This window comes from Ostrinia furnacalis, unplaced genomic scaffold, assembly GCF_004193835.3.
Source record: "Ostrinia furnacalis isolate ACB-3 unplaced genomic scaffold, ASM419383v2 OfSCF1159, whole genome shotgun sequence".
In the NCBI taxonomy this organism is placed as follows: Eukaryota; Metazoa; Arthropoda; class Insecta; order Lepidoptera; family Crambidae; genus Ostrinia; species Ostrinia furnacalis.
The window spans coordinates 139690-211778 of NW_021131398.1; the positions used below are offsets into that span (position 1 = coordinate 139690).

Sequence of the window (72089 nt, forward strand, 5' to 3'; positions counted from 1 at the left end):
GTTACAGGTGCGTTGCGTTTAAGGTGAAGATTACGCTCTCTTCTTGAAAGCTTTCGAATGGTTTCTGAATTAATTATGTCACTGTAGCTCAATTTTCAGAGCAACCTTCCGGCTAGCGAAAGGCCGTGACTTCTTGAATATTAGTATAAATATTAGTTGAGCGTTAGAAGTATAATTCTTTGGGTAGCTTTCATAATTATAATGCACAGCGTCGACAGCTAGGCAAGCACTCTCCGCCGGTCAGTCAATATTGAATCAAATGCGCACGAGTGCAGTTTCCTTGTACACGCGGTGGACACATGTCTTTGAAATCACAAAGTACTATTTGATACTTATTTACAACGATTTCTTACTATCAAAGACGGTTTTGCTCAATGGTTCTAGTACTGGACTACTAAGAGAGAGATCATGGGTTCGAGCCCCGCGCAATACAATTAACTATTTATTTATTTAAAGACTTTATTGCACACACAACAATGTTCAGTACAAAAGGCGAGCTTAATAATGCCATAAGTCATTCTCTACCAGCTGACCTTGAGCAAAACAGAGATATTGAGTAAGCGATGCTAAAAAGCTACAAAAATGTACACAATATCTACACTAATATTATAATAAAGAGGAAAACTTTGTTTGTTTGTTTGGTTGTAATGAATAGGCTCAAAAACTACTGGACCGTTTTTTAAAATTTTATTTTGGAAAAAAATAAGGTTCCGTAAAATATGTAGATAATGTAGTCCACGCGCGCGAAGCCGCGGGCGAAAAGCTAGTAATACATAAAATATTATAATATATTATGTATTACTATTGTATGAGGATAAACCTGTTTGTCATTTATCCTGGGTGTTTTCAATTTCCTATGAATTTACCCCTAGCTTAAAAGTAAAAAAGAGATGTTTTCCATCATCATCATCAAATCATTAATCTCTCCAACAGGAGCACGACCCTCTAACTTACCAAAGACTATGAAGGATTTGGCCTACACTCCAGAAAATGTTTTGTTTATCATATGTAAAACGCATAACACTCTAGGATAACCTCTAACGGGACCATTCCCACCTTCGAAGCCCAACATTGTTACTATCTGCCAGGATCTTAACATCTGCAGGTTGGCCAATAAAACTCAACCGGTGAAGGTTGAGTTAGTCTTGGAGAAAAGTTCAAATGTCATTAGATCCCTTTTAGACATTTTCCTAAGCTTTAATATTTTTCTTCTTTGCCTTCATCATTTAGATAACATCTAATTAACTCTTATATTCCGTCACTTTCTTAACTTTCTAAAGATGAAATAAAACTAACAAAATACCTATTGAAGATTTATTTTGATTTATAGAATTTTTATACACATAAAAAGACGAGTAATTCACTTACATGAGATTGTAAAAGCGCACTTTATAAAAGCTTATTTGCTGAAAATAAAATACCTTTTTGACTTTTTATTTTATGTAACAATTTCTTGTCTTGTGAAGAACCATGAATATTTAATCAGAGTCAATCTTTTCACCCAGTTTCCTATCACCAATTCTATCCCAGCAGTGGGAAAGCAAGTGCACAGGGTTCACAGTGCGCGTGAGTGCGCGGAATGCAGCGAGCGAAGAATGCGCGGTAAAAAGCGCGGGTCGGATGCACTGCGCGAGTTGTAAGATGCTCTACTTGTTTAAGTTTATTACTAGCTGGGCCGGCGAACTTCTGCTTGACTTTGAAAGAAAAAAGTAAACAACTATTATAAAGTAAACAATGTAGAAAAGAAGGCCTATTCCGACATCACCTTCATCTTAGCACTTACCACATTCTCTTATTTTCTGAAGGAACTGTGTACCTACCATGAGTTTACGTTAGGTATGCTCGCTAGCGAGTACGTCAAAAATCTCTATGAAGATTTTGTTTCTTGAAAGTAGCCGCTAGGGGCGCTGTAGAATATGGCATACAATTAATGTCATTTTTTTACGCAGTCGCTAGCGAGCTCACCTAACGTAAACTCATGGTAAGCCTACTGGACCCTATTGGCTCCAAATATAATGCAGAAGTTTAGTCAATGAACCGACGAAAGATAGCTGGCATCAATTAGATGAAAAAAGCAGGAGATCGTGCGTTGTGGCATTCCACAGAAAAGCTTTTGATGTGTGGCGCTTTTTAAAAGCCTATTTACAGAAAATAACTTTTATATCCAGCAGAGCATTGCCATAGGTTTAATGATGATGGTGATGATTAATGATGATTTCTTTCATAATTTTTCTCACCTAGACCAAAAAAAATGTATATTTACAAAGTCGAGCCTCCTCCAACGCGTATACTCCACACAGTCGCGTCGCGTCAATTTTCTAACACTATTACGGCGCCCGCGCATGTTTTTGTCAAAGAAAAATGCGACTTATTACATTACAGATGTCGTGTCGGTCGCTGTTTTGTGCGCATTTGCATTCGGAACGTGAACGGAGCGAGTCGTGAGCACCGGTTTTCACGGTGTGCGTTGTGATATTGTAATAATATTTACCGTTAATAGCGAAAAATGACGACATTCCATTGTTGTTCTGGAAAACGGTTAGCGTTTTTCACTTAATACGTTTTTGATCGAAAACTGGTCAAAGGCGAATCGTGCTTGATCATGAAGGGTTCCGTATCATTAGTAGAAGGTTGTATACCATGTATTTTTACTCAATCTGTTACGAGTAAGTTTTCCAGTATGCAGAACCTCAATCATAACCTAATCATAATATTTTTATCATCTGTATTGATTATCGCATTAGTAATTTAATTACTCATTATGTGAATATTTCAACTATTTACCTATAGGTACATACAGCTCATGAAATTAAGGTCACTGACAAATTATTATAATATGGAATCTTAGAAGGTCCATTAGAATGCTATGGCCCTAAAAACTAACTCTATACAAATTTATGGAAGAGTAATAACGAATCTACAAGAGCAGAATGTTTCCTAAACTATAAAAAGGATAAGAATGGCATTAGTTCTTTGTGAAGTATAATTTTAGTTGCAAACTTCTATCAAACGCTTCGACCGCGTATTCCGATTCTTCATTCGTAACGATAAAAACACGAATGTAAAAATGAAACTCTGAAACACATTTTATTCATTTTCTTTACTATCTTCAGAAAATTGTGACAATTTCCCCATACACTAAACCTAATTACTATGTTTTATTATATTCAACTTTTTCCTCTAAACATGGTATTTGCTTCTTCTCTAATGTAAATTGACTTTTTTTTTCTCGTTTATATTTCATTAGACACGTATCATCATCTTCAGTGTTAGTTACTAAGTTATCTTCAAAGCAGCTTCTTTAATTTCGGTAATACAAGTCTACCATACAAAGGTACTTATAGCCTTGCAGACTGCACCCCCATTCACGCAGCCATGCATATTAACATCACAAAGAATGTCTGGCGTTACATGCTGAAAATGCAACGCACTCATAATTAAATATCCCATCAATATCGAATCGTTGTCGCGAATTCCGCCGGGGGGCGTTGCCGGCTGGATTTAATACAAAATCCTTCCATATCGGTGCGTACATTTTTTCCCCCCTCCCATCACCCCATATAATTGAGCGCTGTGAAAACTATCGCGGGTAAATTACCCCCCTCCCGGCTTCCAACATGGCGGAAATCAATAACCTGGGCGATGACTGCGATGACTCGCGCAGGCGTAGACGGGGCCGAGTCATCAGCAAGTCCTGAACTTGACTTGGCGAAAACGAAAGTAAAGTGGAATGTTTCTATGCCGTTCTTAGGTTACGGAGCACGCCTATAACGTGGAATTTTGCGTTAGAAATTTCCGAACAGATTTGATGACGAAAATTTTCCGGACAATCATTGTGACGTTTTTAACGCAAAAACTTATCAAATACATTCTAAAACCCACAACAATCTAAATATTTAAAGTTTTAAGAATAAACTTTTAGAGAAATCACGTTTTTATGTGAATAAAGATAAACGTGTCGGGCGTTATACAAATTCATTATTTCGTGCGAGCGAGACAAATATAGGAGTCCATTTTGTTTGAAGCTTATTTCGTGAAGCTTCGATGACCATTTCGGTTGGGAATATTCTAGAGCTTATTACTTATTTTGGAGTCTAATTTATCATACCATAACTAATATAATTTTAACAACTGGTGCTTTTAGAAGTCCTTTTTGATCTAAAAGACTTTTTACAATCAAAAACTACTACTCATGATATATCAGACTCCATAAATACATCTAAAAACTTACTTTTTCTAGCTCCGTGATGTTGCGTGACAAATCCAGAAGAAAACTCAGATGTAAAGTCTTCTTTTTCTTCTTGATTGTTATTGGGTCTATCCTCTGCTATTTGTTTCTTTCTTTTTTCTTCTTCTTTATCTTCGATTGTTCTATGTTCTTTATTGTCAGATCCGAAGTATTCAGAATTGTCTCTTCTTGTATTATCTTAAGCCCGTCCAATTTTATACTCATATAAAACGTTACAGGTATAGAAATAACGGAAGGATTAACTTATTCTTAACTTCAATTTCCTTATAATTTTGTACTATTAAAGAAATCTAGAATTGTTAACAGGTAGGTAAACTTGGTAAATTTAGTAATTTTTTTGTAACTTTTTTCTTGGCGTAATTTTATCTTACCTTTTTACTTAATTTTAAGGCCAATTTAAGGCACGAGTTTTTATTCTTCTTAATTTGTTTTCATCTCCCATACAGTCAGGAACGGTTGATGAAATTGGTCGAATCTCTTCCAAACTATTTCGCCAAATGTTTCAAATATCACTTAGCCTTATCGTTTAGGTCCAGAGTCTTCACTAAATTTATTTACTAATATATATAGAGAGTCTGCATATAAAACTCAAAGTAACTCAAGTCGATAAGTTCCAAAATTAACCAGTTTTGTTTAAATGCACTTAAAGAAACTAAATTGTTAAATTCTCTTTTCTATTGTTTCCTTGTAATAACGGTTGATATAAACTTAAAACTTGTTCTATTGCGAAAAAACGTGTTTCTTTATCGTCAAATGGCGCTGGTTGTTATTTGTTGTCTCCTAGATCCCCCTTTGCTACGAAATCTTGGGTTTTTTCAACTTCTTGCGCATTTAACTTATTGGTAACAGCATCTAGAGTGCCATGGTCTGCTTTGTTGTTCCATGGACCTCGTTCTTCTGTCTTCTATGTTCCGGCAGTTCTTCCTGGATGGTCGCTGATGTTACGTTAGCCCTGTCACGACAGATCCAAGCCGAACTCCCTCAGCTGCCTTATCACTAGGTTTACAGTTTACAAAAATGAAAACCGGTTGTTTAGAGTCTATTGTTGAAAGTTCAAGTGTTGCTGAATACTATTGTTTATAAAGTCACTTAACAACTATGTGATTATGTGAGAAACTTAATATAGTCTATTGCATAAACCTAAATTCTGAATGTGACGGCGGGCGGCAGCGGCTTCTCAAACGCATGCGCTAAAATTTTGAATTTCGCACCAAAATTTTTTGGTTTTTCGAAAGGTTTCTTCGTTTTGTCAAATTAGGCCGTTTGTTTTTGGTTTTTTGTTGGTTTTTGTGTGGTTTTTTGTTGGGTTTTTGTGTTTTTTGCGCGGTGGCGTTTTTTGCGCGTCGCGTAGGTGGTATTCACGCGCGTCCCCGAGCCTCGCCGGCCACACTAAAGTTGGTCGGTGCAGCGCTGCAGTGGTGTCTCCCATGGTCTGGGGTTGGGGGTCCCCCTCCTCCCGATGCCCCCGACTCATCCCAATGATTCGCGTACACTTCGAATCATCAAATAATGATTTTATGTGTTTATTATAAAACTCCCGCGGGCTGTGTGCGTGCGATCGGGAAGCGCTCTGGTGGGGGTTTTTAACTGAAAATGCTTGGGTTGGGTGTTCGGGCAGTTAGAATAAACTATGCTGGTTATTAATTTCTGCAAGCTTATTGATAATATATCAATACGGATGATTTCGCATATAAATTAAGGTACATGTACGCATTACTTGCGCGTGTTCCGTGAATAGCGCGATGGTATCGGGTTCGAGTCTCGGTTCAATTGGAAGTTGTTTGTATAATGGCGAAATAACTGTTGGCAACATTGAAAAGTAATTGCTTTGAATTTGTTCCTTTGATATTTTCAAGGCAAAATTTTCAAGGCGAGAGTAAATAGGCAGTTACAGGGCAGATGTACCATCCTAGACTGCATCCCACTTAACACCAGGTGCGATTACGGTGAAAATAAGCCTGCTTTTTTATGCACAAAAAAAAGAATGAACATGAGACTTTTTTGAGTCACAGTCTACAGGTCTAGCTGATCTCAGTCAGTGTCTGAGGTAAGGGAGGGGCACGGGAGGGGTGACATTGACATAATATTGACGTAATATAGCATACAAATTTGAAGTCTCGTTAACCTATACCTATAGACTGTGACTCAAAAAAGTCTCATGTTAATTCTTTTTTTTTTATACAATAGGTCGAACGACAACACATCAAGCTAAACAATAAAGCATCTTATGTAAATTGTAATAAGTGTAAAATTTCAGCAAATCTGTACAGTATGATATGCAGTCGACTGTACTACAAACACGGGAATCAACGGTCAAGCCCAGTGGATTGTACTCGTAACAGTACTGAAAAAGGTCCATCGTTTGATTTCCATAAATGGATTCTTTTCCTCCCCACTCTTAAAGTGTGATGATTCTAGGATATTTTAATCTTCAAAAAGTTTGAGGAAATGATCTACCCTAATATTAAGGAGGATAGATGGGTGTTTGTTACTACTTCACGCAAAAAATACTGAACGGATTTTGATGAAACTTCATAATTTTTAACTAAAATAACACACAGGTTAAAGTGCAAAAGCTAACTTGCTTTAAAGAGTTTGAGCAATCAGTATTTTGTGTGTTTTATGTTTACCTATGCCTGTAACTATTGTCCTCTATCTTGTGGGCAGAAACCCTGGTGTCAAATTTTATGAGGCACCATAGCGTCGCCTTAGAGTGAAAACCTCGGGAGTGCATTTTTTCTCATATTTATGCATTTCGGTCATTCTTACAGAATAGTACTGTTCTGGATTTAAAAACGGGTTAACATATAAATTAACAAAATCATAAAAGACGCCGTACAAAAATTGTACACCACGCAGTTTTATCTTCCTCCTAAGAAATCACTTAATTAAAATCAATCACTCATCAAAGTGAGGCTACTAGACCACTTTACAGGAATTACAGTGAGGAAAACTTATTTTACACTTAAGAAGTTTTCACTCTAAGGCGTCGATAGGGCCTCCTAACATCGCTCGAAAAACTAAAGGCTCATGGCGTATAATCATCTATTTTATATCAGTCGATCTCCAGTGAAAGAGAGACACCAAAGAAAACGTGATGAAGGAATGAGAGTTCTATCTATCTATCTAATTACTAGTCTATTATCTACAATAAACCAATCCGTCTAGACATTCAATACACTAAGGCATTTCTCTGATGACTTTTGATATACAGACTTAGTCTTAATTACTCATTACAGCCCATTCACAATAGTAATTAGCACGCCATCCGACATGAGGTCAACAGTGTCTCACTTAACTTCAAAGGTTACCGGTTACCTGTAATGCTGGAATATTATGGGTTAATACAGGGTGTTACCTTCGGGAAAATTCTCACATCTTGTTCCCTCTGCGACTCTTGTAGGATTTGTCTGCAGTAGAACTTTACTACTGAATTATTAGTCAAATGGATAATATTTAAACTGTAATTCATCGTTTCAGCCACAGAAACTCCACTACTCCTTCTGCTGTCTGCTATAAACGATAGTTTAACTTTCTCCCGGGACAAACGTGACGTTCACTGGTTGGGTTTTTATTGGCGGTCAAGCTGTACATCCTGGCTACACAGGAGTTGCATCGATGGGAACGAGAGGTGGGAATAGGCCCGGCTCCGTGCTCCTTCTGCACTAGGTCTTCCCAATGATTGCAGTGGCCTGGTTCCAGCTCCTATCATAAAGTCATCTATCTGCACCTTAGTGTGGATGTCTCATGCAGTGCTTGCCGATACGTAGCCTCCATTCCAGAACCCTGCTGCCTCATCTACCATCAGTCTTGTGCCCTACCCAGCGATCAAAATTTAAACTGTCTTGATCAGCAAGAAATCAGCAATCAAAGAAGCATAAGACTGTGTCCCTTTCGATTTGTCTGTGAGTTTAAAGATTTCTAGAAGACAAAAATGATTTTACAAGTAACTTAGATTGAACATACAGGGTGTTAGGTAAATGGGTATATGAGCCGACACTAGCCCATGTTAACATGGGCATATAAATGGTATGGTGAAGTCAGAAATTTGATATCATCATTTTATTTTATTTTTTTTCATACAAAATAAATTTTATAAAATCCGATTTGTATGAAAATTCAAATAATTAAAATGAAGACATCAATTTTCTGACTTCACCATACCATTTATATTACTATGTTAACATGGGCTAGTGTCGGCTCATATACCCATTTACCTAATAACACCCTGTATACCTATTCAACTAACTTACCATCCTTTAAGATTATTAATTTAAACTAATTTTGCTCTTACCATATTGTGTCACGATTTGCTCGCAATTCCCACTCACCCTGTATACCGATACTGGAGGCATATTACAGATCATTGCTAATCTATCGCCATGCAAACGGTATTTCATTGATGAGCTTTGGGCAGTCGCAAGTTACTGTTGATTTGACACAATGTATATTTGTCACAAAAGCTTGATAAAACTCGTCACACTTTAATGTTTTTGTAGTTAATTATTTTGAACATAATTTGTACTTTTTATGTTCATGAATAACGACACATAGTAGTTCGTAGAGACGATGGCCGTTGGGGCAGAAAAGTTCTCGAGTGGCGACCACGGGCTGGAAGACGTAGCGTGGGCAGGCCTCCTACTAGGTGGACCGACGATCTGGTAAAGGTCGCGGGAAGAGCCTGGATGCGGGCAGCGCAGGACCGTGCATTGTGGAAAACCTTGGGGGAGGCCTTTGTCCAGCAGTGGACGACATTTGGCTGAAAAGAACGAATGAACGAACGAATGACGACACTTTCAATGTATAGTTAGAAAAGGTTGACATGAAAAACTGATTTGCCTAGATTGGAATCGAACCGGCGATTTTTTGCTTGCGGCATAGTGGTGCAATAATTGAGCTAGAGACAGTTATTATTTTATTAACTTAGTAACAATTTAGGCTCAGGTGCACCTCCTAACTTTTACCGTAACTAGAACGATAACTGCTGTTTTTTGTATGGAGTTTGACAGACTTTTAGACGTGCTTTAGTTGAAGTAAGATGGTGCAACTTGGTCTTGAGCTAATATTACAATAATATTGTGAAAATCGGTATCGGTACCGGAAAACGCAGCGTGGGACGTCCACCTGCAAGGTGGACCGACGACATCGTAAAGGTGGCAGGGAAGCACTGGACGCAAGCCACTACCAATCGATCAACATGGAAAGCATTGGGGGAGGCCTATATTCAGCAGTGGACGTCCTATGGCTGAAATGATGATGATGATGATGATGATTGTGAAAATCTTCGGGATATTTTAAATAGGTAAAAACGTCATTGAAGCTCATCGCTTGTTTGAACACACAATCATGACTCACAGCTTGGTACATCAAATATCAAGCCTGATTGTTAAAAATTCGTAAATTTTCATTTATCATCCAGAAGACCCGTTGACAGGCTAGACAGTTATAAAATGCAAGAGTAGTTGCACAATAAAAAACAATGGCGACTAAAGTCCTGGAATAAGCCCCATCAAAATGGATCTGTCAGTTTCCATTTAAAAGCCTCTCTGCTGCGATTTTTATACAACTATGTACATATAAAGTCTGTCTGTCGCGCTTGTGCGTCCAGTAATCCACGTTCAGGAAGCGTTCGCAAAATTCTATATGTCATTATTAACTGAACGGGCGAAAAGCCTGGGTAGGGTCGGCAGAAAAGGGAAAAGAAGGGAATAATGTTTTTATTTTGTTATTTCTGAAAGTTTCAATAAGACCTCTCATTACTCTTATCATTATTATCATGAGGTCATTTAGTCTCCACTGATAAAGCATGACTCTCTCTAGTTACCAGAGGTAGGTAATTAATGGAGAATTTGGCTTACACTCCACAAAAAGGCAAATGGAGGATTTGGCCTTCACTCTTCACGCTGGCCCCACGTGTTATCCTAATGGTATCCCTTAGTCGCATAATATGTAATTATAAAAATCAAATTGTAAATCTTTATTTACTTATTTTTATTTATAAATATAGGTAGGTACTTGCTCATTTAAAACAAATACTTGATTTTTGTGTTATTTCGATTTCGATTACATACTCATTATATTTATTATACTCACACCCTCTGCCTTACCATAGTCACAGCAGTGTACCTACTATAAGTTTCCTGTAATGCTTCTTCTTCTTTTAACCGAAGCAGTAGCAGCAGCAGCAGTAGCAGCAGCAGTAGAGAATGTACCTGTTCTTAATAAGACCTTACGTTTTACCTTTATAAATATCGGCCAGGTTTTTAGTGTTACTGAAAAAAAAAATTCTTTTTTCACTCCTTTTCTTTTCTGCTATCCGTACCTCACTTTTCAGCGTTCAAGTTAAGCCCGTGAAAATGGCGGACGTTGTAAAAATGATCAGAAATTAATAAATTTATCGCGTCTACTTACTGTGCGTGCGATCCAGCTAATCCCGATGGCTTTTAGTAAGTCTATAGTTTTGTGATTGTTAAGCTATGGTTAATTATGCTAAAAGTGGGGATTAAGTTGAAAAATTGTTAGGAGGGGAACATTAATATGTAATTATTATGACAGATTAATAAAATGTGCTTTGGATATATATTACTTTCTAGAATTACCACTTTCCACCTTCGGACTGATCATCCCTTTCCATCAGATGAGATCCTCGTTGCGAATAAAAAAAATTGCATAAAGGTAGTTTATAGAAGAAAAAGAAGAAATGTAGTTTTCTTTTTTTCTAGTAAAAAATCAATGAAGAAAACCAAATACCTATTACTAGTATTGGAATGGCATTTAATGGCAAATAAAAATACGTAAATAGAAAAATTAATCGAAGTCGTTGTAGTTTGAATCTCACCTGAGACAGTTTAGCAAAAGTTTTGTAAACTATCTCAAGATTTATTTACCGACGTTGAAGCATCATACTATTTTTATTCCATAAACAAAACAGATCAAAATTGATGACTTCCAAATAACACAGTTCAACCATACATCCATTCCAAACTCCACGCAGTTCGAAATTGTCTATGAATTATAAATCTTCGATATCGGTATAGGCTTTTCGATAAATCTTTCACCAAACCGACGATATCCTGAAGTTTAAAACTATTTTTGGCTGAAAATCACACAGCAACAGGTCTGTCTAGTCGTCTGGACTAGAGGGGTTAAGGGCAAGTTAGCCTAGACAGCTAAAAGCTGCAATTGGAGCTTAAAGCTTAGCGTAGTACTTCAGTTCGGGGAAGCCAGTCAACTGATATTTCGGACTGTCACTTTCGACTACGGTCTTACATAGCAGTTAAACCTTTTTAAATAGCAAAATTAATAATATTTGTGTATTTTAAAATTTATAAAAATACTAGCTTTTGCCCGCAGTTTCACCCGCATGAAATTTAGTTTGTCACAGTTCTTAAAAAATATAGCCTATATGTTATTCTGGGTTATAAACAATAATACTGTAAAGTTTCATCAAAATCCGTTCGGTAGGTTTTGCGTGAAAGAGTAACAAACATCCAGACATCCAAACTTTCGCATTTATAATATTAGTAGGGTTCTGGGTTATAATCAATAATACTGTAAAGTTTCATCAAAATCCGTTCAGTAGGTTTTGCGTGAAAGAGTAACAAACATCCAGACATCCAAACTTTCGCATTTATAATATTAGTAGGATTTGCTACACTAGGAATGCATGTTACATTACACCTAAAAGTAGGAAAAAATCTTGGTTTTATAGAGTTAAATTAAGTCACTCAATATTATCTTGAAAACTGTCGACTACTCAAATATATTTTAAGACCAAACGTTCTAAAAATACCTAATCAGACATTCCTTATTTTAAAGATAACGAAAATCCGTAAAAAACGTAATAAAAACTGCGCAAATAAGTGTAATTTTATTTATAAATCCAATACTTATAAGAAAAATTGACAGAATCAATGCGATTTTGGATTGATTTTTTTTTTAACCTCTTTGTTTTAGAGTTTCTTATCAAGTTATTATAAACAAACACAAGAGATTATTAGTAAAAGATAGCGTCATAAAAGTTCACTAGATAGTAAAGTAACTTAGTTAACAACAATGTTAACAGCATTATTGTGTTCCGGCAGTTACAGGTAAGATAGCCAGTTCCTCCGTGGTTGAGGATTCCGGGTGAAGCTCGCTTCCACCTTCGGCCTGATCATTACTTACCATCAGGTGAGATACAGGCCAAGAGCTTTCTCGTTGTGGATAAAAAAATCTAATACCTACTTCAGAAATAGTTCAAAAGCTCGCAAAAGCGCCCCCTTAACAGAAGCTTAGCGTAATCTCCCCAGAGTGGCAGCGATCCACGCGTCTCATTCGATACTAGTTTTACTCACAACACTCTCGTTTTTGGTGGCAAGATGGCTGACTGGTTTGGGTGAACAGAGGCATTTGTAAACAAAGATTTGTTTATGTGTATGCATCTGAAATGGTTACGATGTCCGTATCTAGGCTTTAGGGAAGGACAAGCTTAAGAAGAGGAAGCTTCATTCAAAGATCTTCTCATTTTCAAACCTCACAAGGTTTTTTATATGTATGAATTTATACAGGAATTTGATGAAGGTCGCTACCAATCGATCAACATGGAAAGCATTGGGGGAGGCCTATGTTCAGCAGTGGACGTCCTATGGCTGAGATGATGATGATGATGTTGATAAATTTACACAAATATCAAAGTAAACACTGTGGCATTTCATGTAGTTTTTATTCGTATACCTAACCTAGGTACCTACCATCATCATCATCCTAAAACTCACTCGCTCCATCTTGTATAAAAAAAAAACTTATCCCTTTTATATCGTTAAGTAGACTCTCGATTACATTAAAGAGAAACATTGGTAATATACAAAACTTCTTCTTTATCTTGCGACTTACTCGTAGTTTTAGAATAACTCGCCCAAACAACTGCACGCAGGAAAATTTAATGAAGGCTACTGACAAGTCTGACAACGCCATTCTTGTGGTGGAGTTTTGGGCCGACACTGTGTAGGTTAGTTGTCGACACGACAAGAAGAAGAAGAAGAATAACTCGCATCCTGATCAATCAGATATATTCTTAGCTTGATCTTCCTTTAGTCCAATCTGCAGGGTTCAATTGGACTCACCATGCCCTCTGAAGTGCGGAATCGTATTTCCATTCGGACAATCAGCTTTGCATCAATTAAGCAATGATCTAACTTGATCTCGCTTGTGTAATGATTTATTTGTCACACCTGGGAATAGAACCCTAAGATCTCCAGATTAGTAACTTTTTGACCACTAGACTACGGAAGTGATTCACGGCCGTATTCACAAACGATGCTTTCTTAAGTGAAGCAGCAAATCGAACGCACAACGTTGAACAGAGCTCTGTGATTGGTTCGTTTGTCACCCTGTGCGTCCACGCGCACTGTGAGACCTCATAGTAATGTTTGTGAATACGGACGTCAGACTCGCAAATGTTAGCAACAAAATGATTCTGTTAAGTACCTTATTCAATTATACAGATGGCTGTATCGTGCCAGTGTGTGCCTTATTACAAGGCGTTAAGGACTCACAGTATTGATTTTGATGACGATGACGGGGTATACGGCACAATGACCTTTTATAGACAGATCAGAGAGAAACAAAAGATATGAATTGAAGAATATAATGAGACCAGATAAAAAAGAGATGATCGTATCACACTAATGTAAGAAAGATGAATGATTTGTATTTTTGTAAGTTTGTATTGAAAAAGCTCCGAAACTACTGGACTAATTTCAAAAATTCTTACACCATTGGAATCCTACATTATTTCTGATGAATATAGGTAATATGAGTTTTCCGGCTCAGCTAGTATTGTATATGTCAACGTGAAATTGTGAACTCTGTCAATATAAAATATAACGCGTTAGATTGTAAACTAACAGTGGGTTAGGTTAGGTTAGATTGTAATTTAACTACGTCAGATTATAATCTGACAGAATTCACAATTTTACGGTGACATCTATAAAGAAGGTAAAAAATAGAAAACTGTTGACAAGCGTTTTTTAAATGGAGTCGATTTGGAGATTCAAATGTGGATGCTGTAATTTCTTGAACAGATAGGAACGTTTTTTAAAAACGTTATCTGTAGATAAAAGGTAAGAACGTAATGGTGAAAGGACTTCTCTTTGATAATCTGTCTGCAACATCTTCTGTTGTAGATTCATGAAGTAATTATTGACCAGAAGGTGTTTTAAAGATCTATAGCGTTATTGAATACTTTCCTACTCACAATCCGACAGACTTTTACAGTCATCAGCTCAGACGATACACCTTTCTGCAGCAAAAACATCCCTATTGAAACTACTATAAGATACCACAGTAGCTGTGGATGTTTACTGTACTGTCATTTTTAGAAAATAGTATGGTTATATCGCTTTTCTTAATTCAGTACTTTTGAAATAGATTTTTTCAGTAGCCACATTGTTTTTGGAGTTCATCTTATGCTATCTTAGTTGATGCAGACCAACTGCTACTTTATTAACTAGCTTTAACCACTCCTGATGATGAGCACCTGTATTATTTGCTGTATATTTTTAATTAATGACCGACCCTCCATCGAAAATGAGGTCTCATTTTGTACGTTAAAATCATTTACATTTACTTCGTTGCTGCTTCAATATAGCGTAATAACAGGCAATTCGTGGTAAAATACCTAGTATTAATCATGGCTATAGCGAGTGGGGTGAATGCCTAGACTATAGGGTTTGGTATACCTAGGTTTTGCTTGTTGTCCCTTTCTGACTTTGCGCAGACTCGGCGTCATCGTCATTGCCCCCTGAAGGGGTGGCCCCCACATCAATACACTGCAAACACGGTTTGTAGATAAAATAAACGCATACAAATGTATACGCGACCACCCACACGAGCGTGGCGTGCACACTAAGGCTATTTTATACAAAATTGAGATAATTACATTAACTCAATACATATATAGCTCGCACGTTTCAGTGCGCGTATCTCCACTGATGTATATGTTATGGAGGAGGTAGGAGGTCCTCAAAAATGAAATTTCACGGGGATTTTTCAGCCGTTTTCAGGCCGTCGCAGTTAATGGCTGTCTGATTGGACGGACCAATAGTCGCTTTTACCGATATTGCCTTTCGGGTTTCAGTTGATATATGACTGGAATTTTTCGGTGCCCGCTCCCAGTTGCGCTCGCTGATAGAAAAACTGATAGATTGTAGATATTGCTTTTGGATTGATGGTCTGTTTGCAATTGGCCTATGAATATTGGATACTTTGATGAAACAAACTGAAATTTTTGTTTGCTAAAACTGATTTTTGATGCAGTTTTTAGTCAGTTCTATAATTGCTTTTATTGCAAATATGATTGGAAACCACAAAATTTTAATGAACTAGTTCATCTTTACTTTGTCTAATGAATTATTAAAATTAACTAGCTTAATTATTTACCCTTTCATTTTAAACATCAGTCATTTCCCTGTGTCGTCTGGAGTTCGCTTCCTATCGACGAGAGCGCCTAATTTGTGTTACGCTCTTTTGTGTGATGTACAATAAAGACCAAAAACGTACATCTATACCAGTGGTTCCCAAACTTGTTTTGTCTACTGCCCACTTTGAGAATAATTTTTTTTTAGCGCCCCCATTTGTAGTCGAGGGTCGAGTGCTCAGTCGGTGTCTAAGAGTCCTCCTAGTAAATGACGCCTCCCAAGCCTCTACACAACGTCCCGATTTTTTTTCTGGGTCTCTTACCGCCCCCCTTTAAGCCTGCAGCGCCCACAAGGGGGCGTTATCGCCCACTTTGGGACAGACTGATCTACTCGTATACTTACAAACTTTAGAATTTAACATACTAAGTATATTAAGGGTGGATTCGACCAAACAAGAGTAAATATTAATCTCAGAATAAATCGTCAGTTATTCAACATTTTGACATATTTCTCATACTGAAACTGTCAACGTCAATGTTATACCAGGAGTTATTCTCGGATAATAGTACAGATTTTAATAGAGCGCAAAAAAAATGTATTAGAGCTATAGCTGGGATATCATCCGACAAATCGTGTAGATTCTTATTTCTAGAGTTTGGTTTGTTACCATTACCGTCTTTGTATATTTTAGAAATATGTACTTTTGTCAAAAAACATTTTACATTGTTCAAAAGAGTCTGCGATATAAATTTGCGAACCCGTAGAGACCCAGATAGACTTGTTCTGGAAGTCATACCTAGATCTGAGAAATATAACCGAAATTGTGTAGCAATGTGTGTTAGAATATATTATAATAAAATACCAAAAAGTATAAAAACATTAAATTCTAGCCAATTTTCAAATAAACTGCGTGGATGGCTTAAAAGTAAAAACTATTATAGTGTCACAGAGTTCCTTAATGACCGAGAGTTTTGAATATAATGATTATGTAACAATATTTAGCACTAATGTATGTACCTTTAACATGACTGGGTTTTTTGGCCCAAAATTAATATTTGCATGCTTCGTGTAAGCAAAACATGACTGAACATTTTTCTGTGTATCATCTGTATATACCGTGTTTTAAGCAAATAAATGTATTCTTATTCTTATTCTTATAAAAGTTTGGTCGTATTGTTAGTGCTGTGCGAACCTCTTACTAGCATACGCAGGCGAAGTCTGGGATGAGGCCTAGTTTATTTACAACCATGAAGTAGCAAATTTGCAACGGCATCTACACTTGGCGGATCGGGCTTGCCTTAACCGAGGTGACCACAGGCTGTAAGTAGGTACTAGGTAGATATGTTTTGGCTAAATAGTTAAGTATTGATTGCATGCGCGTTAGGTCAGGTTTCCACCATGGCGGAGCGGAGAAGTTTTTTCAATAACCAATCGTATTTCCTGGTTTCCTGTGTGCTTACCATAGACTTACGTACACTTACCTAGGTGTTGCACCATTCGTAAAAACGTTACATTGCATAGAAATGCTCGAGAAAATGCTCTAGTCCCCCTAGCGGCTACTTTCAAAAAACTTCAAAGTTTTTTTTGATGCACTCGCTAGCGGGCACACCTAACGTAAACTCATGGTAAGCACACAGGAAACCAGGAAATCTGATGTTTATTCAAAACACTTCTCCTCTCCGCTCCGCCTTGGTGGAAAACGGGTCTTAGAACTAAAGCACACGATGCGTTGCGGCGCCGCACCGCAAAGATTTCGCCGTATCGCGCGACGCGGCGCCGCCGCACCGCTCGTGTGCCCGCCACAGATATTTCTATGTAAGACGACGCAGCGACACCGCTCCGACGTAGCAACCTAGCAACACATCGTGTGCTTTGATTCTTAGAACTCTGTTGTGATACCGTCACTTCTTCTCAGCACCAGCCCATATGTTGTCCCGAAGTGGTGGTAGGGCAAGCTATATTTAGGACGTGTTTATGTGCCCTGGAAAGGGCCTATTTACCTACTGAATAAACTATTTGATTTGATTTGATAGTAGATCATAGCTGTGTGATCCTTTGTTATAATATGTGATAGGAAATACTGTCGACCGTTTAGTGTAGTGGTTCGCGTAACTGGACTATGCTAGAGGTCCCAGGTTCGACTCCACAAAATGCAAACATTTGTGTGCATGAACATTATATTTGTTTTCAATGGTCTGGGTGTCTACTACGTGTAATTAATTATGTATGTAGGTATTTACGAAAAACAAGTATTTTTATACCTATTCTGTTATCCATAGTACAAGTACAAGCTTTGCTTAGTTTGGCACTGGATAAAAATATTTATTTATTTATTGCGGTGATAACATTTAATTTAAACCTTCTAAAATTCTAATTTTCTGTTTGGCCCAAAGGCTATGGTTGTAAATTAATAAAATTGCTCGTATTTATCATTAATAATATAATAAATAATTTCAATAACAAAAAAAAATTATAAAGTATTGGATATCAACGGACGTCAGATCCGGCAACTCGTTCCGTCAATTCATTCACTCATTCTAGTTCTATTACTCACTCGATCGTTCACTTTATTGTAGTTCGAGCACCGGACAGTCAGTCGCTATTCAACTTCCGCCGCGAACGGACGTCTCGAGGAAAGTTTGTGAAGTGTTTTAAAGTGTTTGGTGGTGGTGGTGGCGCTCGAGCAAACCCTGGTTAGTGATTTTTTTAATTTATATTAACATAAAATAAGGAATCGTCTCTACGAATATTGGTAATTCTTTAATTTTTACGTGATTTATTGTGTTAAGTTACGATGCAGATAAGTGTGCGTTACAGTTTTGGAGTTTCGCACAAAGAATACTGACCGCCTTGATTTCAAACGGTTGCGATCCTTTTCCAGGTTGATGCTATGACCCTTAAACTCCTGTATACCCTCTAATCCATTCCCGTATATTTTCTTCCGATATATTGATATAAACGCCTGGAATATTGTACCGGCCGCAGCCATAGCCGAAGGACGAGATTCCCACCACCCGGCCCCGAGACACTGCTGCTCCTCCACTGTCTCCCTGGAGGACAGAATTGAGTCTATGGTTAAGCAGGCATAACTTTTGCCCACGGTTTGCGCCAAATTCATCATCAATTCAGCCATGGGACGTCCACTGCTGAACATAGGCCTCCGCTCCCCCAATGATTTCCATAATGCTCGGATGGTAGCGGCCTGCATCCAGCGCCTTCTTAGAGGTAAGACGGGCAGTTTCTTTATACTTGATGATTCCGGGAGAAGCTCGTTTCCATCTTCAGCCAATCCTCATTTTCCATCAAGCTAAATGCAGGCCCTTGCTTCCCCGTTGTGGTTAAAAAAGAGTATTCACTACTTTTTATGCAGCACAAATCAGTTATTAGACTGCAATCACACTACACACACCTGATGTTAAGTGAGATGGTAAATACTTACCATGTAATGTAGATGCTTGACTAATCACTCTCCTCTTGAAGAGGCCTGGATTTTCATATAAATATTGTGTGTAAATATCTTGACTGTGTTGATGTGCCTGTGACCGCCGTATAGAATAAAATCTTTTACCTGACAAGCATCCCTGCCCATCCCTCCAGCGCAGAACATCCTAGCAGTCAGGGTGTGGTTGTACCACTTCTTGTCCACCTTCTGACACCTGCTCATTTGCACTCGGTAGAGCTTGACTTGGTGTAAGACGTCTGTGTAGTCTGACTAAAAATAAAGAAAAGAAATTAATAAATAGGCCTCTTTTACCATACTCATCATCATCAGTTCATTTAGTCTCCACTGCAGAAGTTCTCTATTTACCAAAAAATACCTTACGATTTCTATTATTCAATGATCAATATGATTTACGATTTCTATCAATCATTTCATAATATCCGATATTAATTTAGCGATTATAATATTTTTTAATCTTAGATACAGATCGAAAATTACTTATATTACTCATTATCTTCTTCGCTATAAGTAGATAAAAATAATTAGGAACAGATAAGTATACTCGTATTAAGGTGATTTAACTCTACATTATGTGTCTCATCTGATCATCGAAGCTACATCATTAAAGTCAAGAGTTTTTCTCTCTCCCCCTTCATCCTCCCTTTCCCCCTTTACTGGGCTACCAACTGAGCCTTGGTGTAAGTAACATCCCACCAAAAACATTCTGTAAAAAACTAGCCAAGTCTCGATGGAGCTGCTTGTTTATCTCTAAAAAGTAATGAAATCTAGACAAAGTCGTGCCAAGTCTATGGTTCCTTACTGCGATTTCTTTATTATTATAGTTAATGTTGTGTGACTTGGCCGTTGAAGGGTGACAAAACCAGGTGCTCCATGACACCATTGCACCAATCAGTTGCCTGAACCGCTACCCACTGACGATGGAAAATTGCCACTTGGAAAACGTTGATTCAACAATAACCAGTCAATTGTAGGTTCAGTAAAGCTGCGTATTTATAATGTATGATTATCTTAATAAAGATTGTTCAACGGCCAAGTCACACAACATTAACTATAATAATAAAGAAATCGCAGTAAGGAACCATAGACTTGGCACGACTTTGTCTAGATTTCATTACTTTTTAGAGATAAACAAGCAGCTCCATCGAGACTTGGCTAGTTTTTTACAGAATGTTTTTGGTGGGATTTCACTTCTTTTTGTGGAACGTGGCAAAATTATTTAACGTCGTCGTTTATCAACATTTTTTTACGATATTAAACACAAATAAACTCAACGACCTTTAAAATGGACAACGAATCAGATTGTTTTTAATTATAACATAACCTAAGCGAACCTTACAGTATAATAAACGAAATCAACGAAATGCAAATTACACAACATTCAACTTAATCGACGACTTTCTCTAGAAAGGAAAAAAATCTGGACACCGCTTGCTAGTGCTAGCGCCATCTAGCGGTGAGCGATACAGGCGAACACCACGGGGCCGGAGTAGTATTGATTATGAATGTGGTTACTCCAGATCTTCGATTTTCCTAGTTTTTATAGTTTTCCCTTTATGTGGCCATTAAACCCTAACTCTGTACCAAATTTCAGCCCTCTGAGTTAATGGGAAGTACTAGTTCTATTTTGATGATCATCAGTGAGTGAGTGAGTGAGTGAGTGTCGTAAATGCGAAACTTTGCTTTCGCTTAACTTCGGAACTCAATGACCTACAGACTTGAAATTTTGGATTTAAAGTATGTGATTATAGCTTACTAGATAACGAAAATTTCTGCGTTCTGGTCTTATCCAGAGGTTCTCAAATAGGGGCCTGAAAATGCGGCGAAATGGTTCCAGTAAAGGATGGTACGGCAGTGTCTGCTTCGCGCTCGACTTGGCGGGGGCACTGCCGTGCCCCCAGATACTTTAATAATAATTAACCTTGGTAAAAACTTACTTTTTCCCTCGGATACCCCCATCCCGCCACCAAAATATGTCTACCATGTTCACTTCCAATATCTATAGCTTTGACTTTCCTATTAAAGTTAACATTTCCATACAATCTCAGCAACTGAACGTCGTAGTCGTACTCGTGATTCTGCTTGAAGTTTGGATGACTTTGGTGGGAGAGAATCTTGATTTTTAATCCATTGAAACGATGTCTGCTGCCAACCCTGATGTAGTTTTCTTCTGTACTGAAAAAGGTGAAGTAATTGTTTTTCTTTTTTACATAAAACTGTATTAAAATTCAACACCTGCCTGCATGTAAGAATATTGTTCTTACACGTCTCAGTATTATAATGTCACAGTAAATAGTAAATTGGAAAGGGTCGTGTTTCTCTACGAGACCAATTTTATTCCTCTCTTTCCCGCCACTGCACATCTTTTATTGCCAGGATCGTGGTGGTAGGGCTTAGTTAGTTAGTTTTGCTGAGCAATCGAATCCCTCTCTTAGCCTCTTGATTGGGCCATTGTGTGCGGGTTTTAGGGCTTGTTGTTCTAAGTTCACTTGACTAGCTACCACCATATTACCCAAGTCTTTCGCCATAACAACAATGTTAACAGCATTATTGTGTTGCAGGCAGTTGGAGGTAAGATAGCCAGTCCATCTGTAGTTTAGGACTCTAGCTGAAGCTCGCTTCCACCTTCGGCCTGATCATCACTTTCCATCAGGTGAGATGCAGGCCAAGAGCTTTCTCGTTGTGGATAAAAAAGACTAAATGAACTGGTGATGATGTAAAAATGGCATTTACCCACAGTGTGCTGACGTCATCGCCCACACTGCATGGATCATCACCCCCCCGCAGATGTCTCCGTAGTTCACCTGGAACGGAGCGTCCTCTATCCTGATTCTATGGCCTCCTAGTATTCTGATAGTAACGAATAAATAATAACTATTTTAAAAACTACATTAATACACAGTCTAAAGGTCGACAGTAGTGTCGGAGCTGTGCTGTGGCTTCACTTTGGGTGTGACGGTACTCCGTCACAATAAGAAATATTCTTTCATACATTAGCAATGCCTAACAATCGACCTTTTTCCAAACGTTATTGAATACAAACATTGGGAAAATTGGACCGACGACCTGACAAGGTAGCAGGAAAGCGCTGGATGCCGGCCGCTACCTACCGTGCGATGTGGAAGTCATTGGGGGAGGCCTATGTTTAGCAGTGGACGTCCTGTGGCTGAAATGATGATGATGATGATTGATTGATTAAATTCCATCTAAGTAGGTAATTGCAGCTCGTATAAAGAAAGTAGGAAAAAATATCAACCTCACCATCTCATCCACTGGACGTCCGCTGCTGAATATAGGCCTCCCCAATAGGCCTTTTTAATGTCGATGTGTATCATTTAGTACCAAATAAATATTTTTCTTGCTTTCAATAATTTCCAGATATGCTGGTTGGTAGCGGCCTACATCCAGCGCCTTTATGCACCTTTGCTTTTAAAAAACTGTATTTTTTAGAACACGATGACAAAATCACTTTACTAACCCATGAACAACGTATTGTTGTGAAATCAGTTCGAATATGCACCAGAAGCGAGTTATCGCCATGGAAAATAAAAGTACATTTTATTACTATAAATAATACAAAAAGAGTGGATATCGTAAGGTTACTAGAAATTGTAACGTGAACTAGTAAAAAACTGTTTCAACAAGATCATTGCGTTTAAAAAAAACTTAGCTTAGTACGAGGGGCTAACGGGACTATTAGTAATTTTTGTAATAACAAATTACAAATATTCTTTTAAAAAAAAGAAACTAAATGTTTAAAAATGGTGCAAAAAGTCTTCTAAAGGCATTATAATTTTATCATTTTTATCATCTTCTACACCACACACCAAAGCACCGTCACTCATCATCATCAGATCATTTAATCAAAAATATATTTAGACCACCATACAAAAAATGCAAGCTTGCTTAATTATGTTTTTTAAAATGAAAAAAAAAATTGAAAGGTCAAGGACAGTCCTTAACCCTAGGGGACACCCGGGTTTGAACCGGGGACCTCTCGATCTGCAGTCGAATGCTCTACCACTGAGCTATATCCCCGATGACGAGCCGCACGAAATTAGTGAACGGCTTAGACGTGCGTGGGCGTTAGCTTTTTCTTTTTTGGTCAGGCGTTTTTGTTACAAGTTTGTTTTTTAAAGGATTTTTTCATTGAAACATTCAAGTACAATATACCTAATTTGAAATGTTTCCTAGCTTAGTGATTTGCGACAGTCTGTTTTGTCAGAGGTCGCAGGTTCGATCCCCACACAATATTTGTATTAATACCTAAATAAATGATTATTTTGTGTGCATGAATATTTATTTTTTTGTCTTAGTGGTTTCTGTACCTATCACAATGTTCTGTTTTTGAAAAAAAAAAGGTTATTAAATGTTTATAATCTATTGTCTAGTGCTTATTCAAAGATATTTTAAATGGAGCTAGAAAATATATAGAGCTATAAAAACCAGCTACAAGTTTTTGTCGTAAATATTTAAGAATATTTTTTTTTGCCACAGAAGTCGTATTTTTTTTACTTTACTTGCTGTCACTCACCTTATATGGCCTATTATTATGTTTAACAATCATCAATATTTTATTAAAGAAGGTCAACGCATTTTTGAAGGTAGGTGAAGATAAATAAAACACCAGACTATTCCAAATCTCTTTGATGTGCTAATCGAACTTGATGCCAGTAGTCTGTTCGATCCAGGATCGTACTTTGGCGATCTTGCTGTAGACGCCGTAGGAGCCAGGAGTGGCGCAGCCGTAGCCGAAGGACACCATGCCCAGGATCCGGTCGTAGGACACCGCTGGACCTCCAGAGTCACCCTGGAAAAAACCCATGAATTCGTCAAGCCAAAAGACAAAAACCTCCCTCAGGGATTTGCACAATGGCCAGTTTAGTGTTAGATGCTTACTCTGACCCTTGCAAGATCGTTGGTCCACCGAATGAAGAAGTGACTGTGAACCCTTACCCATGATATGATATGCAATAAAATTATTTGAATTTGAGTGAAGGTCTGCTACAGTCCGTTGTACTCGAAGTTTTTTTCTGGCCCAACGGCCATCACTTCTACGAGATATGTGCTCCATCGACAGCCGCTTAAGTTTGGCAATTCAGTCAGCGTCAAATAGTTCGTTACACAAAGTAGTTAATAAGTTCGCAACACGTCTTCGTTACAATGAGGACTATCGTTTTTATACTTAACAGTTGGCACCCCTGGCGATTGACAGGACCTTACTCTACAGTGGCGCAATCTTGATGAGTGCAAATACGATAGTCCTCCTACCACTTTCGCGCTCACCAGTTGGCGTCACTGTCCTCGCTACTAGCAAGTGACAGGACATTACAGTGAGCGCTAAAACGATAGCCCTCATTGGAATAAGATTGTGTTATCTATCAACTTTTTAGCCATTTTGGGTGTCACGAACCATTTGACTGTACTCGAGATTTTTTCTGGCCCAACGGCCATCAGTTCTACGAGATACGTGTCCCTCCTACAGCCACTTAAGTTTGCCAATTCTATGACACCACATCAAGCTACTCGTAACTGCTATACACTTTTGTACCTTATGCATACATGTTATAATTGCTATTTTGCCACAAAAATTTAAGTTCAGTTACATATTTGAACTCTGAAAAGTTGCTTTATTCCCTTTTTGCTGTCTTCAAAATTGACATCAAATACCTACCTGACAAGCATCCTTCTTTCCTTCTGAGAATCCTGCGCAGAACATCCTTGCTGTGAGTCCTCCCCTGAAATAGGGGAAAGGCACATTCTGGCAGTGTTCCTTAGAGATGATGGGCACCCGCACCGCTCTTAGCACGTTTGAGTATGGACCCTGTAATGGAAGATTATCAGGTCATTTAGTCTCCACTAATGCTTCAACCACACCATAGCGAGCATATCGCCATCGCCGGCGCGATCACAGCGCGATCACAGGCCTATGCCAATGACAGGTCGCGTGGACTGTCATGGGTCGCGCGACCAGTCATTGGCCTATGTAGGTTTGATATTTATGTAGGTTTAAAATAGTACAACATTTTCACCACCATATTCTCTACCATTCTTGTGCGTCTTTCTTCTTTTTTTTTTCAAGCAAAAGCTGAAAATCAGTGTTCTGCTCATTTTAGAGCAGTGTCTACACTGAGCTCTTTGCTTTTTTGCATCGCTGCGGCACACTTATACCTTAGGGCGCAGGATTTTCTTTCTTACTCTTTGTAATGTACTATATCTTTTCTGCTACTCCTGTGTTTATTAATCTTACTTTTTGCTTCTTGTGTGTCAATGTGTTTTTGCAAATAAACCATTTATCTATCTATCTATGATCGCACCGGCGATGGCGATCTGCACGCGTTGGTGTGGTTAAAGCTTAAAGGGGCACAACTCTCTTCTAGTTTCATATTTTCAGCTATAGGACGTCCACTGCGGAACATAGGCCTCCCCCAATGATCTATATTGACCGGTTGGTAGCGGCCTTACGCCATCCTGCTACCCTTCAGACAATTCAGTCCATACTTTGGTTATTCTGGTAACAATTTGATCTTAGAGACTATGTTAGTAGGGTTAGTAACAATGTTCTTAGAAGTATGTTAATAGTACAGCATTATGTATGGGTTTGAAAAACTTTAATATATTTATTATGGACGCTTTATTGCTTGCTTATGAGGTCGTCGGTCCATCTTGTGAGTGGACGTCTTACGCTGCCCTTTCTAATTTACCAAAGGCAAATGGAGGATTTGGCCTACACTCCCCTCACAGGCCAGACAGGCTGGGGATAAGAAGTTCGGTTTTCCTAATTAGTCGCTTTTTGCGACATCAACTGGAAGAATTAGTGGTCCTATTCTATTTTCTATCAGGATTTCCAACAACTTTAAACGCATTTTGTGACTGTGCCTCAAATAAAATGGCCTATCTTAAAAATAATGTCTCGTTTAATATTACTTTACATGTCTTGTGCACTTTTAAAATTTCAGACCAAAGATCTTTTTAGGTAAGTACCTACACAAAATGTGTTATTGCAGTCTTAAAAACATGTGCGCATATTTAATATCATCATCGATTATTAAACAAACATTAATGTGACCAATTGGCTGAGGAGGAGAACGCTGGCAAAAACAAGATTGTAAATTAAAAACACATTGGTTCCGCCTCCCGCGCGTGCGCTGATATTAACCTTTAGCACAATACAAATGGTGCCAGCAAGCCCAATAGTTATTTTATTATTTCTCGTTTCAGCCGAAAGACGTTCACTGCTGGACAAAGGCTAGGATTTCCACAAAGGCCGGTCCTGCGCCGCTCGCATCCAAGCACCTCCCGCGACCTTCACCAGATCGTCAGTCCACCTAGTAGGAGGCCTGCCCACGCTACGTCTTCCGGCTCGTGGTCGCCACTCAAGAACTTTCCTGCCCCAGCGGCCATCAGCTCTACGAGCTATGTGCCCCGCCCACTGCCACTTGTTTTAGCGATTCTGCGGGCTATGTCAGTATTTTATTATTTATTTTTGCCTAATGTAGACACCATAACTCTAGCTTGGTTGCCTCATGTTACCACGTACAGCTTAACTATAAGTAAAGAAAACTCGGTTAATAGAAACACCTAAAACTCAAGATCTAGCTCGATATGCCACAAACTGCCACGTACTGCTTTACTAAGTATAACAAAATCTCATCCATGTCTGTTTAAAAATCCTCATAGCTCTTGATTTTTCTTTGTCTTCCTTTTACATAAATAAAATCTTAATAATTACAGTATGATTGGTCTGGGCTTCACCATCTTTTGCGTCTGCATTAAAAATGGGCTGACACTTTACAAATCATATCAATGCATTATTTTGTCTCATCCCATGATGTCACAAGCGATGCAGAATAAAAAAGTACGTCCACTGCTGGACAAAGGCCTCCCCAAGGATTTCCACGACGATCAGTCCTGCGCCGCCCGCATCCAGGTACTTCCCGCGACCTTTATTAAAGTAGAAAAAAATCAAAAGAAGTGAAACCACTGTTCCCATATTTCTGTTGTGAGTGTGCCTCCATGGGTCGCTAGCGATTGGCATTTCTGTTAAATGTAGAAAATGTGGCCAGGAATTTGTATTATCCTGCTTTCGCCTCCGAGATTTATTTTACCATGTAGTAGTACCCCTGTACGACAACCCAATCCGCACACAATATTCAGCGTAGTAGTAGTAAAAAACAAAAGAGCGGGCAACCCCACCCCTACCACGCTGTGGGCTCGGTGTCCGAGCGGTCTCATTCCTTTGTGCGCACGCGCAACGACCGCACGCAGTATAAGAAAAATGCTTAAGTGACGTCACCAGGACGTTTTTACCGACAAAAAACGTAATTATTTTAAGTTGTGCAGTGTAGTGACGAGAATTAGACCCAACACAAGGTTGGTTTTAACAACTATTTTGTGCAAGTGCTCGTACATTTTTATTATAAGCGTTGTGACACGACGCGTAACTTTGACCCATTTTTAGCTCCAAGTTAACGCGCGATGTTAACCAGTAGCCATTTTTTGCTCCGAGGTAATGCGAGATGTTACCCAGTAGCCATTTTCTGCTCTAGCGAGTTAATACGAGATATTAACCAGCAACCACTTTATATTCGGTCATTTTAATTGAATGATCAAACGAACTTACCAAGTGAAGTTCGATCTAAATTATCCTGTTTTCGCCGAAGAGATTTAAGGTCCCTCCCAACCCGAAGATTTCTATATCTTCTTCCCTGGAGGTAAACGTCAATGTCATCTCTTCTCTAAATATAATGAGACCGCTCGGACACCGAGCCCACAGCGTGGTAGGGGTGGGGTTGCCCGCTCTTTTGTTTTTTACTACTACTACGCTGAATATTGTGTGCGGATTGGGTTGTCGTACAGGGGTACTACTACATGGTAACTTAAATCTCTTCGGCGAAAACAGGATAATTTAGATCGAACTTCACTTGGTAAGTTCGTTTGATCATTCAATTATACATTATACGTCACCTTTATGGGTAAACTTAACTTCATCATTAAAATTAAAGGGAATAGAGGGCAGGAGAAGCCTTTAGTAGCCCTGATGTCATCATAATAAGACCATCGATGCCTTGAGAAGTAACTAATAAGATTAAGTAGTAGATTCTTTCTTGTCTTGAGATGATGTCGAGAGCACGGAATCTGCTGCTTTACAAAATGTAGACCCTGAACCTATTTTGTCCAAACTAAGTATGATTACAGAAAATAACCAATCACCAATATGGCTTCAGTCCCAGGCGTCAATATTGACTATAATTACCGGGTTAATCCAATTTGGGCTTCAAAGTCTAGCTCACTGACTTCAAGCCTACTACCAAATATGTTTTCTTGAGTGTGAGAGGCAGAAGGTCTAGCTGAATAACAAGACGTGGACTCTATCTCCATTCTTTTAAAGACTAAAATGAACAAAACTTACGTTTTCCTCCGTATTGCCCCACCCAGTCACCGTCACAACCTTTCCAATGACCATATCCTCGATATGCGCGATCTTCACTGGCTGTATGTTCTCATCAAACTTCAGAGGCTCCTTCAGCTCCAGGAGTTGAAAGTCATAATCGAAGGGGTGCTCCTTATTGCTGGCACTCCATGTTGGGTGCACATGGTAGTTCTTGATGTCCACCTTCCTGCCCTGGTTGAGGTATTTGGACCCCACTCTAATGTACGGCTTCTTGCTTTGAAATAAGTTTGAGATTATTTTGTGATGGGTTCATTTTTTTATTTAGGGAATTCAGCAAAAGTAAAAGATCACAGAAAATAATGGCTGAAACTAAAAACCCGAAACAGTTAGTTGAGGGATTGTACTACTGATCAAAATGTGATCTTTTTGGGCCTAATATTATCGATGCAAGAAAATACTCGGTAGATACTAATAATTGCCAGTAATTAATGTATAAATTAAAAGAAACCCAAAGACGATGAAGGTCTGAATACAAAAGATAAATCTTGAAGTAAAAAATACAATTTTCAATTTCATTATCGGCCTTACACAGAGGACAGACAGAGCAGTGCTTTTGTAGAACATTAGCCTCCATGCCAACCTTTTTAGAACCAATGAGCTAGTGACTTTCTTCATCATTATCATCATATCAGCCTTCACAGGCCCTCCCCAATGATTTCATGATCTGTTGGTACCTAGTGGCCTGCATCTACTAGTGACTCTATTTTAAATCTTCTCTTACCCACAATGCCCCGCAGTGATGACCCACTTCTTGTCTATGATAGCTCCACCACAGTTAGTGCCATAAGCCACATGATACGGATACAAATTTATGTCCACTTCAAAACCTCCCACAATTTTATCCTCACCATAGTTGCTATACATGTCATATCCATGAAAAGTACTATCTGAGCCTCTATATCCATCTCTTTCTTTGTACTGAAAGTTGTCAATGTCAGGGAGCTCTGTGGGCTCTTCGTATTGTTCGATGTCAAGCTTGTTTTGCCCCTTCCTGTGTTGGGATTGGCTGTACCGGATCAACGTGGGTAGTTTTACTTCGATTATCTTTTTCGATCGCGTCGGATGCTTTGATGCTTTTGGTACCGGGATTATTATTAGGTCGTAAGCTGTAACAATAGAAAATCTTCTATACACAGTCAATTTAGGATCATTGACAAACATGCTATCTTTATCACGTTTTATCGCTTTATCGCGTTTGTCCACGAGTTGACATCATTTCAGCGGCAGGACGTCCATTGCTAAATATGAGCCTCCCCCAAATTGACCAATTGGTAGCGGCCATCCAGCGCCTTCTTGCTATCTTTATGAGGTCGTCTGTCCACGGAGGGGACATCATTTCAACCACAGGACGTCCACTACTGAACATAGGCCTCCCCCAAAGACTTCCACATCGCCCGGTCGGTAGCGGCCAGCATCAAGCTTTCTTGCTAACTTTATAAAATCGTCTTTCCACGAAGTGGAAAATATTAGGATTAATTTAAAAAATCAATTACATACATTCAGTCTGTGCTACATCCACATTATAAGCCACGACTAGAACCACGAGTACAAACTGGAAAAACATTTTAGTTTACAAAATGGACAGTCGATTTGAAAAAATACTTTTTAAACACACATCCCGGCAAGCATCGAAAACTGTCTAAGTTCAATTTGCGAGTGAATGTTTTGATTAAGAAGTTAATAAGTCGTGAAATTGCGTATTTGCAACGGTGTGCAATATTTTGTCGATTTTAATTACATTTTGACTTTGACACGTGGAGTTTCTGCAACACTATTACGTCAAAATAATGTTTACAACTTTGACTTGAATGAACAAATTAATAAATATAACTACTACATTAACAGAATTTAAGATAATTATTAAATTCAAATTATTTATCAAAGAAGTCACATTCTAAGGCGCAGTTCAAAATAAAGCCAATAGGGGGCGTCGTTATTGCTCACAAAATTTCCATTAAAATCAAAGCAAAAAATATCAAAAATAAATAAGGATAAAGTTATGGTCATCAACAGCCCTTTACAGTCCACTGCTGGACTATGAGCCTCCTCCACTATAGTGGAGGGTTTTGCCATAATCTCCACGCTTGGCAGGCGGGTTGGAGATCGCAGTTTAAAAGATTGATGTTTTTCAGAGAGCGCTGCTGCCCATTCTCTGTTTGATGTGTAGTCCCTAAGTCGCCTCTTACGACACCCGCGGGAAGAGTAGGGGTTGGTGACAAATGTATTCTACTCTGCCGTCACCACACGGCTTAAAGTAATGGTATCTCTATGTAATAATTTAATTTAGATTAGAGATTACCAGCAATTAAATTGTTTCGTAGCAAGTATGCAGTGCTGCCACCTATTAATACAATGGGTAAACATGGTGCTACCTCTAGCGTAGTATTTAGGAACTACACATAAATATTTTTAAAATAATATAGTAAAATATTCTATTAATTACATTAATCAAAATAATTATCGTTAAATAAATAGACATTTATTTATTTCCTTCATTATACTTCTTGTAAACTGTTTGTTTTGTCACATACTGATAGCGACATCTAGTGCCGAATAGAAGAACCTTACTAAATATCGTGCGTCATATTAAGTAACAAGAAATTGGTGCTACTGAAATATTATTTATTTACGTATCATTTTATTTAAATTATCCGTCTTAAATTATTTGTGTATTATTTCAGTTATAAAATTTAATATGTATGGAGAGTAGCGACCTCTACCTTTAGATACCAACAACAGTCAGTAAGAATCTCCCGCGTCTGCATGCCCGACTACTCGATGTAGTTAAAGTTCTTGCAACTCACGAAGGCGAGTGATATTTACTTGTGTGTGTACACTGTACACGCACATAACGATAGTGTAATGTCCGTCAAAACTTTTGAAAAACGAGCAGTAGCGAGCCACCACACAAGTAAAGCACACTCGCCTACACAGCAACTATACAGTGTCAGCTGTTGGCAGGTTCAAATCCCACAGAAGGCAGACATTACTGTATTTACACCTTATGGACCTCGTTTATTCTTTGTTAAAGGTGTTCACTGCTGGACAAGGCCTCATCAAGTATTTCCACCTCCTGCGCTGCCCGCATCCAGCTTCTCCCAGGTATGTTATTTAATTCATTTATATTTATATTAGGTACTTATGTAGTTGTAGACTAATTAGTAATTATTCTACTGAATTCAGAAGAGTATTTAAAAAACGATTATAATTAGTAAGATTTTTTTTATGAATTAATAACAAAAATCTTATAAGACTAAATTAACTAAATACATTATTGACATCTATAGGTATTCGTAAAGTCACACTGACCTTGTCTTATTGGAAATTATAGGTAAACCGCGAAACAAGCATAAAAGGTAAATCATTTATGGGAAATAAAATATGGAATGAATGCCGCTAGTACTTAATATAACTCAAAGGTACTGACTGCAATGACTGACTGACTGACTGATTTAGTCATCTATCAACGCACAGCCCAAACCACTGGACGGATCGGGCTGAAATTTGGCATGCAGGTAGATGTTATGACGTAGGCATCCGCTAAGAAAGGATTTTACGAAACTCCACCCGTAAGGGGGTAAACGGGATCCACGCGTACGAAGTCGCGGGCGGCCGCTAGTTTTAATAATATTTGGTAAAAAGATTGTTTCATGAATGGGCATAAAAAATCTTATAAAACTAAATTAAATACATTATTGACATTAAAGAAGACTGTCTTATTGGAAATCATAGCTAAACTGCAAAACTATTTTTTATACTAGCTGAGCCGGCGAACTTCGTACCGCCTATGTTCATCAGAAATAAACATGACACCGTATACCTACTTATAACTTGTCATCTTATCTACCTATCTCCGGCTAGAATCGAACCCATAGCCCTATTTGACGTGACCATGTCCGATGCCCTTCGTAACTGTGTGATAATAGATGATTATCAGTTTGAAGTCCTTGCATCCTTAGTTATTAAGACTTAAATCTCTCTAATATCTAGCGCCCGTATTCACAATCATTACTATGAGGTCTCACAGTGCACGTGGACGCATAGGGTGACACGTGAACCAATTACAGAGCTCTATTCAACGCTGGACGTTTGATTTGCAGCTTCACTTAAGCAAGCATCGTTTATGAATATTGAATATGCGTAGGTATTAATTAGTGCCAAGTTGCTATTTCTTCACGGTCCCATTATTATTCTAAAGCAATAGTTTGTCTATGCATTTGGAAATACACTCGGCATCAAATAAATCGCACCACCCGCGACAAGCATTTTCAAACGTATGCATCCCCACTTCCTACCAATATTGGCACCATTTAAAAGCCTAGTTCTAACCTTCATTTCATTAAAGGAAAGGTTTTTACACTTTTTACCCCAGAAATGTGTCTTTAGAAGGATCCAGAGTCACTTCTTCAAAAAATAGGTAGTTACGCTTGCGTCAACTTTTATGGCTATAAAACTGTTAAGTTGGGATTAATCGCTATCCATCTGTTAAAGAGGACACGTGAAATCATTATTTGGTTTTATAACAACAAAAATTGGTCTAATTGATCCCATAGGTGGGCCCAAAGTGAGGTATTTTTTCAAGTCACATTTATGGTATATGTTAATCATTTATTAAGAAATTAAATGTGTTTTTCTTTAAGGATATTTATTGGGCTTTCAAATAACACCAATATTGTTGGGGCACTATGATTGTGTCAGAAGAAAATCGTTAAAGTTCGCGTCGCGGAAGGTGCGGTTTATTTGATGTTGAGTATATTATACTGGGACTTCATATTAATAGGGAATCCCAAAACAGTGTTTTTTTTTAAATATATGCTACGACGTCGTCATCGCCTTGACATCTAAGTTAGTCTACGCGCTGGACGTAAGTGGATATCTAGTAGCACGTATCTGTACATGGTACAGTACCTCTAGTACGAAAAACTTTCGAGTTCGTTTCGTTGCGTATTCAAAGTGTCATCGAAAAATTTTGTATGAAAAATTAAACAGCGCCCCCTAGGGCGGCTATAATATAGGGGGCTATAATATAGGGGGCGCTGTTTAATTTTTCATACAAAATTTTTCGATGACACTTTGAATACGCAACGAAACGAACTCGAAAGTTTTTCCTACTAGAGGTACTGGAAAAATTTTGTATGAAAAATTAAACAGCGCCCCCTAGGGCGGCTATAATATAGGGGGCGCTGTTTAATTTTTCATACAAAATTTTTCGATGACACTTTGAATACGCAACGAAACGAACTCGAAAGTTTTTCCTACTAGAGGTACTGGTACCGTTTCAATCTAAAGTTTACATCGTCTGTCAACGACATTATGAACCTTATTTTCTTAAAAATTAGATTCCTACAACTGTTCCTTTCTGTTCTCAGTTACAGTTTGGGTCTAGACATTGTTGTACAGTCGAAAGCACACATTTTCGTTCCAAATGCGCTCTTAATACCTACAACTAAACAAGATGTTCAGTTTTACGTGCCGGCACCTGTACCTCTAGCATGAACAACTTTTATCTTCGAATCGTTTGAATATTCGATAAAATTCGATACTCAACCTTCGGATTAAACGATAACGTGACAATTTTGACTCTCGAAATAAGTTTCATGCAACCATTTCTCATACTATGTTCATTGTTCACTTTACGACACGTTCACAAGGGCGCTGTTGTTGTTTTCGTACTAAATTTTTTGATGGCGATTCGAATAGACAAACGATTCGAACTCGAAAGTTGTTCATGCTAGAGGTACTGTACATTCCGTGTGACTTTTGAGTATTCTTCTCGAGTTATTAAGATATTAGTAACAATATTTTAAAATAACATATTTGTAGCTTTTCCTAAAAATTTCAAGTGAATTATAATGCAAGATTCGAACCCGTAGCCACAGTAGCTTTATGGTCGATAGGCAAACTACTAATCCAGTCGCAAATAACTGTCAATATAAGCCAGTCTGCTTGTGACCACGGCTGCAGCATCGCAGCCGAAACGTCAAACCGTGAGTACATAATTAATGTAACTCATTAATAAACGTCGCGTTAAGACCCGTGTCTTACTATTTTGTCAATATACTGGTAGGTATATACGATACATCCATAACTGAATCTTATAATTAATCAAAATAGGTATTTATTTACTATTTATGTATTCGTCATTAGAGTGAATAGCCCAGAAAAAGAAATTAGTTTTCAAAGGCCTTAATATGGCTTTTTTGCAACTTTTTGGACTTTAAATAAAAGCCGTCATTATTGTAAGCCATTTAATTGATTTTTACCTCAAAGATGAATGTATTTCATTTTATTAATATTCCTATTAATAAAATGAAATACATTCATCTTTGAGGTCGTAGATTGTCGTAGTTTTTTTATATCCGGTATCCGGCCGGATAGTGAGTTACTACTATCCGGTATCCGGCCGGATAGTAAATTTAGGCCGGATATCCGGCCTACTGGATAGTTACCGGATATCCGTTTCATCTCTAATTGATGGTGAAAACGGGCATAAAAGTTTAAGACAAGGTTTTTAATAGTCCACAAAGAAATAATAAACAATGATTGTTTTTCTATCATATCAAGTCTTAAAACGGCCATAAGATTTGACTGTATTGTAAATGAGCTTTGATTAAAATGGTTTCAAGCTCTCAATATTAAACTGTTTGTTATAAAAGACATCATCATCGTCAATTTAGAATTTTCTTTAGAGGCATCATCATAAATATTTCAGCAACAGGACGTTCTCTGCTGAACATAGGCCTCCTCCAATGATTTCCATCTCGCCCAGTTCGTAGCGGCCTGCATCCAGCGCTTTCCTGCTACCTTTATGAAGTCTTCGGTCCACCTTGTGGGTGGACGTCCCACGCTGCTTTTACCAATATCTTCCCATAGTAAAACACCAATCATTTTAAGCCAATACGTCTTAAAATGCTCAACCAAAACACCCACAGTAAGAAGAAAACCAGCCGTATTGATTTATCAAAGCATGATTCTGTAGAGCCCTTAAAGCTTAATAATAAGGCTTTAAATATAGGTATAACGGGAACAAATGACCGGGGCTAAATAAGAGGGGGACGACAATGCCTATAAGAAAGCGGGAGGTTATAAAATTTGCATTCGGCTAGAGCCGGGAGATGCAGGCGGGGGCGCGGCGCGGTTGGCTGGAGGCGGACTTTGGTAATTAAAATAATAAGTAAGTATAAAGCACTTACAGGGCAGATATTATGTACCATCCTAGACTGCATCTTACTGGACATCAGGTACGATTGCGGTCAAATACCTGCCTTCTCCTGCATAGGAAAAGTAATCTACTTACTTTTTTGCATTGCAAGTAAAAAACCCTAATAAATACAGTAATTATGTAACTTGTAGGTGTTGTGGGTAACCTTTTGACGGAGCTTCATGTGAATTTTTATGTTTCAAGAAAGTATTTAAATACTTATAACTTCAATAACAACGGGAAAACAGAAGATTAATTTAAAATCAATAGCGTTGCCATATTATTCGTCAAATTAGGAATGTATAATCGGTTCCATATATAAATAAATAATAATAAAAATAAAAATAAAAAAGCCTTTTATTTCTTACTATACACAAAATTAAAAATAAAACTATTAAACATGCTAATAAAACTAATAAACGTGCTAATAATTAACATACTAATATTTAGAAGTTATTATTGAGCAAAAAAAAAGAAGTCAGAACCCCCCGTTAGTTGGAGGTGAAGGCCTCCTCTAGAGAATGCCAAGTGTCCCTGTCGCCTGCCACGTTCATCCATTGCTCGCCAGCCACTTGCACTATGTCGTTAGCCCATCGCGTAGTTGGTCTTGGTTGGTTCCATATAAACAAAAATAAATCGAACAGGATGACTTTTCAAGCAGTTTTTAGAGTATAGAATTAGTACTAGAATGTGTGTAGGTACTTCAATGGTGAAAGTGAGAGAAAATCAGTCATTCCTATTATTCACATTTTCATCGAATCTATAGCAATTCTTGGTATGGAACAGCTGTTTTTACACTGTATAGGCAATAAGTAAAAGGAGATTTTTTAATCTGCGGGTTTGATCACAGGTTAGATTATGACTAATTTTTGCGGGATAGTCCAAAAAAAAAATGACTAATTTTATTTTTCTGCTTCTAACAAAATCTGTAACTATTTTCATAACTTTTCTGAAAAAAATTCATGAAACCTACAAAAGCCGCTTCCACAGTTACCCACAGGGGGGTGTCCGACCTCTCTGGGGGGGCGTCTAACAGGAAAAAGGAGGGTGGAAAATTTCCATTTTCTTACGTCTTTCGCCCCGACTCTGCAGCAGTTTTTGATTAACGGACTGGGGGATGCCATTATGTATTCACCCCCCATTTACTTAGTTATTATTGTGTCTGAATTTTTTGGTACTCGGGCTGTTTGTGGTTGGTACTCTAGAATGAAATTCAGGGTAATTTATAAGTTTTGTGGATTGTGATAGGTTTTAATGGTTAAATCAAATCAAATCTCTTTATTTGCATAACTAGCTTTCCGCCCGCGGCTTCGCCCGCGTGGAATTTTGTCTGTCACAGAAAAACTTTATCGCGCGCGTCCCTGTTTCAAAAACCGGGATAAAAACTATCCTATTTTCTTTCCCGGGACTCAAACTATCTCTATGCCAAATTTCATCAAAATCGGTTGCGAGGTTTAAGCGGGAAAGCGTAACAGACAGACAGACAGAGTTACTTTCGCATTTATAATATTAGTTGGGATTCCAGGTACATAAGTGGTCTTAAATAGATTTGGTTACGTTTCACTGTTTGCTCGAACTAGAAAGCGTGTAAATATTAAAAGAAGAACCATCTAAAAATAAGGCCCGGGTTTTAGAATAAAGCTCAAAACTCAATGCATAAAGCTTAATCTATGTCGGCCGTTTGGTGTAGTGGTTCGAAATGGACTACTATTCCGGAGGTAGCGGGTTCGATTCCCGCACAGTACAAACATTTGTGTGCATGAACATATTTGTTTGTATTGGACTGGGTGTTTTCTATGTATAATAAGTATGTATTTACAAAAAAAAAGTATTTAAGTATGTTTATATCCGTTGTCTAGTACCCATAGTACAAGCTTTGCTTAGTTTGGGACTAGAAGCGCAGTGTAAATGTCCAAGGATATTTATTATTTATATTTATTATTTAAAGCTTTTGATCGGTGAAATTTCAATATTTAGACGAAGCACTGGACAGAATCTATGGTTTGTATTACAAAACATCGTTCCAAACTAGATTCCAACTATAACATAGCTACACTGAAGCATATACTTACTTATCGCTGCACCAATTCAAATTATGACATTTATCCGGTATCCGGTATCCGGCCAAACAACTATCCGTTTCATCTCTACCATCAATCCCTAATTTATAAGTGACCCCTTTGAAAACAAAATTCATGTTAACTGTTACCATAGGGGTCACTTAAAAATTAGGAATTGATGGTGAAAACGGGCATAAATCTACTAAAAATGTTCAAAACTTCAAGTAGGAAAAACTAATTTCTCCTGCCTCACCACACTCGTAACAAATGCCAGAATGTTAGGTTTTATTTTACCTAAACCATATAAATTCCCAACTCCCAGACATCCATCGAATCAGACAGATTGATTGACTAACCTCCCCAATTTCAAATCCAAATGACATTTCCATCTGCCATCTTGAAATTAGGTATTTCACAATGTACAATGTTCAGTGCTACATTTTTGCAGGTGAAACCTCCAAGATAAGTGTAATAAAAGTTGGGTAATGCGAAAACTTCGTAATGTTATCGGTATACGTGATCTCCCCGGCTTTTCGGGCTGCTGGATTGTGGACTACTATGGGTTTTCGACTTGAAAATTATTTAGAGATTTCACAAAAAAAAATTCATTACAAAGCCATGCCTATATTTCAGAAACCATTTTTAAGGTTATATCTTAATAGTGAAACAACTAATGGAACATGACATAGAGGTCATAAATCATACATAGAAAACTAATGTATTTAATTTCAAGACTGAATAATGAAAAGAAAGAAAAACACTTTTTATGGATATGATATGCCTCTTGCCAGTGTCGAGTTAAACGAAAAATACTTTATTGTAAACTCAGATTCTATGATCTGAGATAATAGTAAACAACCAAAAACACAAGCAAAAGTGTCTATAACTTAATGTTCTTGAAAATTTAAAATGCCTTTTCGAACATTTTTTATCTTCCCTTCTTGTTCTTATTTTATTCAGTCAGCACTCAAAAATCAAAATTATTTCTAAAGTAAACAATTTTTTTTTTGCAATATTATTATGGCCAGTATTTTCAATAAAATGTAAACATAAGATTTTTACTCAATCAAATGGATGATGTATATCCATAAAGTAGGTAACAAAATACTCAATCAACTAAACTTTTTTAAACACTTTTTACAAACTTATTTACTCCTATTTTTTTTTAAGAATTTACTTTTTTCAGTAGGTTAATAGCTACTAAAATGTTCTTTGTCCTTTTTAGTACTCGAACCCATAGTACGGGCCCGCTAGAGCACAAACCGAGCTGGATTCTTTCCGCCATTACCCGGCGAGTTATAATCGACTTTGGGATATTTCCCCGTGATACTCTATGTAAATCCTTTGTAACTTTCACGGTTTTTCGTCTGCTCGCCGTATGAAATGAAATTTTTCAAGTTTGTTTTGAATTCGCATTTATTTTGCTGTTTGTTGGGGTTTTGTTATTTTTTGATGCTCTCAAGGTTTTGGCAACAATTTGAAATGTGAATGGTAAATGAAAGACCACAAGATAGGTAAATAAAATCTTTATTTAATTACACAACAATAACTGACATACACAACAGAAAGACAACATTTATGTTTTTTTTTTAATTTAACAAATAATAACTCTCTAAAATAATAGACTATTAAGTCTACTTTAAATCTATGTATAACAATAATTATTATTATAATAAATACACATGGTTATTTATAAACTTCAAAAGATTTAGAATTCAATTAAAAATATACCTCAGACTAGTTACATAAATAAAAAAAAGTGTTATACATGAAACAAAATATGTTACATTCAAGATTGTTTACTTTTCGTCCGCCATTTTTCATTATGCAAAACGCCAGTAAAGGTCTACATCGATCGGTTAAAGAACGCCGAAGAATGGAACCTTCGTATTTTCATTAAGTTTCGGCGCGATTTGATACCGTCAAAGCTCGTAGATTAAGCCCTGAATGAAAGCTTACATTTGCATAGAAATTAAAATTTACCTGGACCGGCGCTAGTGGACGGAATGCCATCCCAATGGCTACTGCGCCACGGCCAATTCGAATTTAGAATGCTACTTTTTTAATTTGAATTTTAAAAGAGAATGGAATGGAACCTTTTTCGTTAAAACTATCTTGTGGTTAAACTATTTGAATTCGGAATGCGTTTTTCCTTACCAAAGAGGATAGATACTGTTTAGAGATGGGACCTTTGTGTACCTATCTAAAAATAAGTAACCATAGATACCTTTATAGTACGGTTTGGAAACAACTCTTAAGAATCGACTCTGGCACGGCGCATAATGCGCGGATTGCCATTAAAAAAAAACTCTTAAGAAATAGATTTGGCAGAACTTACATAACGAAACAAAAGTTTCGCGCGAGAGTTAACTATAAATATGGGAGTCTGGGATAAAAAAAGTGAGTTCCATTCAATTATCAACAATGCGGTAACTTTGATTTGCCTCATCATCATCATCTCAACTATAGGACGTCCACTGCTGAACATAGGCCTCCCCCAAAGCTTTCCACTCACAAAAAAACCCTTTTTCATAAATAAATAAACATACGAGTGTACATCTAGTTTTTGAATTCCCTTTAATTAAACCGAGTAAAAATGCATAGAGCGCTGGACTAATTAAATATAAAAACTACACGCTCGCTGTTTGAAACGGGACTTGCTGCATTAAAACTTTTGCCTTTTTAACGGGAAAAACGTTGGAGTTGGCTCTTTTCTAATTGGAAAGTTGGAATTCGAATTGCAACGGCTTGGAACTTAACGAGACTCGTTTTAGTAACAAAAACTATAATTACGTAGTTATTTACATTTAGGTTAAATTTTGTGACTTAGTATAAAGAATTAGGTCTATTTATTGCATGACTCTACATTAAGTTACATTAACACAAAGATATAAAATTTATACTTCTTTCAAATATTATTTTAAATAAGTAAATAGCGGCTGTCTATGGGCGGCGGTAATCACTCACCATCAAGTGACACGTTTGGCTCGTTTGCCTCCTGTCCCATAAAAAAATTAAACCAAAAAAAATTGATAATAATAAATACCTAACTTAAAATTACAAACGCGATAACTAATCATTCCTTTCGCGTAACGTGTTCACTGTTCACACCAGCCCATAGAGTTTACACCTCAAACGTATAAATATTACCCAAGAAAATTATATCAAAACTTCCGCTGAGGTATTCACGAAAAGATATTTGGTGGAATTAAAACAACACTTCTCCGAGAGAAAAGTGGATCCCCCTGACGGCCCCCACCCCACCCCGATCCCAAGATGGCTCCTTTTAAATGGGGTGGACTGCCCGAAGAATAAAAGTATGGCATACCTTCCGTAGATAGGTATAGGAGGGGGCAAGATGTCGGCGAGCGGGCGTTCGATTGCGTGCTTCCAAATTTAAATTGCTTTTTGAAATTCGAATAGAGTTTTTGTCTTTGTTTGTGGAATTAGGTGTTTTATGGTGGAGTGGTTTGGAGGGTTATTCATTTGTTATTATTTTGTTTGTTTAATGACGTTTCGTTGTCGTTTGAAAAGTTGCGCGTTTGCGTTACATTCAAAAGTACCCAATTTCACAGATCTAATTTTTTGACTCATTTTTACCACAGATTTTTTTTAAAATGTTAGATGTTTAAAAATGACCCAAATACGAAATCACAAAAATTGCAATACCTACTCTATTAGGATTAAATTGAGACGATAAGTTTTTATGCTTCTTGTATTTAGTATAGTTTATCCTAAATTCAATTAGACGATAAATATCCAAAACAAAGGTGTTGCCATATCATTTAATCTAGCCTTATCAAGCCTATGCCATAATCTCCTAAGCTTAGAATATTTAGAAGGATCTTATTATAAACTTTCGAGCTTTCATTATGTAGTTCAAAAGACATTGAACTTCATATCACAACAAACGTGATATGAGTCAAAACACAACGATGGCCGTCTAAAAATAAACCCTGTAACTTGGATATTAGAGTTAAATTGGTTTAATAGCTGTTTGAAGGTCCTTAACCTGCGTATGGTTAGGGCTGACTCTGGTTTAGTTAATAACTATCAAAGATTTTCTGAATTGAAATTTCCAAAATCAAAATAGTTTAGTGCTTACCATACATAGAACTCTTAAATTTAAGCTACTATTTCCCTAGCAGCTTGAGACATCTGCTCAAGAATTTAATATGAAAAATTCACACTTGATCAGAAGTATTCAGAAAATAATTTAAACAAGCTCAAGTCAAAAATCTCAATTCAGAAAACGGGCTTTAGTGTAAAGTCAAATAAAACACTTTGTTACTCATAAAATTACAGCTATATCTTCACTTTTATAGTTCAAGATTACATTTTCTAGATAACTATCCATTGTAGAATTTTTACAAGTTCAAGAATTATTAACTAATATGCCTGTATATTTTATTTATCTGTTCAATAATTACGCATTAAGTCTGTAACAATTCGATATTTCAATATTTAACAAACGAAGAATAGGTATTTATTTGTTTCAAGTTTATCCTTAAGAATTACATATTTTTAGAAAATATTAGATGTTCTTTCAATATAATAATAAGTAGGTAGTAGTGATAATAATAGTGTAAGGATACAATGACATGTACTGTTGTACACCAACAAGTACTAAATAAATAAATAAATAAATACTGCTACTATTTGATTAACCTATTGTAACTAAAATCACCCCTTTTCTTAAGCTCCGCGAGCTAAAGCCATGAGCTAAAGAAGGTGCCAGCCCTAGCCTCACATGTGCGCGTATGTGTGTAGTGTGTTTTTGGGTCACGGTGTTGAGGTGATATGTCATCTGTGACTGAAAGTTTTATAGGTCATACAGGTCAATATGTGTAGAAAAAGGCTTTCTTTAGCACTTATATGGAATTGCTTAATTTATTCTTGGATAATTTGAATTTGGTTGATAATCAATAACAATGGATTATTATGATACTTTAAGGTAACAGACTAAAATGACTTGTGGGTTTGCATGTAGAATTAATTTCATGTCATCCTTTTTCTCTATAAATTGCGGAATATTATGAAAGTTACATTATCTTAAACTTAAAAAATCTGAGTAAGCTATATTACATTGAACTTGACATCTTCTATTTGTGCTAAAGAGTCGGTAAAAACACTTCTACCCTGAAAAACTGAAAACTGTACCTACGAACTCGCTTTATTTATTTCTTTGTTAAGAACAACGACATAAAAAGAGGGTTTTTAAATTGAAAAATAAACCATTTTATTGTCACAAGCGAAGCCATTCCACCGTCTTAGCTCGCCATTTTTTCACTCGCAATAATTTTAGAAGCATAATTAATCGCCTAGCGGGCCCCTTAATTGAATCACCCGATTCACCCCCCCACCCCCAAGTCCCCCAGGAAAAACAACCCTTTCTTATTTTTCGCTCGGTCTTTCCCCCTGGAAGACGATAAATCCTTGCTTGAGACAGCGGGAGATAACTTCCCAGAATAATCGTGCACTTACAAATGTTTCTAACAAGCTAAAAGCAAGCTTAACTCAAGGACATAAAAACGATAGAGTACAGAAAGGCGTAAAATTAAGTTGGTCACGTCAACAAGAAAAACCCTCCGCGATTCGTCATTGGAATGCCGCGGACGCGTTTAAGTCGCTTCCATTTTCAAACCTCGCGGGTATTTCGAATTTGGAATCGATAGAGTCGTTGACTTTTTGCGCGGAGTTTGAGATTTTATTTTTCATTGTGAAGAAGCGATATTATTTTTTTAGACTAACGTGCCAGTATTTTTAGAAGCCACGACATTATTGCTTCTAATTTCTTTTAAAAGATATTTTAAGTATCTAAGATAAACGAATTAGACCTCTTTTCTACATTTCAGCAGCAAAATGCTGGCTGATTAAATGTCAGAAGGATTGCCCAAAAATATTTGATATAATTTTACCGCAGATTTGCGTGAATTTTTCCATGCAAATTTTATGTTTTTTGTCACTATAAAAACCTTCCGTGGCTATAAGGAACATAATAAATCATATCAAAAAAATCCGAATTAGTCTAGCCGTTCTCGAGTTACAACCAAAATTTACGTAAGTAATAAAAATGTTTTTTATTACTTACGTAAATTTTGGTCATTTCAATAAAAGATACAACGTACTACTTATTATTATTCTGTGATACAACTGCTATGAAGTTAATCTTTAGCTTTAGCAACTATAGCATCAATTAACGGCTATTTAACGTTAGAATTTTCTATTTACCTTTTTAAGTGATCCATTTCTTAAGAACTCAACGTGTTTTATTAAACAACTACCTATTCCGAATATGGAAACATTTTCTTTCCTACAGCTTTACTTTTGTTTAATTAGTTCGCTTTTATCAATAAAGTTGATTTACCTGCGGCTTTACACGCGTGTATCTTGACAATGTTGGTTTTATACAACTTGTAGTAGAATAATAAAATAATTAAACCAGGTGGTAAGGATTGTGGGTATAAAACTTCAGGTATACTAATTCAATAAAATGCACCTAATATCTAGGAATATCGTTAAGATTGGATTACATTTATTACAAAAAGCAACTGTTATAGTTACAATATACTAGAATAAAAATAAACTTGCTGCGCCAAACTCACTCTTGGGGAAAGGTATTAAAGTTAAAATAAAATAGAGAAACACATGTCTTTACGCGACATTTTTATATGAGTTACTCAAGGCTTGACGTTTCAGCTGCTATGCTGCAGCCGTGGTCACTTTACCTATGTGTTTCTCTATTTTAGTTGAAATGGTACGCAAAAATTTAAATGTTGAATAAAGTAACTTCCACAAACTATTGTAGAACTAATTTTTCATAAAAAAAAACTATGTAAAATGTAGGTACATTATAGACAATCCTTCTTAAAAAAACGGGTTTATAAAGTACATGATCATTATCTGCCTATTTTGCACTTATCACGGAAAGCTAGTTTCCGCCCGCGTGAAATTTTGTCTTTTACCGAAAAACTCTATCGCACGCGTCCCTGTTTCAAAAACCGGCATAAAAACTATCCTATATCCTTTCCCGAGACTCAAACTATCTCGATGCTAAATTTCATCAAAATCGGTTCAGCGGTTTAGGCGTTAAAGCGTGACAGTTAAGACGTGAAAAAAAGATTGTGTTTCTTGCACTACTTCTTCTCAGCACGAGACGAAAATATAAATCAAGTATTTAATTTTGTAAAATTACTTAAAATACGCTGTAGTTATTTTTAAAATATTAAAAAAAAAAAAACAGATCAAAATGCAAACCATCCCTACATAAATTACACATAGCGATCCAAAAAGTAATAACAATACAAAATGACGTCGTTCTAAATAAGAAGGGCACATTTTTAGGGTGTCTCCCTTTAAATAAGTGTCCACCCAAGTCTGACCTCCATGGTCCTCCATCTCAAACCAGTCTCGAAGGAAAAATCTAAGAATGAGGGGTCAAGTTATACTGGTTTGTCTAAGGGAGGAGGTCTTTTAAAAGTGGTCTTTTTAAATGGTAAAAGGGGCGAAAGAAGAAGTAAAGAACCCCGTTTTAAATTGGCAAGAGGGCTTCTTCCCCTTAATTTTGCTTTTAGGTATTTGTGGAAAGATTTCGTTGAGAGGATTAGCTGAGGAAAATATACGAAAAATTCAGTAAAAAAATAATATAAATAATTATTAATATTAAACAATTTTTTTATTTAACTTAGCTCGTGCCTGCGGCTTCGCCCATGTTCAGTTCGGTTTCACAGATTATTATAAATTAAAAAATGTAAACTGTAAAGTTTCATCAAAATCCGTTCAGTAGTTTTTACATGAAAGAGTTACAAACATTCATCCATCATCACAAACTTTCAAAATAATAACTATGGCAGGATTCATGACCGCGTAGTCAACCAAATAAATAACTTGACCATCGAGAGTGTGTAGTTGTGTACTGTGTGATAAAACACAACATGTGCGGCATATTTTTGTTAATTTATTTAGCCTTGAGATTAATAATTTTTTTTTTCATAATTTTTTTATAAAATAAGACACAATTTTTTAAATCTCAGGCCACTTTTCGCGCTAAAAAACAACACATACTACTACTCTCAAACATTTTTTGTTTTTGTTTAGACTTTTTTTAAAAGTAGGTAACTAGCCTGTACTAAAAAGGCGTGATAAAAAAATAAAAGAAATAAAGTGCTGCCTGTAAGGAGCTTTTGTACATGCTTTTTTATTTCATTGGATTATAAATTATTGTTTAGAATTTTCCACTCGATCAAAAATAAAATTCTTCGTCCGATTAAACTAATTTCCAAAGCACACAAATTCCAAACCAATTCGAAACTCAACTGTTTTCGATGCGAAGTCGAGCGTTCGCTAAAAATATGAAACTCCATTTCCCTTGTATCTCGACTCGAACAGAAATAATTTAAAATAAGCCCAACTCTTGCAATACTCGATTCAGAAGTTCATAAACTCGGTTCTTCAACAACAGCGCTGGCAGACATTTTGGAAAAACTTTCCAATTCATAATTAATTCTACCCTCGCCCTTATGTAGTGGGGGAAAAATGCACTCAGTCATTACATTAAAAGATATAATTAAGGGGGCGGCCACCCTAAGGGAAATTCGCCTTCTTTTCCCTTTTAAAGGGCCCTTTTCTTAAACCCTCGTACAAAGAGATAGGAACGATGGATAAGATTCTGGAAACGGAGTGGAAAGTAACATTTTTAATTATTTTTGCTTAGTTTTTGAAATGTGTTGAATAATTTGCTTGTATTTTTTCTTGCGCTTTTAGGTTATTTTATCTAGTTTATTTTGATTTTATGTACTTATATCGAAGTTCTAATATTTTAATTAATCTATTAAGATGACTTCTATCCTTTTATTATTTAATCGCGCGGGCTTCAACTACTCGTTGACTTCCATGATCACAATATTTTCAAAAACGTATTTTTTTGTAATGTTTTAATATGTAAAATTAAGATTTTATAAATATTTTATTTTTAAAAAATCTATTCTCCATAACCATACTGATATTAACTCTACTATCTTAGAGAGTATAACATCTACGAACATTTCAATTCTCTCTATATCACGCGATCTACCCCACGTTGAGGGTAAAAAGCTTATAATTGCCGAACGTTCCAAGGAGTTATATCGTTCTTTGATAGCTTGTATTATTGCCACTCAGCCCCTGCCTTAACTATGGTATTTTACTTTTAATGATGGTGAAACTTCAGAAAATTTAACAATTCAAGCATTTTTTGACATATTTGAAAGAAATGCATTTGTTTTGCTACTTAAGTAAACGAAAAAAAAAATTAAAAAAACAATCTGTAGCCCTCATTTGCACCAGATTCCACGTTGCACCCTTTTAAAAAGAAAAAACGCGTCATAACGAATTCCACAACGCATAAAAAAGGTTGTAACACAGATCTTTGTTAAATAACACCAATTAAGATCGCACTGGCCAGCGACCGCCCCAAACAAAAAAGCCATTTAAAAAGAGAACACGAAAACGTTTGTCTTCCGAAATTGGCGGGTAAATAGCCGTCACCGAGGGACGTGCGGCAAAAAACGGTTAAAAATAAGGAAAAAGCGAGGAGAACCGGGTATTATCCTTGTTAATTCCCTGGCTAATTTAATTCACGCCTAATTCTATTTGTGGAGTAAAACGGGGAGGTGATAATTACGGACTTTTTCGTGACGCTAAGGAAAAATGACCTTTTTTATTTTCCCATCGCTTTAAAGTATTATCCGTTCTTTTTAAGCGTGGGAATTTGGCCTTTTGTTGACTTTTTTCCGAATTAGTAACGGTAATAGATACATTATTGATATTTTTGAATGGTTACATTTAGAAAATTAATTAAATATTCTCATTAAGATCTAATTAATGACTAATGTACCATATTAATTAAGCGAATACCATATTAATATACAAACTTAATTCTATCACTTTGATACCACTTTACCTACCCGTAAACTTAAGTTCTTTCAATAACACTCAAGACAAAACTTTTCTACAATAGATTTCTCTTAAGCCTTCGACACTATTGACCACATGAACCACCGGAATCTAACGCAAAACTGACCAGTGGCCACATCTAACTTGACACCAACTAAAATAATAATAGCATTTTGAAACATAACCCCTTCGATTCAATACCGGTTTCGCGAACTGACCGGCGTCCCCCAAGGGTCAATTCTAGGTCCAGTATTGTCTATTTTAAAAGCTTTTTTGAATAGAACTGGTCAATCTGGTTTTTCTGACCCTTTCTTGCCTTTTTATTAAAGGATTTAATATGCAGCTGTTATACAGGTTTGCGACAAAAGTGTGGCTTCCGTTGGGCCCGCTGGTCATCTATTGTGATATTTGTTTTATTGTTCTTTTTTGTTTCGTTGAAAATAGCGGACAGCGGTAGTGATCGGTTGGAAGTTTTTGAAAGAGTTTTTAATTTAGTTTGGAGTTGACGTGATAAAATTAGTTGATTTATTGAAAATATTGATGGATTTAAAAATTTCCGAAGATTTTTGTAAAACAATGATTTCATTAATTTTTAATTATATTCTTTTGGGTTTAATACAAAGTTTTTAATGAAAAGTAATAAAAAAAACATGCTGAATTTATTACTCAATGGAAAAGAAAACAAAAATTATGCTGCAATAAAATTGTAATTCAACATTCTGAAAGTAGACAACTTTAAATGATTGCTATTGAGTACTCAAAATTTGTACAAATTAGTGTTGTGTTAATTCCTGTGAGAAATAAATATCGAAAACCACAAATTTGCATACAAAATACACATAAATACAGAAGTGACTTTTATCAGCAATACCAGTTGGATAGCAGTAAAGAAAATCAGTGTCAATAATTTAGAAGAAGCGGCCTATTGCCCGCCTGTCATTACCTACATGGCCTTGCGTATTTTAAAACGAGGGCAGGGGTGGATTTAGGAAAAACGGCATAAAAAAATCACTGATATTTCAAAAACATGACTGCTGTTAACAGCGCGTGCTTTTGACATGCTTCTAGCGTTTGCCCACATCTTGTCCATGTGATTTTAAAATAATTGATTTAACACGTCGAAAAACGCAACAACTAGGTGGACCGACGACCTCATAAAGATAGCAGGAAGGCGCTGGATGCAGGCCGCTACCAACCGGGCGATGCATCCAGGTGCTTCCCGCGACCTTCGCTAAATTGTCAACGTACCGTAAAATAGTTTGGTTTTTTCTTCTTCTTTTTTTGTTTAATGGCTATCAGAGGTTTGATTGTGCCAATATCAAGTGGATATTTTTTATGCATGAGAAGGCAGGTATTTGACTGCAATCGCACCTGGTGTTAAGTGAGATGCAGTCTAGGATGGTACATATCTGCCCTGTAAGTGCCTATTCACTCGCCTTGAAATGGCCCGGATTATTGTTCAGGAAAGTCAGCAGCAGGCAGCGAATTTCAGTCTCTAGCTGTTCGCATTATAGGAGTCATCGAAACGCTTAGTGCGACTTATTAATACAGCGCGAACAAATAGAACAAAGGTTTTTTAATCTTTTTGTTTTTTTCATGGATTTTTCAAGCAGACGAAAAAATGTCTCCTCAGTACGTCTCTTAGCAGTGAAAGTACACGAATGCTTGCAATCACGCGATCGCTCGATAAAATTTCAATCAAACGAAAGATGTGGCTTTTTATCGATTGTCATACAAATCGACGACTCTCGGCTGGTACGACGCGGTTTACATTCGCCATAAACTTCGTTAGATTGACGGTTTGTTTTTTTAAATTGTCTTACATAAATTAACAATTTCACAATATTTTTACGGCTGATATTTAAAAAAATAAGTTTCTCTAAGGCTGGCTTGCACCAACTTACTTTACTTGACAAACGTCAAAAATCTGACAAACTTCATACAAAAAACACCGGATAACGTTGAAGTTACGATCAAAGTTAGGTGTTGTAACTCAGCCTTAGACTAATGTTGTGACATTCTTGCAAGTTGAAAACTTTCATATTTCAAGCATTTCAATACCATACAGGTTAAAAAGTCAGAAAAAAATCTTCAAGCTGATGTAAAAACACTAGCCTTTTATTTTCACACATCTTTTAACTTTTTAACCCATACGGGTCGAATTATCTCCAATTACTGTTAAGTCTAAAACAATTGACGACGGCGACAACGACTTTTTATGGCTTTTATTTAACTTCTCGTAAATTCTAATAGTTCTTTATTTTATTTACTTTTTACGAGTATTATAACATCGGTATCTTTGTAAGGAGCCTCCTAACACTTATACTTACTCAAGTAAAAGGATAGAAATGTAATCTTAAAAGATAAGATAATAATAAAAAAAGCATACCAACTGAATTGAGAAGTTTCTCCTCCTTTTTGAAGTCGGTTTTTTTTTGTTTCAAAAACGTTCTCATAATCAAACAATGGTCAGTAAATAAAATTCTAATCTATCATATCAACCTCATAATAAACATTAAAGTTAAATATAGTAATCCTACAACAAATAAACATGTCACATAGGCGTTAATAATACAAACTAATTTCCTGAAACTCGAGTTTTCAAAATACACGAAAACAAACAAAGTGACTAAGTAAGTGTTTTTATACTACGCGTGTTTTCTTTAGTATGTCATGTAACTAGGAAAAACAATAATATCACAAATAAAACTAAGCACACCGCTCACCTCTATTCTGACGACACAAAAACAACCATATTTTGTCGACGCACCTCATTTCTTAACCCTTTCACCGCTGTTTGTTTTCCCCCGGACATCCCTGTCAACCACAAATTAAACTAAACATAATATTTTTCGATCGGCCTGTCAATAAAATCAATAAGATAAGGCGTGACCGAACACAAACACATTTTTAACCCTACCGCAGCAGCATATGGCCTTAAATACCACAGTTTTTTAGGATATAAAGTGTATTGGAGACCGTTGTCCATATGTCCTGTGGTTCTTTGTGGGTTTTGGTAATCGATAGATTAGCGACGGCTGGTCAGTTGGTAGTGTGACCGAAATTTTAGGGTTGAGTACAGTCGGTAAACATGTGCGTGCTTTTTTATTGGCGCATGAGTGTTTAACAGCAGCGACGGTTTCTTTAAAGATGATACAAAGTACTAAGTAATACTTTTTCTAATCGTGTTACCTCTACGATGTCTACGAACAACCAATTTTAATTAAAACCATGATCATAATTATTCAGAGAAGTACTTACTTATATTAATGTCATTTTAATGAGACTTAAAAAACGGATTTTTTTGTTTGACAATTTTTTTAGTTATTTATTTAAAACTAGATATTATTATCCGTCTCCCAGACCAATAATAAATAATGAATTAATAATAATGACTTTCACAGAAGGACTTAGACTTTTTGAGCTGACTGTACAATCCATAATGCAAATGGTGTGCACGCAACGGCATAAAGTACGCGGATATTGTAATACAAAAACTATGTTGCCGTTTCGGTTCATTTGATTTTTTGGGAGATTACAAGTGACTAATTTAATTCTACGAAAACGTTACTTATCGTAACACAAAAAGTGTCAGAAAGATAATAAATAAATTAATTAATTAAACCTGTATTAATATTAAATTATTAGTTGGACACTACTAGTAAAAAATAAAAATTACAAATATTTCATAGATTTTTGTATTGTGCCGAGTCGAGCCCGCTATCTCTGGTGTCAGTCAAATCTTCAATCGCTGCACTAAATCATTCCCTATTCATATTATTACGATAATTCATTATTATCGTAATAATTCCCATTTTTACTTTCAATAATTTGGATACTAACCTACAATAACTTGAAAAATAGGCTGACAATAGTGACTGAGTTTCTTGCGCTGCTTCTTCTCAGCACTGGCCCATTTATTGTCCCGAAGCGAAGCAGTGGTACGGTTAATACTGGGACGTGTAAAAGTGCTTTTTAAAAGCCTGCTTGAAAAAATTAATTGAGTTTTGAGTTTTTTTTTTTAGTTTTATGAGAGCTTTCCGCCCGCGGCTTCGCCCGCGTGGAATTTTGTTCGTCACAGAAAAACTTTATCACGCGCATTCCTGTTTCAAAAACCGGGATAAAAACTATCTCTATGAAAAATTTCATCAAAATCGGTTCGGTGGTTTAGGCGTGAAAGCAAGACAGACAGACAGACAGGGTTACTTTCGCATTTATAATATTAGTATAGAATAGTATAGAATTAGTAAAGATAGAACACCAATCACCTCGTTGGAAGTGAACGATCTAACACTATCCGTGTCCACGCAACATTTAACCCTTCAGCTTCAAACAAATGCAGTCGGAACCGGTTCGGAGCGGTCAGATCCGGTTTGACCAGAGTGACCCTTTCTTGCTATTGTCACCTCAAGGGTCGGAGGTCGGGCAGATGTTCGATGCATATGCGCCAAGAAGGGTCAGTGATAGAACAATATTGGTAAGGGTTGCTATTATTATTGCGAAGATTCTTTTGGCTGTGGTGTGTAAGAATCCAAATAATAGTATTTTCAATTCGGGAAGTTTGTGCAATTTTCGAAGCAAAAATATTATTTTTATAAATTGTCTGTGTATGTATAATAAAAAAATTGTATAATTAAGACCTTTTTAACTTTAGATTAATAACACCCTAAATGGATAGTCTTCATACAAGCACTTCGTTTAAAGTGAGAACTCTTTTGTTGCGCTTACTATCTATCTAGATTTTCTCTTTTCCCTTTTAAAATCTATGAAAAGTAATAAACCTAGTTTTTTTTTTTTCAAAACACTGTCCATGCACAAAAATACACACCATAATTAAATAAAAGAAAAAAGAAAGAAAACAAATTTTAATGCTAACGTCTCCATCCATTGTTCTTCGTTTCACTTGTTTCACGTTCCAAAATCAAAACAACGTTCCGAATTCGAATTCCGAGCGAGCTTTGGAAACATTTGAAAGTGGGGTGCGCTCTATCCGTAACTATTCGGTAGCGAATTTTTAGTGTGACGGCGCCGGATGTCCGGAGCCGGCTGCCTCTCGCCGGATAACCGGTGTAAATCTTACATTTGAACATACCGTACAGACGGTGGAGGAATTGGAACGAGGCCATTTTGGAGTCTATCTTGTCTATGGTTATGAAATCAATGTTACTGTTACCTGTTTGAGGCGCGATTCAGAGTTGTGCAGCTTTTAGGCAATTGAACAGTAGCCACCAGGTACTCGGTATAAAAAAATACTTATATGTAAATGATGGCCTTTGTCCAGCAGTGTCTTTCAGCTGAAACGAACGAAATGATACTCATAGAATTTAAAAGGTTTGAAATCATTTAATACAAGATTGGTGCTCGCCATAATGATACTTTGTAAGCACTTTTAGTTTTTGTAAGAACTTTGTTCAGCTGTTGTAACTTTCCAATCCAAACAAAGAAATTCAAATCTATGGTGCCAGAATCAACAAGATAAAAGAATAAAATTGAGCTCCTCAAAAATAAATAACTATGTAGTTTTATAGACCTCGATCCAGCATGTCGTGCGGGTGTGCGCATATCTCGGGAAGCCAGCAATAATTCGCCGGTGTTTTCGCGAATTCTTCCGCGCCTGTCGCGTGCGCAGTCACTAGTGAGGCTGTGTTCCAGTGCAAGACAATAGTTTACAACACTATAATATGTCAATAATAAACTTAAGAAAATTAGTTGTACCAGAAGACGTCCACTGCTGGCAAAAAAAAATCTAAATCTTTATTTGTGCCAACTTTCTTCATCTGCATCATTGTCGTCACTCGTCAGGTCATTCAGTCTCCACTAGAGGAGCATAATCCTCTCTAATTGTTGAATAAAAGATAATGGCCTATACTCCTCACGCTGGCCAGATTCATCAATCAATGGTCTTGCACATCCAGGTGCTTCCCGCATCCAAGTGCTTCTCGCGACCTTCACCAGATCGTCGATGCACCTAGTGCGAGGCTTGGGCAATGCGCATCTTCTACCCCAACTGCCATAAGTTTGGCAATTCTGCAGGCTATGTCGGTTTATTTTACTCACATCTTGAAACTTAATTTTAGCCTCATTTATATTCATTTGACAAAGTGGCAAAACGTATGAAAAGATGACATTGGGTGACACGATTTTCCTCACTTTAGACGAAGCGCTAGTAGGAAAACTATCCTATCCATCTAGGTGTTATTAATCTAAGTTTTTACGCTTCTAAAGCTCGATTCGACCAAACTTTTATCCGAGAATAACTCCTGGTATAACTGGCACATTGGCAGTTTCAGTATGGGAAATATGTCAAAATGACAAGTTTATTCTTCAGTTAACAGTTTACTGATGATTGTAAAACAGCCCTAAATATCTTAGCAGCCAGTGTAATACCGACCTAACGCCACAGCCACTTCCGCGTGTGTATCGGAGGTGCTAATCTACATTGTATACACGGCACGTCAAGGTAAACACTGTGCCTTATGTAATTGTGTTAAGATTCATTTTAAATGTACAGTCTGGTGCCGTCTACTGTACTGCAATCAACTCGTTACATTCTTGGCGTTTTAAGCTTTGTTACTATTTTGGCATAGATTGTGTTAAATTTTAGAAAAAGCTCTATAAAATGCGTAACTACTTGTTCATTAAAAATAGTTACCTAGTTGCATTTAGGCTCCCTTAACATTAATAATAAAGGACCTTTAATTTGGAACTACTCTTTTCTCTCTCTAATTCCATTTAATTTAACAAACACTAATTTCATTTCAGTATTTAAATTCAAAATTTATTTTACAAGTAGGCATTTAAAAAGCTCTTTTACACGCCCCAGTTATTACTTTAACCCTACCACTGCTTCGGGACAATAAATGGCCCAGTGCTGAGAAGAAGTAGCGCAAAAAAACAATCACTATTCATAAATCATTTATTACTAAACCATTAATATCTCGATAAATCATTACCAAAAAACTCACTAAGTCATCCCAAAAACATCATAACAACCTTAACTTTAAACTATCCAAAGAAATCACAACACACAGACTGTCCACAAAAAAGAAATGGGCAAAAAACAAAGGACAATAACCGTCATATCGGTGCCCGAGCCAACAGGTGACGGTGTGACGTCACACACATGTCGCGATCGCGCCTTACGAGACAACCCTTTGGGCAGAGAGTAAGAAATGAAATGCGCAGAAGGGATAATGCTCTGGGCTGGTTTTAAATATTTCTCTCATGCTACATAACAAACAACGTTAATTTTTTATATGAAATAAATCTAAACTTTTACTCAACTTTTGTGCATTTTCAAAACTATACCTATGTGTTTTTTTTTCAGCCAAAAAATGAAATTTCAAAGGGCAATGAGCTTCTTTGACAGTAAAAGTGATGTCCTCTTCATTATAAATTCGTCATTATTGTGTTATAATAGTTTTGTTTTTTTTACTGTTTTGTTTTACTAATCTTTTATTTCACCCAACACTTCTAAAGGTTACCTGTATGTAAAATTAATACGATACATGTTTCTACATAAATTGAAGAATATGAAAAGTTTTTTTACACAATTAAAAATATCCCAAAAAAATCAAAAGAGACCTCTGTCTTTTAATCTATGACATTACTAAGGATGTGTCGAACTTTTATTTATTGAAAGCGAGTTATTGAATTTTAACATGCTTCCTTTGAACAGTCACGCATTTTATCCCAAAAAATCAAAAGTATACCTTATGCCTTTACAATAAGAACTATCAAAAAAATTTGAGGAAGTTGAAAAAATATAGTGTCCTGACATGCTGAAAGGGAAAGTTTAAATCAAAGGTTATAAACATGATAATCGCTACAGATGGCGGGATTGCGGCTTTTATTTTATATTTTGATATTGGGTTCGAAAGTTTTGACAAAAAAAAGATACCTCGTTTTTGTTGATGATTGATTGTAGAGTCGACATCAGAAGGCACTTTTTTAATGAATTAAATCGTTCTATTAAAACTGGATAAGATGCCATGCTTTTTTAAAGTAGGTAGTCATATTTGGCTATTCTTTATTTATCTTCTTTTAATATTTACTTTTGGCAGAAGTGACTTTGTGAAGCTTGAAATTGTCTTGACCGTCTTTCTTTTCGAAAAAAGAAATGAAAGATTCATCCCTGCCCTGCAAATCCTGCTATGTAATATATGAACTGGACGAGCAACTGTATATGTAATTTTACACTATATTTTAAGTTTTGTCTCATCTGGGAATCGAATCTTGACCGAGTCGAACTCTCCGCCCAACTATGCTTAATTTCAAAATTCCATTTCAGTAACTCCAAACTAAATTCATAAATAAATAAACCTTTATAAATACTCAGCACAATGCCTTTTAGGAGCGTTAATTCAAAAACTTCTCCCCGTCCGCTACATAATACAGGTTATACAGGGTGGTGCAAAACAGGCCAAGTCGCCGGCTATGGAAGTGCAATTTAAAATGTAAATTAACAGCAAAGAAGTGGGGCGCACCACCACTAGGACATCTCTCGCTGTCTTCAGCAACCCTGTATAAATGAGGGTAGGCAGAAAAGACTTATCTGGAAGTTACTCCACTCTATAATGAACTCTATTTTAGAGGTAAAAGACTCAAATTTGAATGACAAAAGTAGAGTCAGTTAAGACATTGGTTGTCAACCTTCGGCGTCTCGCAAAAGGAGACGCGTGCATTTAATTTTAAATCGTATTCTCGAAGTCTCAAAAAATATTTTTGGTTGTTTTTTAACAGTGAAGATACGTCGTTTTTGATTTGTTTTTTATATTTCTTACCAACACAAGGATTTGTTTTCGGCGTAAAATTTAAGGCAAGACGGACTGTGGGTTTGTGGGGGGTGTGTATTAATAATTTCGCGCGGGTAGTAATTACTTTTTAATACTGTTACGCCTGGGAATGCAGATTTAACGTGCTTTTTGTCTTTGAAACGATGCGAGTTAAGAGCTTTTTAGATACGGTATTGTGATGAGAGAATATTTCAGAGATTAAATCTTAGAACAAAGATGTTTAAATTAATTTCTTGAATATCTTTTTTTTAATTAAAATCCATTTATTTTTTTAATTAAAGTTTTAAAAAGCATTTTACATGATAAAACATTTTAGGTGTTGATAAGTATAAAGAAGGCTTCGTAACATTACAAAGAATTTAGGTTTATTTTTTTTCTCAATGGATAGATAAGTAGATACACACATTATTTACATACAGCCCAACGCTACTTGTAACCCTATGAGATCTTAAATAAATAAATAATGCGTTTATAATAATCGAGAAGTCACGAGTTTCTAAATCTAATCATACAAACATAATTCTGTCTAAATTATTGATAAATTTAACTCATTAAAGTACGAAAAAGCGAATACTTTATTCAAATAAAACGCCCTTAATACCATCGTCGCATAAAAACCGTCTCAGCATCCAAGAGGTTGGTTGCCTGGCAACACTGGCCTTTTTTTCTCCCCCCACCCCACGGGGGGAGAGGGTCGAGAAATGGAAAACTCAGGAAAATTGTAGCATTCTTGAGGCGACGCCCGCTCACACCTTCTTGCGGGTGGGGTGGTCAACATTTTGGGGATATTTTAAAATGTGATAAATAATTTTTCATTTAGATTTATTTATTTATTCTTAAGTACTTATGTCATTACATTGAATTCATTTTATGAGACTTCATCTATTTATTTCTTTGATATTAGTATTAAATTAAACCATAAGAAACTGAGGAGAATAGGTATACTTGTAGATGCGGAAGACTGTGTAAGTGAGAGTTATCCACGAGAACCACGACACTGGTTCGGAAAAAATATGTTTTATTCAGCGGCACAAAACAACATCAACAAAACCAAATGTAAAACTAAATCTAATGCAGGTCAAAACTTTGAAGATTCTATTATTTACCCACAAACAACTAACCAAAATGTAAATATTGCTAATTGAAGTTTTATTATCCACAGACAGCACTTAAAATCTCTGTAAAAGCCGCGCAAGAATTGAGCAGAAGACGAAGAAAATGTTTAGCACTCCTGGCGCGGCGCGGGACGTAAAAAGGAGCACTGTCGGACGCCCGCCCCCCTCTCCCCTCAGCCGCGGCCAGAGAGGGGCGCGGATTTGGGAAGGATTTTCTTTTAAAATAATATTTTTTTCTTTTTCTTCCCGTGGATCTCGTAAAAAGTTTCACTATAACGCCCGTATTCGCAAACATTACTGTGAGGTCTCACAGTGCGCGTGGACGAACAGGATGACACACGAACCAATCACAGAACTCTATTCAACGCTGTGCATTCGATTTGCTGCTTCACTTAAGCAAGCATCGTCTGTGAATACGGGTGTAAGCTCGCACTGAGCGTATCGCTAACTCTTTTATAATGTGAACAGTTAGTGCGTGCTGCTCTCTTTCACACTATCATCCGGGCATCAAGGGATCTTAGCACCACTTTCTAAGATTTTATTTATTTATTTGAATTTGAAAGGCGAGAGTGAATTGGCACATGCAGTAAGTTGTACCATCCCAGACTGCATCTCATTTAACATCAGGTGTGATTGCGTTGAAATACCTACCTTTTATTCTACACTCAGATCATAATGATGATGATAAGATGAAGAAAATTATACTTAAAGCAGGCCCACAGAAAAGATCACGTGTGTCAACCATGTCAACAAATAATATAATCTCTATGAAAGTAGAGCCCCAAGGCAGTAAAATTTGTCATAAACCATGGATGGCTTAAATAAAACTTGCAATAAATATTTTAGTGCGGAAATTTATTAAGGAGCGAGTTATTATTATGATGTAAAAGTGAGTATTTTTATTATGATGTTGCGGTTTGTTTATTTGAAAGACTGCTCGTACAGTCAGCGTCAAATCTCCACTCTGGGTGTCACGAACTAGACGCTGACTGTAATGTACCACTAAAACATTGGTTATTTTTTCCAATATACTTACATGTAATTTTCATTTCATTTTCCCTAATGAGGTTACTCTTACACAGCTAGTATTAAGTATGTACGAACAGTATAGAGACATACTCGTACTTACCTATTGTAACACGTTTTAAAATACTCATTATCATTTCAGGCACTGCTGAATATAGGCCACTATTATATAGGCCTCCCCAATGAGGGTTTTCGCGATTGAAAAATCCGCCAGATGGCAATACGTAGACTTGACATATCTGTCAATGTCATGTCAAAAATAACCAATCATGCAGCATTTGGACCTCGCGTCTACGTATTGCCATCTGGCGGATTTTTCAATCGCGAAAACCCTCATTATTTCCATATTGCCTTGGTAACGGCCTGCATCCAGCGCCTTCCTGCTACCTTTATGAGGTCGTCGGTCCACCTTGCGAGTGGACGTCCCATACTTATTTTTCCATTTTTTCCAGGAGTCAAGCCCGCCCCTGCTCACCAAGGCGCGGTTCCGCGCCGTTTTACATATTTCTCGAGCGGCCATTGTGCGCGGTACTATTGGACCGCTTTGTCCCGGCGAGATTACGAACGTCTTGGAAATTAATATTCTCTTTCTTATCTTCTAGATTTGTTCTAATTTTGCCTTTTATTTTTCTTTTTTTTTTCTTTTAGCTTAATTTTTTTTTTCACCTTTTTTCAATTTTCTTTTGTTTTCTTTTTTGTGTTTTTACATATTTCTCGAGCGGCTATTGTGCCCAGTACTGTTGGACCGCTTTGTCCCGGCAAAATTACGAACGTCTTGGAAATTAATATTCTCTTTCTTATCTTCTAGATACGTTTTATTTTTGCCTTTTTTTTCTTTCAGCTTAATATAAATGTTTCCCTTTTTGTTTTCTTTTGTTATCATTGTTTTTCTTGGACCGCTTTGTCCCGGCAAAATTACGAACGTCTTGGAAATTAATATTCTCTTTCTTATCTTCTAAATATGTTTTAATTTTGCCATTTATTTTTATTTTTTCCTTACTCTTTGAGGTTTTTATTTTCATTTCACCTTCTATTTAATTTTTGTTCTTCTCCTCATTTTTTCTTATGTTTCTTTCATATTGACGATTATGGAGTAGCAACCACCTTAGTCCTACTATCTAATTGAAATATGGAGGAAGGCTTTGTGCTTTGTTGAGTTGTGTTAAAACTCAAATTTGTTAAAACATCATGAGGAGTGATTCTGTAGAGCGTTTACTACTCTTTGTGTAAAAGCTACGCTGAGAAATTTTAAATACATTATTATACACAAAAACGCCTTATATAAACATTATTATACGCCACTCTTTGGTTTTGGGCTGACACTGTGTAGGTTTGTTGTCGACACGAAAAGATGAAGAAGCAGAATACAAAAAAAACACCCAGACCAAAAAAAATTCCATGCAAACAAATCAGTTTTTCGTCTGACTCGTTACACTCAAACAATATAAAACACAAGTAATTGCTACTCATCATCCAAAGGTGTAATACAGATCTCCCTACCACTGACTCAGCCGTTTCTGACCACTTTATTCTGACCCGCTACATCCACAAATGCCTCAACGCTCACTTTAAACCGAGGGGTCAAATTACGCTGGGCGTCTGGTTTGTAAGCGCCTTAGGATTTGCCACACTGGGTACGGTCTGCGGTCAGGTCAAAATGAACGCAGACCTCATCATGTAACTAACAGTCGTGACACCTAAAAATAGTTCGTGACACCCAAAGTTGACCGAAGACATCGTAAAGGTAGCAGGGAAGCGCTGGACGCAGGCCGTTACCAATCGATCAACATGGAAAGCATTGGGGGAGGCCTATGTTCAGCAGTGGACGTCCTATGGCTGAAATGATGATGATGATGATGACCCAAAGTGGCCGATTGACAGCATAACCCAATTCTTAATTGTAACAAAGACGTGTAACGTTTTGGCTACTTTCTTCTTCTTCTTCGGCCCCTCACAGATGAGGATCACGACCACATAGTATAGTGTTCCTCCACAGACTGCGGTCATAAGCTGTGTGGACCACGCGATGCAACTTCTGCCCACTGTCTTCCTCACCGCGTCTGACCATCTAGTCGACTTCTTTGGCTACTTAGGGTGTAATGAACTATTTGACGCTGACTATATTCATGACCAACATGGACGGTCAGGGACAACGGTCAGCGACAATGACAATCTGTCAGCGGTCGTGACAGGATCTGTCAACGATGCGGTTTGCGTTATTTGCTCTCACAGTCAGATCCCATTAATACAAAATTTGAGACCGACAATGTTGTTCATACATGATGGGGGCTGGATTCACTTTAAAACTAATTTTAATGCAAGTAGGCTTTTAAAAAAGACTTTCACAAGTCCCAGTATTAACCCTACCACTGCTTCGGGACAATAAGGCTGGTTTTAGTGTCACGCGGACTGTTCAGTGCGGATCGGCTGTGCGGAGCGGCACAACCGATCTGTATGAACTGCTAGACACTAAAACCAGCCTAAATGGGGCAGTGCTGAGAAGAAGCAGCGCAAAAACTCACGCCCGTATTCAAAAACAATGCTTGCTTAAGGCTTGGTATTTCTGCTAAAGTAGGTATTTCGCGCTGTCAAAATCTGCGCGCGCAATATTTCGCCGAAGACAGCGCGCCAAAGAGCTCTCGCGGCTACACAGTATAGAAATACGCAGTTTAGAAATACGCAGTTGGTTAGGTTAGGTTGACTTCCTTCCGTTCAAGCGTCACACTCACAGCACTTTCTAATACAAATCTTATCCCATCCGTTAAAAGCCCTCAAGTTATTTCTGAACTTTAGTTTAGTAAAAGATTTAGAATCTCAAATCGCTTATTTTAAAAATAAAACCATAAATAGAAAACGAATAGAGGTAACTTTGGGAATTTATTCTATCGAGTCAACTTCATCAAATCGTGTTTCCATCCGTTAATAGCCCTAGAAAATATCCTCAACTATGCCCAATAAAAATCTTAGCCTTTAATTTTACTGTTTAGTACCTCAAAAATGAAAAATGAAAACCTCATTTTCGCCATTTTCTCTGCTACCCGGCCTTAAGTGAAGCAGCAAATCGGACGCACAGCGTTGAATAGAGCTCTGTGATTAGTTCAGACCTCAAGTAATATTTGTGAATACGGGCGTCAGTCACTGACCTGACCGCAGACCGCAGACCGCAGACCGCATCCAGTGTGGCAAATCCTTTAATGGTGCAAAAAGCTTTAAGAAATTTAAGTATAGTTATACATATAAAGAAGGGAGGCCATTGTTGCGGTGCGCTGAAAAGACAGCTATTCATCCTAAAGGGATGAAAAGATAATGGAGTCAGTATAATAAGAAAAGGGTTTCAAAAATAATGCGCAGGGTAATAAACCTTGTATCGTAGGACACTAAAAAACCGCCAATTAATAATTACTTAAAAAGTTTTTGGTCGCAATTAAGTCTGTCGTCATTACAACAATGTTAACAGCATTGTTGTGTTCCGGCAGTTAGAGGTAAGATAGCCAGTTCCTCCGTGGTTGAGGATTCCGGGTGAAGCCCGCTTCCGCCTTCGGCCTGATCGTCACTTACCATCAGGTGAGATACAGGCCAAGAGCTTCCTCGTTGTGGATAAAAAAAATATGACACTGTCTTGCACTATGATCTATCGCATACAGTCAATGCCTGAGGTATGAGAGCGGCACGGGAGGGGTGACATTGACATATTATGACGTGACAGAGCATACAAATCTGAAGCACATTTGAAGTCTCGCTGACGTTTAACGTCTCAAAAACACCCTCCCGTGCCCCTCTCATACCTCAGGCACTGAATGAGTTAAGGACTAGGCCATTGGCTTCTGGATTCAGATTTACTTGGGTTTCATTTAGTTACGGATTTTATTTACAATCGTTTGTAAAAACTAAGGCAATTTTTATAACATCAGTCTGCCAGTTAAAGTCCAGTTAAATCGATACAATCTTTCAGAATAAATAGTACATACTATAATTAAACTATACTCAACATCAAATAAACCGCACCTTCCGCGACGCGAACTTTAACGATTTTCTTCTGACACAATCATGGTACCCCAACAATATTGGTGTTATTTGAAAGCCCAATAAATATCCTTAAAGAAAAACACATTTAATTTCTTAATAAATGATTAACATATACCATAAATGTGACTTGAAAAAATACCTCACTTTGGGCCCACCTATGGGATCAAAGACCAAATTTTATGGTTATAAAACCAAATAATGATTTCACGTGTCCTCTTTAACAGTTGGATAGCAATTAAACCCAACTTAAAAAACAGTTTTATAGCCATAACAGTTGGCTCTAGCGTAACTACCTATTTTTTGAAAAAGTGACCCTGGATCCTTCTTAAGACACATTTTTGGGGTTAAAACCTTTCCTTTTATGAAATGAAGGTTAGAACTAGGCTTTTAAATGGTACCAATATTGGTAGGAAGTGGGGATGCATACGTTTGAAAATGCTTGTCGCGGGAGGTGCGATTTATTTGACGTCGAGTGTATTTGATATAATCTTAACCTTATCTTACCAACATAATAGAACTTATATCTTACTAGCTTTCCGCCCGCGGCTTCGCCCGCGTGGAATTTTGTCTGTCACAGAAAACCTTTATCGCGCGCGTCCCTGTTTCAAAAACCGGGATAAAAACTATCCTATGTCCTTTCCCGGGACTCAAACTATCTCTATGCCCATCTAAATCGGTTCAGTAGTTTAGGCGTGAAAGCGAGACAGCCAGACAGAGTTACTTTCGCATTTATAATATTAGTATAGATAGATTGGTATTTTTTGTCAATTTTTATAACTAGCTCTCTACCAGTGAAAGTCCAGTTAAATCGATACAATCTTTCAGAATAAATAAACATGACAAAAACTATTTGAACTATTCTTATTCTTATCTTACTTATAAAACTTATATCTTATTTTGTTTGTTTAAAGCACCTACTACATTGTTCGAATAAATTATCAAAATAATCGTATTTTTCAAAGTTCCCCAACTAAAACTGCGATAACTCCGCAGTTATCCCGAACTACCCCGTGTTGCCAGTCGCCAGAGAGAATGTTGCCAGATTTATGCCATCCCCCCACCCCCACGGTCTTTGTTTTGTTTTAATTTAAGTTACTCGCATTTTTGGCAAGAATTTGAAACCGAGATTGTGAACTTAATGGTTTTATTTTTAGTCTAGTTTAAATTACATCTCATTTCTTTGTAAGTCCTCAGGCGATGATCGTAAAAGAATTGTCATACAAAATTATTAGCAAAATACCCTGTAAATTCCCACCATTTTTAAATCTTTATTTTTTTGTCTTTTAAATAAAATTGTTATTTTCTTTTTTAGCAATTGTACAACAAAATGTAGGTAATGTTTCATTTATTTATTTATTAGGTATACAAAATAGGACAATGTTGGAACAGCGCCATAAAACAACTTCGAAAAAAAAACAAACTTGGAACTAAAACCAAGAAAAATCATGTCTCTCAAAGAGCATCCGCTCAGCTCAAATGCTCTATCAAATTGTTCTCTACGAAGGAAAACAAAGTTACATGTAAGGTACTATTCGAAGGACAATATAAAAATTACCCCAAACTACCCCAACTATCACTAACTAAGACCGTATCACGCATCAAACTCTCGCCGACTTAACCCGAAAATGCGCGCGGCTAAAAAAACCACTGCGACCGCAAACGTACACAAAAACATTCCCCGTGCTCACACGAGCCCGCGTCTGTGTGCGTGCTAGCCGTTGCCTCCATTGGGCACAGAGCAATTTCTTTATTGATCCATATTTCTTCTTCTTTAGACTGGCCGGGGGTGGGCGAGGCCCACCCACCCCGGAGGTGTTTTTCTACAGTTTTAATGAACGAAGGACTCTCAAAATGGCGCAAGGAGTTCTGGGGGGGTTATTAATGCTTTTTAAGCGGCGTAATTTTCACGAGGCTCTTAGGTGTCGAGGTTTTTGTTTTGGGCTGGTTATTGTGCGTCAGAGTGGCGTTTTTAGGGTTATTACGATATTACTAATGCGGCTGCGGGTTGCGTTCTAAATTTGAATTTAGAATGACAGTTGGAAAGTTTTGCCGCCTTTTCTTTGGGCGAAGGGTGATGACCTTTTGATCCCTCTTTTATTTTAGTTTTTAATTCCTTTTATTTTACACTAGGGTACTTTGTACTGCCTATGTTCATCAAAATTAATGTAGAATTCTAATGGTGAAAGAGTTTTTCAAATCGGTCCAGTAGTTTCGAAGTCTAATCAATACAAACAATCAAATCGTTTTCACTCTATGTTATTAGTTAATACAAATTTTTACTACCTATATCCAACCATTGTAATACTGAAAGATTTCTCAAATAGATGGAATAGTTCCTCAAATTGCCCTCAGACACAAACAAACTTACAAAAGCTCCAAATAATGTAGTAAAAACAGTCATTAATTAGTATCGCCCTTGCTCTTCAAATCTCACAACAACAATATACCTACTCGTACTACATCTCCGTATCCGAATCACTCATGTAATTAAAATAATTACAGTAGGTCATTCAACTTTCCATCTAGTAAAGAGATTCTACAAATTGTAGATTCTCAAACTTTAAACTTATTTGGTGTTTGCATTTAAGTATTTGTAAATGCATGCTGTTGGTATTGAAACTGAATTAGTTATCATTGTCAGTAAGAGTCTTGAATTCGACTCCCTGTGGGGTCAGTAAATCTATTTGTTTCATTTCTGAGTATTCAATTACACCGTGTTAGCAAGAATTATTTCCAACGTCCTATCAAACTTCTTTTTTCTTTTCAAGTATTTTTTTTAAACCAATACCAAGGAAGCTTTTGGCCTGTATCTTCTTTTCTTTGTGTGTTTTTCTAGTCTTAAAATTAGTTCAAGATACGTTTAGGACCTCAAATACAAAAATCCTAACAACATTTTCCTCATGTTGTCTAGACTAGATTGCTCTTTATTACAAACTGCTTAACTTACATTTCCTATCAACACCCTTCATTATTACTTTGTACAAACTCACTAGTAAACTGATAGTATCAAATTTCAAAGTCAAAGATTTACCAAGATTAAAAAACACCTCATTAAAAAAACACTCCCAAAAAATAGACATTCAAAACTGAAATAAAACCGAAATCGGAATCCCCGAACGGAGCGAAATCCCTTAAAAAGATCTAAAATGGCGGGCAATCTCAAAAACATCCCTTATAATTTGGCTCGTTACGAAACGTAGGAAAAACATATTCGCTGCCTTAACCGCCTCATAAATAAAGCGACTCCTAACAGAGGGAAAAATTTTATTATCCACCCCCGAAGGAAAATATGAAATAAAATGAAAATGTAATGGGGAAAAAATACGGAGCCCGGCTGCAAGACAAAGGGTTGGGAGAGGGTAGGCGGCTGTGGAGGCGGACTCTGAAAATGTTCAAGATTTTATTTATTTAGATCGGTCACACTAAACAAGACGATACGGCTAAGTACAGTGTGCTTACCATGAATGAGTTTATGTTAGGTGTTTTCGCTAGCAACTGCGTAATTAAATGTATGACAGATTGTACAGTAGGTACAGTCCCCCTAGCGGTTACTTTCAAAAACTAAAATCGTCATAGATTTTTTGATGCACTCGCGAGCACACATAACGTAAAGTCATGACCCATCAAAAACAATACTTGTCAAAAAAACCAAGTCTCGCAACTCAGTTGTTCTACGGTAAAAAGTTGTGAGATCCATGTAATACCAAGTCCAGGCCAGGAAATCTTTAACGTTTTACATAAATATATTGACTTGGCCATCGCATGAAAACACGTGTAACTTAAATTATTTAGTGCGATGGCCAAGTCAATAATTTATGTAAAACGTTAAAGATTTCCTGGCCTGGACTTGGTATTACATGGATCTCACAACTTTTTACCGTAGAACAACTGAGTTGCGAGACTTGGTTTTTTTGACAAGTATTGTTTTTGATGGGATCTCATTTCTTTTTGTATTTTGTAGACAGCAGTTATGTATCTAGAAAACTGGACCGAAATTGAAAAATTTTACTCGACTTGGCGGTTGCACTACCGTGCCCCCAAATATTTTAGTTTTTCCTTGATTCATACACCAAACACTACTTATATTCCAAATTTGAAGCTTCTAGGTCTGCTAGAAGTGCCTTAGAGTTTTGATGATCGGTGAGTCAGTGAGTCAGTGAGTCAGTGAGTGAGTGAGTGACAAAATTAAGTAACTTTGACCCGTTATAATTCTTAAACTACTGGTTCAAATTGAATGAAATTTTAAATATACCGTGTCTTTACAATGCCTGCATAGCTAATGAAAATTCAGCCTTCTAGTTTTATCCACAACGAAGTTACAGGCGGTCGAAAATGGCCTGGATTGGTTCGAGAAAAGGATGGTACGGCCGTGCCGCTTTTTTGCTCGACTTGGTGGGGGCACTGCCGTGCCCCCAGATAAGCACACATAAGAAAAAGGTTTACTCCTACAATATATTAATTCAGGTTAGTTAATGACGTCCACTGCTGGACAAAAGCCTCCCCCAAGGATTTCCAAAACGAAGTAATCTTGGCACTTAGAATCAATATAGCGCAGTTTACGTGAAAGAACGAATATGTTCATAACAACAATATACTAACATTTTTGTGTTCCGACAGTTTAAGGTAAGATAGCCAGTTCTTCTGTGGTTGAGGATTCCGGGTGAAGCTCGCTTCGACCTTGGGCCTGATCATGAGATGCAAGTCAAGAGCTTCTTCGTTGTGTGAGTTATTATTACCTAAGTTATTCGTGTGAGTTATTATTTTTAAAACACACACACAGTTGTAAACACCTGCTTATTGCTTAGCTATACTTCATGCCTCCATAGTTTTACACCCTAATAATATGTGCAAAAAAAAATATGAGCTTTGTTTATGAAAACAGTATATCTGTAATAATCTGGCTACTGCTTTGGTATGCTTGTCACTCTTTTTCGCATTATTTTGCTTTAACAACTGCTATATTCAATTAACTCCATATTTTGCACTCTTTAGATAGGGTATAATAATCCTCCTTTTACTGAATCCCTCTCTACACTAGCTCGCCGCCAGAGGCAGGGAGGGCCGTGGCCTCCGGCAGTGAAGACTGTTTCTATAAATCTGCCTTATCACAAAAATATACGCCCTCCTTGCACACACATACAATGGCGTTAGCGTCTGTGCACAGATTGGCGTGATATACGGGTACTTTCATAAATAAAAAGAAAGCTTTGGGAATCCCTATTCGCATTTGGGAAGGTGGGAAATCTGTGACTCAGAGATTCTTGCAGCAATTCTATGTTATTTGACCGCGTCACGCTACTACACACACGCATTTACAGGTTAACTTCTGTCAATGTGAAAACGTCAAAGAAAATGGGACCAGCTTATGAACGTATCTGAATAATCGTAATACAGAAATGTTCTAAGCTTTAGGTCGGATCCCTAATCGCATATGGGAAGGTGGGAAGTCTGTGGCTCAGAGATGTTTGCAGCATTATATGTTATCTAATTCGACCGCTATACGCTACTAGAGTTCTACTATTCTGAAACGTCAAGTGGTAGCGCCCTTCTGTAAATGCCTATTTATATAGGACACTGCAGTGTTGTCCAAATATACGCACGCTATAGTTGACACATGAAAACATCAAGGAATATCACGTCTTTGGTACCGCCTTAAGACATTTTAAAATGAATCTCGAAATAATCAATTTATGCTTAGCTTTTGATTGGTTGAATTTCTACGTCAAAACCAATTCAGGGCAGAATCTATGAGTAAGATTTAATTTTATTTTGAGCACTTGCTACCAGCAAAATCGAAAAATTGAAGTAACTGAAGGTTTTAAAGGTTCAAAAAACCGATGATTTGGACAAGTTAAAAAGTAGATAATATGTTTTGGAGGTTTCCCTCTGCTTAATAATAAAATATTTCCATACTCCTTATCTATTAAACCCCCCTAGTAGTAACTATCTATAATAAGTGTCCTATCAAAATGGGCAACTATTAATAACCCAACTATTTCTATTACATCAAACGTTATGAGCCCAGCCGTGTGTGTACACCCTTCCTTTTAACTCCGCAGGTAAAAGAAAATCAGGCCCTTGCAAAAATCGGACGCGGGGATGGGTGAGGGTGGGTTAGGGCGCGTTCATATTGGCAGTTATATGGATTGAGGTTATATCAATACGTTATCATTTAAATGATTGCATTTTTTTATATTCGTGTGCTACAATTAAAAAAAACAGCAAGGTTCCTTAAAGCTCTTTAGAAAAAAAATTTTTTTTTTCAAAAGTTTGGCTTATTCTCCACCAGTCTCCGCTAAATTGTTGAAATTTTAAAAGTGGTCTGAAACAACTCGAAGTGTAGATTTTGTGGAGTTTCACTGATACTCTCTACAACAAGAGAATCACTGATGCGCTTTTGTAGCTCATGAGACCAAACGCATTGCTCTTAGGCCAAGTCCGCACTACGGCTGAACCGCCGCGGTTTTTAACCGCGTGATTTTATAACCAAGTAAAACTAATGCAAGCGTCCGCACTGCGGTTGATTTTTACGTACGTTTCGGGTGGACTCGCGGTTTGGCGGTTTACCTTGGAAGTCACGAACATGACGCTGGCTGTACCTAGTCATCATTACACAAAATTGTACGAGTTTTTCTTTTGTTTTTTAAAAGGTAGCTACGAATTGATCCCTACTATAAATGCGAAACGCTTAAACCACTGAACCGATTTTGATGTTTGGCCTTGAGATAGTTTGAGTCCCAGCAAAGGACATAGTATATTTTTAATCCTGGTTTTTGAAATAGGGACGCGCGCGGAAAATTTTTTCTGTGACACAAAATTATAAACGGGCGAACATTCTCCAGTGTGGACGCGCCCCGCGTGGGGTGGCTAAGAGCATTTTTCTCCCGTATATTAGGGGGGTGTATTGTTTCACTTTTTGTAAAGGACTCGTAAGTGAATTTCGTTGATAATGCTTTAGGTAGCGGGCGGGGCTTAGAAGTAATATACTTTTTTGTTTTGTCGAGCAAAATGGAGTGGGATGGACGGTGGGAAGAATTTTCTGGTAGCTTCAGGCTTTTTTTGTTAAGAAAGTCTTGGGAAATGTTAACTACCTACATAAAATGTGTAGGAGAAGTAAAATTAGTTTTTGATGTTTTTGCATTAGAACATTGGCCTCGGGTGGGGCATGAATCTATGACCATTGCTAAGCCAGACGACTGCTCGAACTACTGATCTAGACATTGGTAACTTGTCGACGTATTTAGGTACTGAAGCTGTCGTTGTAGCACATTTTTAATTTCTTTATAGTATCTTTTTGATTTAGACTAAATATTTAATGTCAGAAGAACACAACAACTTTACCTATAAAGGTGCAATAAAGGCAGACTTATTTCTAGAAATCTTAAATGTTGAGATGTCCAATTTCTCTGCGCCTAGTTGATGACAGTTAGCTAGCTGACAATATTTCACGCACACTTTGGAGTGTCGAAAACGCTAGTTGTTAGCTCGATAAACAGTATTAGGTTCAGAAAAATTGTCTTTTTTACAATCCACCTCTGTTACAGCTCTCCTCGGTTTCCTCTACTCGGTAAGCTATCGAATTACTAGGAATTTTAACAAATTCATCGTCAACTTCACTTGATTAGCAAGGCTCAATTTGATGCGCTATGTACCGCCATGTTGCTATGGCATTATATTATTGACACGCTGTTGGATAATAGGGCTCGCTAATAGACTTAAAACTAATTATTCCAATTAGTAACGTATCTAGAGACCAAGAGTTACTGTGGAATCTGTAGATATTGTAACAGTAATACAGTATTTTTTATTTATTTACAACGAGGAAGCTGGCCTGTATCTCACCTGATGGTAAGTGACGATCAGGCCGAAGGTGGAAGCGAGCTTCACCCGTAATCCTCAACCACGGAGGAACTGGCTATCTTACCTCTAACTGCCGGAACACAACAATGCTGCTAACACTGTTGTTATGATCGTTAGTTTCTATGGTCGAGTGGCAAAAACCACCTGTCTCAGACCCAAAGGTCTTGGGTTCTATTCCCAGTGGGTACAACCAGGCCCAGACGTCACAGGTTCGATTCCCAGTGGGGTCAATATTTTCTGCTCAGTTTATTTGATAGGGTGGTTAGTACTTGTTCATAATATTTTGTAATAGGACGTTTGAGAAACTATTGACGAAGTTAAAATATTTGAAAATACCTATGTACCTACCTATAACATCTTCGTGCATCTTCACAAACATCATGAATGAAAATATCATAAATGCTGAATAGTTATACTTTTTTTGTGGGCTTGATGCGGAAAAAGATTTGACCAAAACATTCCTTTCAAAAAGTATTATAAAACAATTTCATTAAAGAGCATTATCAAAATAATTCCTCCATTATTTATTCTATCGGTTACCAAGCATAAAACCCATGTACGAAAATATACGCCCCAAAAATCTTTCGCTACCCTCAAAATACACCTTGCCGGCGCGGAGGCAAAAAACGAAAATATAAAGCTACTTCGGATCGCCGAAATCCCTTCAAGTTGCCCTTAGGGTAGCCCCCCTCCCCCCTCTTTATAATTGGGGTGGGGGAAGAACACCCACGGATTAAAATATTTATTTTTGCGTTGGGAAGAAAAAGTACGTCGGTACAGTCGCGCGGAATTGGCAGTGTGCTGTTATGATTAGGTTAATAAAAAATAAGTTAATAAATTAGCAGATAAACAATATGGGAAAATGTTCATTAATACAACAAAAATTAAACTGCGACATCGTTGACGGTTGACAATTAATACCACAGTAAGTTTCGTAACAGAACCTATCGCCTTTTGAATGCTTGTAAAATATTATCAAATTCGATACGTGAATTTCCTTTTTGCATTCTGAAAAAAATATTAAGGCTGGGTTGCACCATCTTAGTTAAACATTAACAAACGTCAAAAATCTGTCAAACTCCATACAAAAAACAGCGGTTATCGTCATAGTTACCGTTAAAGTTAGGTGGTGCAACTCAGTCTAAGAGTCGGCTGAAATACGATTACCTTAAAATACCTACCTTGAAATACGATTACCTAAGCAGCATGGCATTTCTCGCAACACCTGTCATTGATAATTATCAGACTTTTTGAATTCCTTTTCCATCGTCGTGACAAAGTTCACTAGGTATTAGAATACTTATAATGACTATCAGAAAGATACTATTTAATCAGACCGACGACCAAGTACCTATCTAATTCTCTATGTCCGAAGCACACTCTTTATATTTATTTCTTGAATGCAAAAAACAATAATGCACGTTTCGATTTAAAAAAAAATCCAATAAGAAAAACACAATTCTAATCGAATAAGATAAAAATATAATTTTCAGCGATGAACCAAACTGACG

General features: G+C 37.0%; 2 protein-coding genes and 1 non-coding gene across 3 annotated transcripts; all 3 read right to left on the bottom strand.

Annotated features, from left to right (window-relative positions):
* Positions 1-18545: 18545 nt before the first annotated feature.
* Positions 18546-22648, bottom strand: LOC114351498 (trypsin-7-like). The gene is made up of 5 exons (XM_028302742.1): positions 22587-22648; positions 21842-21958; positions 21046-21283; positions 19217-19360; positions 18546-18698 (listed from the first exon to the last, which is right to left on the bottom strand). The coding sequence occupies exons 1-5, from the start codon at positions 22646-22648 to the stop codon at positions 18546-18548; spliced, it is 714 nt and encodes a 237-aa protein (XP_028158543.1).
* Positions 22649-23074: 426 nt separating this feature from the next.
* On the bottom strand, positions 23075-23146 carry TRNAC-GCA (transfer RNA cysteine (anticodon GCA)). The gene has a single exon. It is a non-coding gene; the product is annotated as a tRNA-Cys (tRNA).
* A 616-nt stretch (positions 23147-23762) lies between these two features.
* On the bottom strand, positions 23763-30126 carry LOC114351499 (trypsin-1-like). Its single transcript, XM_028302743.1, has 5 exons — positions 30060-30126; positions 29284-29668; positions 28521-28776; positions 24783-24932; positions 23763-23918 (listed from the first exon to the last, which is right to left on the bottom strand). Exons 1-5 carry the CDS (start codon positions 30124-30126, stop codon positions 23763-23765), a joined length of 1014 nt encoding a protein of 337 aa, XP_028158544.1.
* Between the last annotated feature and the right edge of the window lie 41963 nt (positions 30127-72089).

Excerpts from the sequence above, each read along its gene's own strand:
- LOC114351498 (XM_028302742.1), bottom strand. The coding sequence starts at position 22,648 with ATGGCGATAACTCGCTTCTGGTGCATATTCGAACTGATTTCACAACAA. Across the intron at positions 21,959-22,586 it reads CAACAATACGTTGTTCATGG|AATACTAGGAGGCCATAGAA; the intron begins GTTAGTAAAGTG and ends CGTTACTATCAG. Across the intron at positions 19,361-21,045 it reads GGGGGTATCCGAGGGAAAAA|TCAGACTACACAGACGTCTT; the intron begins GTAAGTTTTTAC and ends CTTTATTTTTAG.
- LOC114351499 (XM_028302743.1), bottom strand. The coding sequence starts at position 30,126 with ATGTTTTTCCAGTTTGTACTCGTGGTTCTAGTCGTGGCTTATAATGTG. Across the intron at positions 29,669-30,059 it reads GGATGTAGCACAGACTGAAT|CTTACGACCTAATAATAATC; the intron begins GTATGTAATTGA and ends CTATTGTTACAG. Across the intron at positions 23,919-24,782 it reads GAAAGAAGGATGCTTGTCAG|GGTGACTCTGGAGGTCCAGC; the intron begins GTAGGTATTTGA and ends GGTTTTTTCCAG.